Consider the following 72089-nt stretch of genomic DNA (forward strand, 5'->3'; position numbering starts at 1 on the left):
ACCTAACGGAAGCATGTAGATTGAGAATAACAGCGGACCCAGGATAGAGCCTTGTGGAACACCATATTGAATATCATGTGTCTTCGAGTTCTAATTACCACAACTAACAAAATATTTTCTCCCTGTCAGGTAGGATTCAAACCAATTTAAGACACTGCCAGAGAGGCCCACCCATTGACTAAGGCAATTTCTAAGAATATTATGATCAATGGTGTCAAATGCAGCACTCAGATCAAAGAGGATGAGAACAGATAAATGGCCTCTGTCTGCATTCACTCGCAAATCATTTACTACTTTAACGAGTGCAGTTTCTGTGCTGTGATTTGTTCTAAAACCCGACTGAAATTTATCAAGAATAGCATGTTTATTTAGGTGGTCATTTAACTGCATAATGGCTGCCTTCTCCAGAACTTTACTTAAGAAAGGCAGGTTAGAGATGGGTCTAAAATTTTCAAGAGCCGAGGGGTAAAGATTATGTTAACATAATTTCGACTCACCCTGTATATCCATCCATCCATCCATTATCCAACCCGCTATATCTTAACTACAGGGTCACGGGGGTCTGCTGGAGGCAATCCCACCCAACACAGGGTGCAAGGCAGGAAACAATCCTTGGGTAGGATGCCAGCCCACCACAGGGCACACCCACACACCAAGCACACACTAGGGACAATTTAGAATTGCCAATGCACTTAACCTGAATGTCTTTGGACTGTGGGAGGAAACCCACGCAGACACGGGGAGAACATGCAAACTCCAAGCAGGGAGGACCCACACAGTGCCATAGTGCCGCCCCTGTATATCCATGTGGTAATATTTATTACTATGCTTAGAAAGGACAAAATAAACCTGCATTCAACTGTCTGTAGTCAACCTCATAACACAAGCTGCCTCACTCTGTCATGATAGCACGCAAACTCTTTGTTATCACAGACTGGCAGCATGGCAACATTATTTTCTGTTTGTATGGTTTGACTATACCTATAACCACTTTGCAAACAGAGGCACGTGATAATAACTACTGTAATTTTTCATCCCACATGCATAGCTTTATGTTTTACTATAAAGTCTAAAATAGACATATACAACTAACAGCCAAACTCATTGTGCAAGTTTATCATCTCTGTTGTTTTATTTTGACAAAGTTACAATTAAATAATAGAAGGCATAAATAAAAGTAATAAAAAGAACAAACTACTACTGAAACAAAAGAGGATCAGAAGTATCTGTGCATATTCACCCAAAATTAATAAAATGAAACAAGTTTTATGTGTGGAAAAACTTTCAGAAGACAATAAAAATGCTGATGTTATCTTCATTATAATCAAGTAAATTTTTGCTGAAAGAGTATAAAAAAGAAAATAGTATCACTGTTATATACTGTTTACACTTTAACATATCCATGGCCTTAAATCTCCAGCAAAGACATTCAAATAGCTATTTTACATTATGTATTTCTTATCATTTCTGGTGAGGTTACAACGAGTCCGCCAACATATGATTTATAACTTATTTATGGCCCCTAGTGTACAGGTTCCCCAAGAAGTTTTCACCTATTTTCTTCATTGGAATAAATAAGAAGAAATGCAGGATTATACTTGATATCGAAGAGAAGACAATATTGTTTGTGACATGATGACAGCTTGCCAACATTTATAGTATTTACTCTGTTCCAATTTCCTGATGCACTCATGATTTACAGTATACACATTTATTTAGAAGGTAACTTGAATAAGGCCTGATAGCTATGGATTAACTGCAGCACATTAAAGAGTTTAGGTTTAGTGTCATTTTTGTTTTGAAGGTGATTTTTTTCTTTTGCAGGGATTTTTAAAGAGCAAATAAAAAAGGGTAAATGAATAACTCAAATATTCGGTATTGTCTAAATTATAACTATATATAACTATACCGTATAATACTTTAAATGGTACCAAGCTCCAGGAATTATTTTGAAAACTGAGAAGGCTACTTTGCTTTTCTTCCCAGTTTCTTCCCAACTTAAATTTTTTTACCTGTCCGATTTTTGATTGTCAGCATCAGAAATGTTACTTTCCACTTGCAGATTGACTTCATGCGAAGATGTTCTGTTGATATGCTGTATATTGATTTGCATACTTCATTTACTTCTGTCAATAATCTCAGTATAGCAGCATTTTGAATGTGGAATTTGCCATTGTCATAACCATTCTCAATCCAGGATGAAATCTGAGTGACAAAAATTTAAGGAGACACTGAAAATAGTAGTCAAACTAAAGAAAGTATTGAAACATTAAGCATTTGACTTGTTCAAAAGCTAAACTAAACTCAAATTGGATGACTTGGCCAAAACCTGAAATAATTCCCTAAAGAATTTCTTGTACTTTATAAATTGATTTCTCAGTTTGAGTCTTTCCTTTATTTTAAACAAAATTTAGGTACCTTTGTCAATATAGCTCAACCTATAACTTACCAAATATAGCTCAACCTTAACTAGCTATCTGCCATTATGTCTCATGCTGTGCAGTGCTCACCCTAGCACTACATGGCAATTAGCCCGCAAAATGGCAACAGTCGTGATGAAACTGAAACAGCAGTAGAAAAAAAATAAAAAATCATGCAAAATAACAGAATTAATTTTGAAATCCTGGCAGCCATTATTCAAGTAGCGTTTGTCAGAATCTCCTTTATAAAAGCTTAAAATGGCATAAAAATAAATTAAACTTCAATATTGTAAATGCAGCAGATGCAAAAAGCACCTCTTTAGAATTTCAGATTGCTGACAGAAAACAACGTAATTAGTAATAATATGCAGCATCAGTTACATTGTAGGCGAGATCAGTCAATTTGCCATCAGTGTCATTTTATGTGAACTGTTTAGCTTTCATACCCAGAACATCTTGCCCTCCAACATATCTGAATATGTTAACCTATTTAAATAGAAAATTAAAATGATGAAATAGAGATAAATGAAGATAAATTTTACATTGATGTATTCATATATAGAGAAACAGCAATGATTTTTCACATATAATTATTTATAAGCATCAACTAGACAAGAATATAGTATAGACGCACTGATAAGCCGTGTTCTAATTATTAGTTTAATATAATTACGCTGTGAAAACTAGAACCAGTGTAGTATACAAGAGATAGGTGAGGATGTTTTCTGCGCAGAGCAAGAACACATTCAGGTACATAACAAAACGAAATTATAAATTGTAAATTAGTTGTTTATCTCCCTAGAAATTATTATCGGTGTAATGTTTATGTTTATTTTTGTTATTGCCACATAAATTTCAACTGCTGTGTCTGATGCCGTCACTGAAGGACAGTCTGAAAATTATTTTTGAAGTATTTGTAAATACAAATCAAAGAATTTTACTTTTTTCATTCATGAGTAATATTTTTCTGAACCCTGCTGCTTACACACAAATTGTACTGGGCCTTTTGGCCGATAATGCAGCCCCCATAAATGTGCCACCCGGGGTGGACCGCCCCTCCGCCTGCCCCTAACTATGCCACTGAATGACATCATACAAAGTAAAGTGTACTCACACCATAAACAACACCAAATCAGACTGACAAACACCTCAGTGCTTGCAGCAAAAAGACGTGTAGCCAAGCAATAGGTCTAAAGTCCTTGAAATGTGGATAATAAACCATTTTTCCAAACAATTCATTCCAACCAAAATACAAAAACACAGACTATAACTCCAAGAAAATGATAAGTTAGACGATACCCAATTTTCTACTTATGCAATGCCATACAAATCGTAACTTTTCAAAGTCTTGTTTTAACAAAAGTGCTTTTGATCTGTGTTATTCATTTGAATGTCCCATATACAGCACAATAACATGAAAATTAGGTGTAAAATATAACCTGAAATATCATGAAATGACAGGTTATCGTAGTGAACAGTTGGATACTAAATGTAAGCACATGCTCAACAGCACATAAAAAGACAAAAACAAAAGTTTTTAAACATTTGTTCTAACAATCTCAAACAATTAGGCTCTGTTCACAGAGACAAAGTGAGATATGGAACTGTCTGCCGACATGATTACAAGGATCAGGTTATTTTATAATGAGTGCAGCATCCGTCTTAATGACAACACAAAGTGTGATGTGTAGCCATTGATATAAACACCCTTTTGTATTGGAAGAGCCATAAGTGAGAGCCAGTAAAATATTGCCAACTGACTAGGTTAATTGTATAGTTTTTTGGTGGAGAAAACTTGCACAGAAATGCATTGATCCATCCATCCATCCATTATCCAACCCGCTATATCCTAACTACAGGGTCACGGGGGTCTGCTTGAGTCAATCCCAGCCAACACAGGGTGCAAGGCAGGAAACAAACCCCAGGCAGGGCACCAGCCCACTGCAGGAAAAGCACTGAATAACTTCAAAAATATCCTAACACAAATGTCTGTGAATGAGGACATCACACTAAGTGATTTTTGACCACAAAAAGATCTCCAAGTAAATTCTCAACTGCCATAAACCAATTAGAAATGCATACAAATTCCTGTCATACTGTATAGTGAAACAAACTATGCCTAGAATGAGAAGAGCTACCATATATAATGTTATTTTAGAAACAACTGTTTTCAGCAACATTTATAAATAATATGTTGTTGACAGCGTCCATGGGCCTTTAACGTCTTATGCAACTTCTTTGGGGAAGGAATCAGTACTGCGATTGGATGGGCCTTAAGTCCTAGACTAGAAACTACATATGCTACTGTAGCAGGGTCGGTACTAGTCTCTGGAACCTCTGCAGTGCCCAAATGTGTCTTCTTTCCTGAACCCCATCTTCTAAATTAGGGACCAGGCAGCTCTCTGGCTGTCAGTCTATTACATAGGGTAACATATAGCCTCATTGAAAATCAGGTCTTCCTAATGTCACCAATCAGTCTGGGGGGAATCTTTCTCCTTTCCTCACATTCTTCCACTGCTCTTCCACTAAATACAATATTTAATTGTACACTGACTAATCTGGACATACTACCACAATTAAAAGGCACAATGCTCTTACTAATGGTGGTTTTGTATTGCATGTGTCACTATTAAATTTCATATATTCTCCACCAGGGTGTCCTGTAGCTCAACTCCTGCCCTGTACTGTACAAAATTATAGGAAGTGCAGTCCTAGACTAATGCATCATCAGAAAAATGACAACAGTCTCATAAGGACATGCAGATAAAGAATACTTATCAGCCTAAATTGACACAAAAATCCAAATACGGAATGAGAATGATGCAAAAAACAAAACATCACAACGCTGAAAGAAATCATACAAGGAATCGACTACAGAAGGGAGGAGAGAGTCCAGAAAGAATAGCAACATTTTGAAAGTACAGAGATTGCTAATATATTAATAGTATCAAAGTTTAAAGAAGGTGGAAGTTTTTTTAAAGAAATTAATGCTGGTGTATTGATGTCAATAGTACTGCTGATAGATAGATAGATACTTTATTAATCCCAAGGGGAAATTCACAATAAATGAAATAGAGATAAAATAAATTCAATAAACATGCCCTTCTGATTTGCAGTCTATTTTTTCAATTATAAATCTTATATTATAAAATTATAAATTATAGAACGTGAGTTTTCATATTTTATTCTGACAGGATTTACATTATACTGTAAACCTGTGGATAAAATGAAATGCAGAGGCTGGCCAAACAGGTTATAGAGGTGGAATACAGTTATTATACTTTGAGATTGTAACAAAGCTAATCTGAGTCAGGAGCTCCCCAAACTTTGCCTAAAGTATTTTGTGTGCTACAAGGGAAGGGAGGTCCCTAGATCATTGTTAAGTTACAATTAAATATGTCTATCATGTAGCACTAGGGCACCCCAACTATAATGTAGTTCTTATTTTTGCCTACAGACAGTGACTCTAATCAGTCAACCCAGGTCCTACAAAAGTGAGAAAATGGATAATTTGAGTGTAAGAAAATAAGAGATTTTCACACAGCCCCACATACGGACACCGGTTAAATGTAGGAAATGGTTTATAGATATGAGAAAATCAGTTAAATAATTACCAGTTTTGCTTTTGACAATGTTAGGGAATGATTTAATAGTTTGGCAAGGCTCCTACTTTATTTGCCTTATGTTTCTCTGTAGGAAGGGGTATGCATCCGTTAGACTTATATCAATGTAACTGAAGCACATTAGTTTTTAGAAACAGAATAATACAATTTATTGATAAACACAAGAATTATAGGCATAGGAGAACTACAGATATATTAACAAAGAAGACAGGACACCATACAAAAGAGACAGACAAACATTATAACACAGAAGAGGCTGTCTCTTTTCTGGATTATTAACAGTTATAATTTGTTTTGGTACAGACAAATACTGTAGTTCTATGATACCAAGTCTTGATAATGTCCAATGCTGTGTGGAGTCATTGCTGTTCTTGCTCTGGGTTCAAGTGGAGAACTCTTCTTGCGTTGGAGTGCACTCTTTCTCTTTGTTATGTGGCCCTCTGTCTGTGGTGTGATGTGTAATTCTGCCTTTCTCAACTTGCTGTTAGGCTCTTTGCTATGTCTTCTGTATCTTCACAGGGTAAAGTGCTACTCTTTCTGACACAAGAGTATAAGTGCTGAAGTTCCCTTCTTTTCACTCCCCCGAGATTGTCCCTGGCAAAGAAATTCACTTGGCAGAGTGGATCTTAGAGCTAGTTCAGGGCACCCAGCTTCAAGACACTATGGGAAGTAACTTCCAGGCCAGGGAAAGTTTGTGAACTCTTTGCTCTGCAGACAACAGAATGGCTTCTAGTCACAAAAAGAGTGGCTTCTCAGCTCTTACCTCACAAAGAAAGTGGACTGTAAGCCTTTAGGTTCCCATAAAGAGTGCATTGTCTGCTTTTTGGTTTCCCAAAGAGAATGGAGAAATGAATACAGCTAGTGTTGAAGAAAAGAGTAACCTCTGGTGATTGGATCAATGAATGTCCTTTTGGGCACTATCTTGCCTGAAGGAGTCCCAGCAGAGATGTCAGCTCAACTCTGGTAAACACCTTAGCTTTCTGATAAAGTACAGAGATGAGTAAACAATTGGTATGAGTTGCAGTTCAGCCATTTACTCAGGAATGACGATGGAGTGTTGCAGTTTGATTTTTATCATCTTAAAAGGTCTTCTATGGCAATAAAGCCTAGCAAAATGAGCAATGCCCACTTTGCCCTACATCACCTATACAGACATTACAGAGTTGCTATGATCTCATTGACTGGGATTCATCTAACAGTGCAACCAGCAATTTGAATGAATGTATAGACACTTTGACATGATGCATCGATTTCTGTGAAGACATTTTCCTATAAAAACCTGGTGTAACCAGCAGGGGGAGCACAGCTCCCCAAACACCAGGTACAAATGCAGCAACACATAAATGTATTATAGTGGGGAAGCACTTCTCCCTCGCTCCCCACAGCAGCACAGTACAAACAAGCATCAATAAACACCAAATACACCGTCTCTTTCTTCACCATATCTCTTCTCTTTGTCTTCCACCTCCACTCCTCCCTCAAGCTTCGTCCACTTCCTCTTGGCTCTGGCTCCGTTTATAGAGTACCCGGAAGAGCCCCATTTGTCCTGTGATCTCCTTCTGGGCCTACTTCCAGGTGTGGAGGCAGTCCTGGTGAGGAGGGCTCAGCCATTCCCCCTGCATCCCCTGGCAGTGGCCACGGGCCCTAGCAGTGTTGATCTTCCATGCTCCAAACCTGTGGCACCATAGAAAGCTAGGGGGGACTTCCCTCTGTTCTCCCAGGGTAGATATTGCTCCATGCAAGCTCCTTCCCCTGGTCCTTCCCTTAAGAAGGCGACCCAGCTGGTTAAGAGTCCTGGCTGTCAATATCACAGTGGATTAAATATAACAATGACAAACAGTGAATTACATCTGAACTCAGGCTGTTTTGCTTGACAAAGGAGGAATCATACAAGAGCGGGGATAAAAATCTTTTAAAAATAGGCACATGTAAACAAGATAAAGCAAACAAGATTGCAACGCAGCAAAAATCGGATAAATTAAAAAACAGTTTGCTACTAATCACTAATCTGCAGTTTAGAAACGTATGCAGGTCATTACAAACTACAAACAGAAAGCACTTTCTCACACAGTAGATGACCTCCAATTCACCAAAGGATTAAGCAAATTCTGTTGCAGATTTAATAGGATTTTGGACTGCCTTGGACTCTGAGTTAGCCCTTCTGTCTGTATTCAAATCAGACTTGTTTATCAACTAAAGTCTTTTGCACCACTGATAATCAAAGAGCAGGACATCAACCAATTTTTCAAAAGGCAGTCAAAAACATCAAACAGGGAAAAAAAGGTGCTGGATCAGCTTCATTTTCAACGTCCGTAGTGAAATATTGCTCTGATCAATTGTCACTAGTTTTTACTAGTATTTTGGATGAGTCTTTAGGCTCCAGTGTTGTGCCTGCCTGTTTTAGAATTTCCCCAATAATACCTGTTCCCAAAAGATCTAAAATGACTTGCTTAAATGACTATTGAATAGTGATGAGCAAACCCTTCAGAGTTCACTTTGAATGTTCAGGAACTTCAGCAAACACAGCGAAATGTACTGAAATCAAAGGGGATGGAAGAATTGAACAAGATTTGAGTGAATTATAATGATGCAATGGTTTTTTAAGCATTCCTGAGGACTAAAGAAGCATCTGCCAGCTATGCTGGGTGGATTATTGTGACCAAAAATGTGACCTTAGCTGTGAAGCAGCAGTAGTAAACATTGTACCAATGTGCCTCAAACAACAGATGATGCAAATGGAATGATAACCACAGACAAAATATAATAAAAGGCTACAAACTAGCAATAAACCAAAAAAAAAAAATGTGGTCACTGATCTTTGGGGCACTGATTGGTTGTCACACGCAATATTTTTTGAAGTTGTGCTGCACACATCTGGCATGTCTTTTTTTTCTGATCTATATGTGCAGATGTATCACACATTTTTCTTAAATCAAGAAGATAGAAATGCCTTGTAAATAATAATAAATCTTGTGTTATTAATGTGCCGCATCACATCTGTTCTTCAACTCTGGTAGGGGGGAGGCTGCTTTAAGGCTTTTTTTTTGTTTCTGCATACTGTGTGGCATAATGCGCATGCTGGCTTAATGTATTATATAACTGGCAGAAATGCTTGATTTGCTCTGGTGCCCATAATATTGTCAGTTGGTCAGGTGATATAACACAGAAATTATAATAGTGCAGCTTTTTTGTCTTTTTGTAAATGCATGTGGAGTGCAAATCCGGCTGAAGTACTGATCAGGTAGTGACACTGCGCATATGCAAAGCAGTAAAATGCTGCTGTAAAATGCGAAGTGTTGTAGATTTACAGTAAGCATGAATGGAAGTTATGTGTATGCATGCAGGCAGTGACATTTCCATCCAATATGACTGGAAAAACTGCCTGATATTATGCTGGCCTCATGGCTGCAGTAATTTAATAAGTGAGTTACATTACCTGACGAACTGACAATATTATGGGTGCCAGCCCAAATCAAGCACTCCTGCCAATTATATAATACATTGTGCCAGCATGTGCATCATGGGGAACTGGGAAAAAAAAGATGCTCCCATCACTTCTCCTGAAAGCATCTGTGGTTCAATTGTCAGTACTGTGCATTTCTTCAAGTTCCTAGAGTTTAGAATTTCCCAGAACCTCAAACATCAACTCTATTGATGCTTGACAGGGGATCCATTTAAAAGATTTAAGATTTTTTTTAATTGCCAAAGCCATTGCTTGTCCTGTTCTATATTACAATCTTTGAGATCATACTTAAATGTGCTTGGTTTAGAGTAATAATTGCTGATGACAAGGCAAGACTTCAACATATCAGTTGGACTTGTTAAAATTCCTAGATCTGTATAACTCCACATCCAGAAAGGAAGTAAGCAAGGTTTTTGCTGACAATTGCCATCCTAGATATCACATATTTCACTCCCTTTCTCCTAGAAAAGGTTACAGGGAATTAATAATTAAGACAACACAGAATGAAAACATTTTCCCAAGCCATTAATCTAATTAACAATACATCTATTGTGAACAGTTTATATCGTGTTATAGTGGTCAATTTGCTATGTGTTGTTAAAAACCATTGAAATGTAGTACTTAAACTGTAATCTTACTTGTTGCTTCCTTTCTTGCAAAGACCATGTTATGTGTATGCAGCTGAATATCAGGTGAAATAATTTTGATTTGGATTTCAAAAAATTAAGTTTACTATGGCACAGGAGAATAGGCAACATGTTGCATGGTGGTTGAATGTGCAATTCTATACTTCTACTACTACTATAGTTTACTGTATAAGTATCTAAAACTGCCAGGTCAAATTCCTTATATTTTAGATGTTTCATCCATTTCAAACTGTATAATGTTATTTATTTAGTTGAAAATGAACTGAGCTCCTAGCCCTAGGTGGTAGGATAGAACAAATGTTCCGACAGAAAAGCAGGCTATTATGATTAGGTATTTTATTACACTTTTTGTGAGGTTTTGTAATACATTTTACACCATGTATGTCTTTAACATAGAGGTGTTGAACATCAAGTAATACAAAAATAACATTAGCTTTTGATTTTATAATAATTTGAGAAAACAGAAGATATTTATTGTTATTGTATTGCTTCGATACTTGACCTTGGATGCTGCCATTTTGTGCGCTTTTGTTCAGCTGGTTGCTAAAGTGTTGTAATGGGAGACATCCAAGTAAACACTGCATGTGCCATTAGGGGTCAAGGGTATAAAGGTCAGCTGTATATACTTCCTGGCATCCTAGACTGGATAAAAAATATGTGATTCTTGTGATAAAGCTTTTTCTAAATTAACAAACTTGCTTATGGTATTTATATATTTGATTTTTGGTTAGCATTTTAACTCTTAATGACAGGTTAGTTAGACTTTTAGTTCTGACTTAAGCTTGATTATTAAGATACATTTCATCCCCTGATCCTCTAAAAATTCTCACTGTCTCATTCCAAGTAAGACACAGGCTAAATAAATTTTAATCTTTTTTTTTTGTTGATTTTATTTGAAGAAGTTTACAATCTATACAATCAAGACTTACTTTAAAAACAAAGAAAGTAACATTACATACAATTGAGTCAGACTTACCAAACCTAAACTCTTTAAATAATTGTTCAAATAGTGACATAAACGAAAGAAAACAGAGTGTGGAAATTCACACCATACAACCTGTACTTGTCTTGTCACTTGGAATCTTGGTAGTGACTCAAATCATTTTTGATTTTTCTTCCCCATCCTAATTTATCTGATCTGCTCATTTGTCTAATCTTACATAGCTATACTTAGGTACTTTTTTACTTATACTCATGGACCCTGTGATCATCAGAGGGTGCAGACCTATAAATATCTAGGAGTGCAGCTGGATGACAAATTGGACTGGACTGTCAATACTGATGCTCTATGTAAGAAAGGTCAAAGCAGACTATACTTTCTGAGAAGGTTGGCAGATGTTCTACCAGACGGTTGTGGCGAGTGCCCTCTTCTACGCAGTGGTGTGCTGGGGTGGCAGCATAAAGATGAAAGACGCCTCACGCCTGGACAAACTTGTTAAGAAGGCAGGCTCCATTGTAGGAGTAAAGTTGGACAGTTTAACATCTGTGACAGAGCGATGGGCATTAAGCAAACTCCTGTCAATCATGAATAATCCACTGCATCCACTGAACAGTGTCATTTCCAGGCAGAGGAGTAGCTTCAGTGACAGACTTTTGTCACTGTCTTGCTCCCCTGACAGACTGAGGAGATCGTTCCCCCCCCACACTATGCAACTCTTCAATTCCACCCGGGGGAGTAAATGCTAACATTGATTTTATTTATTTTTTTTTTCATTTTTTCATTTTTATTACTATTTAATTTAATATTGTTTCTTTGTATCAGTATACTGCTGCTGGATTATATGAATTTCCCCTTGGGATTAATAAAGTATCTATCTATCTATCTATCTATCTATCTATCTATCTATCTATCTATCTATCTATCTATCTATCTATCTATCTAGGTATGGTCCTGTTTCTAAGACAAAGTTCATAAAACAAAATTATGTTTCCACAATCTCTAAAATCAAAAACTGGACACAACAGCAAAACATGCTTGTATAACTTATAAACAAAACCATATAACCATTATGGTAACAGTTCTGCAATATATATTTGATTTAAACTGGTTCTTATCTCTTATCAGCAAAAACCGGCACAACCAAGCAACATTCCACAAAGCATTCCTAATGCTCTAGATTTACAATGCGGCAGAGATTTTCACACTTTCCACTTAAACTAATTATCAAAATATTCAAATAATTCTTAAGTAAATGCAAAAACATTAACAGAGAAGTTGTATTGTACATTTTAGTAGCCATGTAACACAGCAAGCTGTTTTAGCATAATCAAGTACACTTTTTAAACATTACAAGAAAAGTTCTGCTCCTTTCTCCAACATAGACCAAAAATAAAGAAGAAACAGCGCATTGCAGCACCCACCACACGACAAACTAACTCAGGATCCCAGATTGGGACCCGAGTGCAGCCATGCAATGGGTAACACCTCAGCACCACACTAGTGCAGATGGAGTGGAACAGTGTGAGTTTTTTTTATAGTGACTGGAATGCCAATTCTGCCACCATCCCCCAAGTTTTTCCCTGCAGGTTGGAGGGCGTACATACAGGGCTGAATGCAGATTAACGTCATACCCAGGACGGAGCAATTTAAGGGCCTTGCTCAAGGGCCCAAAGAAGTAGAGTCACTATTGACATTTACAGGATTCGAACCGGTAACCTTCATATTGCCAATGCAAATCCCTAGCCTCGGAGCCAATATTTAAACTGCACTAATGCACAATTTAGTTCCTTACATGTTGCATTTTCTAGTGTGCTTTTTAAGTTATACTATTCTGGATTGTATTATACACTTTCAATTTACCCATTTTTAAGTCTTTTTAGTGTTTTTTGTATGCAATCAAGGTCAAGTATTACCAGTAACCAATATATTACTAGCATATTTGATCATTCTGTAATATTATTGCATTTTATACATGCATGGAAGATTTTTTTAATCTTAACTGATGGAAGTTAATGAGTTAAGTACTTTTTATGTGAAAATGTTGTTTAGTCCTCACTTTAAACTAGTCATAAAGGCAGTATGTTTAGTACAAGCATAAGACAATATTTTAAGTGACAATTTTTCTGTAAATGTCAGATTCTTGTAGTAGGATCTGCAATGACATTTTCATTTTGAAGGCAATAGTTAAAAGATTATTATTCAACAAACAAGCAAAAAAATCTAACTGGAAGTATAAGCAATAATATTTATCTATTTTTTCAAAATACCATGTTTATGTCATGATACAGGGAGCAGAAGTCTTTCATTTCAGGTGCTGAGTGCAAGGAAGAAACAGGGCACTGTACAGGGCACAGATACTTCACACATACCACAACAATATGCTGTAGATTAGCCAGTAAGCATGAAACAATTGTTTTTGAGATGTGAAGAAAATGGGGCTCCAAACAACTTACAAACTCCACGGTGTGAGTGTCCAGAGTGGAATTGAACCTAGGTCTACTAAATAGTGCCCAGTGCCTCACCCTACAATCTTAAAGGTGTCAGAGTGGTTCTTCAGGGCAATACCATAAGGGAACCAACCACTAGAAGGATCCACAAAGAACCTTTATTTAAAGTAAATAAACATGAGCTGTTGGTAAAAGATTTGTGAAATACCAATGGCTCATATTTATAAATGGACTCTTGCTGTATAGATAATACAGGCGAAGTCCAGGTTTTCTTAATCTGTTAATGTCCTGCTAGGTAGCCTACCATAAATTGAAGCTTTCATTTTTTTCCTAAATGCAGTATTACAAAGTTTTTAGTGTACTGTGATGGGCGGCCGGCAGCTCATCCCAGCCGACACATCCAGGCCGCTAGATGGCATCTCCCCTGCAGCATAGAGGTGCCCCGGATTCCCGCAGGGCGTCATAGGAGATGGGGTTTGGATTCACAACCCTACTGGGTACCGTGGGTGCCGCTGTGTGATGCTGCAGCGAGATTTATTTTCCATATAACCCGGAAATACTCCAAGTCACGGGGACAGAAGAACAGATGTACTTCATGGCTGAATAAAAATACAAGTCTTTATCTGACTCGGAAGTGCTATTGAATTGCATGGACAGAAGGGCAGGAGCATTTTCAGGTCAAGGACTATTTAAAGGACTGGTGAAGACCCAGCAAGCTGAGCTGGAGTTGGGAGGCAGAGTGACAGAGCTGCTGGGAGGAGAGGAGGAACAGAATTGTATTATTGATTATTGATTGTGTATTGTGGTGGTAGAGGTGCTTTGAAGGCACAATTTATTAAGAACAAAAGAAATTTAAATATTTTTGGTGCTTTTACTTGTCTTGGACGTTTGTCAGTGGGGTTTGAGGAGCGACAGGGCTCTCTAGTGTCACAGCACAATGAACCAACTTATAGATGCATAGAGTCCTTCCCAGAATGGAATGGTGCCAAGCAATAACTCTACCAGGAAACATAAAACCCAGTAAAGAACCATATAATACCATTAAAATACGATTATTTTTAAGGGTGTACACAGTAAAAACAATTTACAAATCAAATACTGTTCTTTCTGTTCCCTATCCATTAACTAACAGTGGCTAAAAGATTGCACATGAAGGATATTTTATGTATTAAAAATAACATTATCTGTTATTTTGAACTCCCAACTAGTTTATCTCCAGCCCTGTAAAAGAAGTTTTGTATAGTTATTAGTGATATGTAGCGATAAAAAGACACATATTTTTCCCATTTACTACAAGGATGCTATAAATGAACTTGTGCCACAATGACATTCCTTTTGCTTGAAGGTTAAAATAGAGAAGCTATTTATTATATTTAACATAAAAATTCATTTTAGCATCCCTGCAGTTAATTTTCAATACCTGCCACTATTCCCAGGGCTACAAGCAATATGAGATTCCACATTTATTACAGAAGACAGCTAACATATTCAAATACTTCAAAAGCAATTATTCAGAAAACATAATCACAAAACCCAGTAGAAATTGAATGACTAAAAACCATAATTCCTGCAGTGTTGTAAAAAAATATGTCCTGCTTTGATTTCAGTACAGATGTGAACAAAATCATTCTACAAAAAACCAGAATTATAGGTCTTTATTTTTATAACACATTTAGAAAAAAAAGGATGACAAAAATACATTGTATTACTTGTAAAGCAAAAATCAATCAAAATAAAGTAATCAGCATCTTAATCTTCATTGGCTCACCAAAGTTGAAACCACAGATGATGAAGATATACACAGCATTTCCAGACAATTCCAACATATCTGAGAGTGCACCCGAGATGCAATGTTTAAGCAATGTTTGGAACAAGACTTTTCAATTACAACCTCACATAATGAAAAGACAAGATACACACTACCAAATTGTGAAAAGCATGGTGTAATTTAGTTTAAAAAATGTGCATTGCACACCATGCATCTGTTTCAACTAAAATTATCTGAAATATTACCAGGAAAAGACTTAAACTGTGCATGAGCATATCGAGCATCTTCCCTACTGGAAGATATGGAGGACACTGCTCTACACTCAAACTAAATTGGAAAAAGATCTTTCTCTACTTGTCAGATGGTTCTCGATTTACAGTTATTCCCGGAAAAGAGTAATTAGGGGCCTATTTGAGACATCGGTATCAAGAAAAATCTACTCTGATATCTTAAACTATACTGTTCACTTCTTGTCCTACCTTAATCGATTGAAAGAATCCTGGGAAAATTATACCTTGTTTTCCTTAAAACTAGAAAAGATCCACTTTTCTCTTTAAGGGATAAATGCTTTTGAAGAACTCATTAATGATGTATTAAAAATTAAAAATAAGCTTTTGTTAAGGTTTTTTGATGTCTTAAAATATAGGATGAATTAATATACATTGGGCTTCCAAATTGGGTTGACAAGGCATGCTGCCATTGATTTATTTTGACTTGATGTGAAACAGAACATTAGCTTATATATATACTATTAATTGAATTATTTTTTTTTCTGTCTAAGTTATTGTTATGTTATTGATTAACAAAATTTAAAAATGACAAACACCATGTTAAAATCAGAGAGATGTGTGTGTGTGTTATCAATTCCTTTAAAGTGGTTATCACCTGGAACAGTGCAAAATGGCCAAATCAAAAAGTTGAATTGAACAATAGTAGGTATACTGGAATCTAGCAAGACAAAAATATATATTATAGGAGGACATGCAAATGAAACACTGCATTTAAAATATAAGAATATAAAAGCACTGAGCAGATAATGTGCTGGCAAAAGCAGTAATTAAAATTGATTTTATATGAGAAAGACAAGAAACAACATGCATACCAGAGAAGAAGATGGACTTCTGTGTTTTAACAAGACAAAGGAAGTCTAGAAAGCTTCTAGCATTAAGGAAAAGGGGCATGGAGGGACGTGGCATCCTCCAGAGACCCAAATGCTGGGTAACAAATAAATCATTTCTAACAGAAAGGCTGCTAGAGTGTGGTGAGAAGCAGTTAAGAAAATCATTTGCTGGCAAAAGAAAAATGGTAACAACCTGTTTAATGGCCTTCATTAACAGAACAACAGAAATGAGTGAAAGTGTATCAGAGCAGGGTTAAGAAAAAACAGAATTGTTTTAATGTATGTAGTAGGTGTAAGCCTGAAAAAGCTATTGAAAGTATGTGGTTCAAAATTAGTTAAAAAAATATACATGTTTATATGAAACATAAATAGTTTTGTGACTAGTGTGTGCCTTTTCTTTAGTCATAGATTATTTATGTTGTCAAATGAAAAATGTTACATTAATATTAATGTCAAATTTTCCTAGAGCAGGGGTTCTTCAAACTTGTCCACTCCCTTCAAATACAGTAAAGCACCTCTTAACCTTTGAACCCCTCCACCCTCTCTTTCTGACCCCCTGGCCTCTTTTCATCCCTGCTAGGTGAACCCTTACCAACATTCTGCTCTAGACTCCAGCCTTGTCAGTCATGAGACTGGAACAAACTCCAATACCCATCCCATGACTACTTTTGAGTTGTTTCCTTTGCTGCTCCTAGGGTTGTCCTTTTTAGAATTCCTATGGCACCCCTACCAGACCTATGGGCCTACATGTATAAACGGTGTGCATGCACAAAAATGTTGCGTACACCTGTTCCCTCGCTGACTTAGAGATGAATAAAAACTAAGCTTGGCGTAAAGCCAGGCACATTCTCACGCCAGCCTTACTCTGTGTGTATGCAAGTTTCCACTCGGTTTAGCATACGGGCAGCACAAAGCGTCAAAGTAGTGCTACGGTTCCTGTGTGGTTTCCCATTCGTTTTTAGATTGACATCCCTGACGCGACTTTATCAAATATACTGAAATTAACCACATATCGTTTACAAATTCAAGGCATCTAATTGTAATCAATCTGTAACAATATAAAGATAAACAAAATGGCCAGACTATTCCAAATATCACAGCTGCTTTAGCATTGTTACTCTCAGTGCATGCATGACTCAGAATATTTTAACCCATTGTATCTGAGTGTGGGATCACAGCTATATAACAACTGATCAGAAAGCTCTACGGTGGGCTGTTTCGAGAACGTAGAGGATTATCGGGATACAGCATCTACTGTGAAGAACATTTATAGCACACACTGCCTCAGCCATGCGCACAATTTATTTGTACTCCAATCATTCGACAAACACTTCAGAGCCTTCCCTGCATGAACCTTGAGGTTCAGAAACAGTTTCATCCCAAGAGCTATAAACGCACTCATTCAGTCCATCAAGTCTTCCCAGTAGTTTTGTTTCTACTTATATGTACAATTATCTCACTGTAAACTCGCACATCAGTTGTAATATCGTACAGCCTGAGCCACTTTATTAACCATTTGCACTATCTGCACTATATGTACATGTACATTGTACTTATGCTTTCATATTGAATATTTGTTATTGGTTTTGTTGTATTATTATTATTTTATAGGAAATAAGTTTATGAAGGATTTGCATATTGAATCTCATTGTGCCATACAGTAATAGTAAAGGAGTTCAATTCAATAGAAGAGAGCATACATTTATAGATGATGATGACTGGCTAAGTCAATTCAGATTTCCAAGAGCTATCCTCTTGCAGCTCTTGATATTATATTTAAGATGAAATGCATTCAAGTATTTAAATAACATTATAAAGATAAATTTTCAATTTAATTTAAATAGCGTATACTGTTAATTATTAAATGTGTGACACAGTGGTAGCGATGAGCTGGCGCACCATCCAGGATTGTTCCTGCCTTGCACTGTATGCTTGCTGGTATTGGATGGGTAGTTAGATGATTTAAAAGATATCTTAATGTTCCTTAAAAGATTTGAAGATTCAGTGTTCTAAGCTTACAGATGACTTGATATTTATTAAAGAGCTTATTGTGTGGCGATTGGTTACGTGGAGAAAGAAAAGGAAGGACAGGCATTGGGGGTTGGTACATTTGAAAGAGACAGTACTGCTGCATTAAATTATTTCATCGAGGGTCGTATACGGCCCAGCAGGTATCTTTTGGGAGGCAGGAACAATCTTCAGATTGGGTATCATTTAATCGCTATCACTGCGCCACCGTGCCGCCATGTTTAATACATGCTTTAATTCATTTCATCATGAAAATGATATTAAGTATACATCTTAGTATTTAAATTGTTCAGAGAGCTGTAATATCATGAATGTAATGTATTCTGTGTCCTGTTGGCATGAGATAAAGCATGTTAGCCTGTATGAGGAGCACATAGTAATTCACACACATAGAGCACATAAAAGAACACCTAGAATATGAAGCATTTAATGAGCTACTGTATAGTTACAATGGGATCTGAGAAGCTCAAGTAAATTTAACATTGATTTTAAGATGAAGTTTACGACATTCTACTTTAATGACAAAATAAACTTCGAGATTAAAGTGAACAATTCAACCTTTTTATTCACTGTGTTTTAATTTTCTTTATTCTTTTCCATGTACTTTAATACGCTTCCGTATGATACTCAGACAGTGGGCTACAGCATGCCTTTTCAGGTGACTTTGATAACTGAAAATGTTTTTTTATTTCAGGCACTGTGAGACTTTCTAAACTTGAACTTCTAAGTTTCTCCACCACTCTGTATCACTTGATCAACTTCATTTTGTTACTTATGCCACAACTTAAACCTACAAAGAGAATGTTTTTTCTTGCCTCTACTTTGCATTCGCTGAAATCATTTTTTAATGGGCTTATGCCATTGTCTTTTAACCAAACACTGAACAGGGAAGGTGATATTTATATTGATTTGCATATTAAAATCTGGGAGGAGTTGGGGTGGGACAGCAGGCACATGCACATACATTTCTTTTCACGCTGATCGAGATTTATGGAGCTGAATTGCATGGAAGTTGGCTTACACACGGTTTTGTGCATCTTAATTTTCTTGTGTGTACACACATTTGTACTTTTGTCCATATGCCATGTTTTAGTGTGAATTCTACGCACAGCATTATGCATGAGGCCCTTGGACTCTAACCTATTTTAAAAGTGTCAGGCAACACTGCATTAAATTATATGCCATGTTGTAATCACAATGTTGTTCATAGGTAAATTAAGAATATTTTAAAAATATAACGGTATGTTAGAAAATGTTACACATCCTTTTATTTATTATTCCTTTTTGCTTTAGTAGCCTGAGTCTGTCATAGTGAACTGAGATTTGAATGTAAACAATCACAGCTGGTTGGTTGGAATTCAGTTTTTCCTCAAAATGTCTTGTAAAACTGCTAGCCTTTCATAAATAAGTTGTTTTACATTTCAAGCTATGGAACTGTAGATATATTTTGGTTAAGAAATCAAATAATAGACTAGAAACTTATTTTATGAAATATAGTTTCGTAACTGAATTTGTTTTAAAAGGTAAATTGGAAAGATTTTAAATATGAAGTGTATATTGAACCATATTGCATAACGGCCAGTAAATGAAAATAAGGACAAAGTTCATGATTTCTTTATTAAATATTTGCTTTACATGTTATATACATAATACATTTTTGAAATGTTATACTTCAATTGTAAATTAATATGCAAAATTAGATAAAACATCTTAATTTGCCTTGTGATGATTTATTTATACACATGAAATAAACAGCATACATGCTTATTTTTTTCTCAAGCATATAACTGTAATAATATAATAAGCATATAACTTACAAATCTTTTTAAAAGGCTTCAATGTTGCATTCATACTGTATTCTGAATATCAAATTGTCAATCCGTCTTTATTTTTAAAATGTATCAATCATCACAAGATACTTAAAATATTCAGGTCAAAGCAATAAGATGAAGAGGAAAGCATTATGATTTAAATACCTGATAAATCACAGCAAAATAAATTGTGAGAAAGGTCTCTAAAAGTAAATGGGAAATGATTGCAAGAGCATAAAAACAGTTTAATGAGAAGAGTTCACTCAGCCAAAAAGCTTGTCAATTTCAATTCACCTAACAGCAAGTTGAGATTTGTAGTTAAAAGCTTCTTCAAAACTGGATAATGTTTTAACATACTCGTGCATAACATGTACTGAGAAATTTTATAGGAACACTATACTATTACTGGGCAGGGTCACCTTTGCCCTCAATATAGCCTCTGTTCTTCATGATATGGATACCCCAGAATGTTGGAAACAATCCTTTGAGATTCTGGTTCATATTGTTATGATTGTATCACACAATTTTCACATATTTGTCCGTTGCACATTCATGACCAGAACATCCTGTTCTACTACATCCCAAAGATGTTCTATTTTTAATCCAGATCCAGTGACTGGGCCACTGAAGAACAGTGAGTCATTTTCATGTTTGTAAAACCAGTCAGAGATGACTTTTCCTTTGTGACAAGGGGTATTATCTTGCAGGAAGCAGTTATTAGAAGATAGGTAATTTGTGGCCATGAAGGAACACACATGCTCAGTGGCAATATGGCATTCAGGTAATGATTGATTGGTATTAACAGGGCAAATGTGGGTCAAGAAAACATTCCCCACATCATTACACTGTCAAGACCAGGCTGGACTTTTGACACAACGCAGGTTGGGAGTGTGGATTAATGCTATTGGTTTGAAATTCTGACTCTACCATCAGTGTGCTTCAACAGAAATGAACAGTCAACAAACCAGCATACGTTCTTTCAGTCTTCAACTGTCCAGTTTTGGTGAGCCTGTGCCCACTGCAACCTCAGCTTTCCATTCTGGCTGGCAGGAGTAGAACCTGACATGCTGTTCTGCTGTTGAAGCCAACCCACCTCAAGGTTCAATGAGTTGTGCATTCTGAGATGCTTTTCTGCTCACTACAGTTGTAGTGAGTAATTATCTGGCCACCTCTCATCAAAATGGCGTTTCTGTCTGCTGAACTGCTGCTCACTGGATATTTTTGTTTTTCATGAAATTCTGAGTAAACTCTAGAAACTGTTGTGTGTGAAAATCCCAGGAGATCAGCAGATACGGAAATACTCAAACAGATCCATCTGGCACCAACAATCACATTTTTCCCTATTCTGATGTTTGATTCGAACATGAACTGAAGCTCCTGACTTGTATCTGTATGATTTTACACATTGCACTGCTGCCCCATGATTGACCAATTAGATGGTTGTATGGATAAGCAGGTATACATTTGTTCCCAATAATTTGAATGCACACATATAGACTTCTGTTTTAAGAAAAAATTTCTAGCATTGCAAAATTTATTCTTAGTGTTTGATGCAATTCAAATTATAATATTGACCTCTAATCTCTGAATACAAATTTGGAATGCTTATGCAGGAAAATACAAAACCATGAAACGTTAACATATTGTGTATACATATCTATTTAACTGGACCCCATGAAATTTTGTCTTTATTTACTTTAAAAGTCAAACTCAAAAATATCAATCTAGTTAAGGGATAAGTGTTTGTTACTCTGAAATTCCACCAATATAAAACTCAAATAATAAAAATAATTCTAACAAACTGCCAGAAATAAGACAATCATTAACTTCAGTGAAAGTTTACTGGCAACATATACACATGAATATTGAAAATGAAAGCATGATCATTAGCATAAGCAATATACCAGCTACAGCGTATCTGTATACCTTAGCATTCTCATAAAGTAAAGACTGCTGGAAGTCAATAAAACATTTATACTGTTTTCATTAAATAAATGCATAAAGCCAATTAACTTAATAACAATAAAGTGTTGTAGGCCTGAATCATGACTAAGATGTGGTAATGCCTACAAACATAACCAAATATCCATACTCAGGATTCTGCTGTTTCATATGCTTTTTTTTCTTGGAAAATCCTCAGTAAATTCTGTCTCTTCAATCGATGTTGGTTAATGACTGTTGTGATAACATCCTGTCCCTGCAAATATTAATAATTTCCAATCCCAAATGTGAATTATTGCTATGTTCAACTAGGTGTTGATTTACTGTATTTATAGAAAGTTGATTCTACTGAGTTTCTAGTATTTTTGCCTAGCTCTTTTATGCTATTTATGTTTTTGTTATTTACATGTACGTGTTTGTCCAATTGATGGTATTGTATTGCTGTCACTATTCTGTGGAGACATACAAATAAGAATTTTATTGTACTATGCACACAACAATAAGCTTGAAATAATTGTTTGACATCCTTTGTGTAAAACTTCATATTTATCTACTTTATATTTTACTTGTGACACATATACAGTATAATTCTCAAAGATTCATTTTTACTCCCTCTGTAGCTGATTTTTCTTCTATTGTGTACAACTGAAATTTGTTACAGTTTTCACATATCTCTTATAGATAGATAGATAGATAGATAGATAGATAGATAGATAGATAGATAGATAGATAGATAGAGAGATAGATAGATAGATAGATAGATAGATAGATAGATAGATAGATAGATAGATAGATAGATAGATAGATAGATACTTTATTAATCCCAAGGGGAAATTCACATAATCCAGCAGCAGTATACTGATACAAAGAAACAATATTAAATTAAATAGTAATAAAAATGAAAAGAATTAAAATAAAATTAATGTTCGCATTTACTCCCCCGGGTGGAATTGAAGAGTCGCATAGTGTGGGGGAGGAACGATCTCTTTAGTCTGTCAGTGGAACATGACAGTGACAAAAGTCTGTCACTGAAGCTACTCCTCTGCCTGGAGATGATCCTGTTAAGTGGATGCAGTGGATTCTTCATGATTGACAGGAGTTTGCTTAGTGCCCGTCGCTCTGCCACAGATGTTAAACTGTCCAACTTTAATCCTACAATGGAGCCTGCCTTCTTAACAAGTTTGTCCAGGCGTGAGGCGTCTTTCATCTTTATGCTGCCACCCCAGCACACCACGCGTAGAAGAGGGCACTCGCCACAACCGTCTGGTAGAACATCTGCAGCATCTTACTGCAGATGTTGAAGGATGCCAACCTTCTCAGAAAGTATATTCTGCTCTGAGCTTTCTTACATAGAGCATCAGTATTGGCAGTCCAGTCCAATTTGTCATCCAATTGGCATATATATATATATATATATATATATATATATATATATATATATATATATATATATATATATATATATATATATATAATTAAAAAAGAGCAGTGGCACTCCCTAATACTGTTTTTTTCAAATGGTTTATAATGCTTGGCGACCAGTGAGGCTTTTTGAAAAGTAACCAGGAGAAGAGACGTAGTAAAAACTGAATAAAGAGTGAAAATCTAAAACAAGAGTCAAAATGAAGGGAATCCAGAGTGCGGAGAAAAGAATGAAAGAATTATACAAAGAAGGAAACAGAAAGTGACGGTTTACAAGAACAGGTGAAGAGTCTTAGTTACAAATTTTGGATACACTACAAAAAATGCACAGGCAAAAACTAGACAACAAAAAAAACTTTAAGTAGGGTTTATTTTGCTAGCATTTGGCAAAACAAATCTTCCAAAGGGGCAAGCAAATTCACTTGACAAGATTTCTTAAAGTAAGCTAAAATAATCATAAATACAGATTTTTGGATTAGTCAATAATTCTTACAATGAGGAGAACTACTGTAGATTTAATTTAATGATTTCTATACTTTTCAGTTGCCTTTGTTTTCATTTTTTGCATTGTAGGCTGTTTGTAGAGGAAACAGTGCCAATCCAGCCTCCACTGTAACCTCTATTAAGAACGGCGGAGTTAAACCAAGTCAACGTCAAGAGAATCTATTAATTGGCAAGTTTAAATTCTGTAGATTACCCTGCCAAACAGCATAATAAAGAAAACAATCTGCAGAATATAAATCCCTACACCCACTCAGCTGTACACAGACTGTAGCATCATTTTCTTTGCTGTGCTTAAAAAACAGAAGTACAAAATTGTCCTGCAAATTTTAGAGACTGTATAGTTAAATTAGCCCTTTTTAATCTTTTAAGATAATGCAAACAGGAGGAATCAAGCAAAGAACACACTTGGGCAAATCACTTGAAAGCGTAGCAAAAATGCAATTGCTTATCCAACCTTCACTAGCAAAATACTGTACCCACAACCTTTATAGTATTTCCTGGAGCTATCAAAACTAAGAAAAAAGTCTATTGAAATCAATAAATAAACTATTCCTTGAAATGAAAATTCTTCTTGTAACGTTTACCTGCTGAAATGAGAGATCATCTTCTTATGTTTAACTGCTCATAACCTTGGATGACTGAGGCCTTTGCCAGAACTAGGTTCTGCTTTGTTTAAAACTGATGTTTTGCAGTTTGAAGAGCTTTCCACTTATTCTCCTTATCAATCACATTGTAACTAATGTCACACACGTGCACTTGGGAGGTAGGATAAGGGCTTAATCGAGGGTGGAAAACAAGGAAATGGATTGACGAAGTGCACTAACCTGTCTTCTTTCTCTTCTAAGAATCACCTGAACAGAAACCTGCCTAAAACTCCTCCAAGTTCCTGAACTCCCTGCTAGCCATGCCTCCTGTTGATCTCACTTTTGCCTTGAGCACCCACAGTCCCACCCCTTCCTCCCCTGTGTCTATATAAGCCAAAGGCCTTCCCTTGCTTTTTTTGTCCCTATTTGGATGCTGAACCAGACAGTTCTCTGGTGCTATTATTTTGTTTACCTGGCAGTCTGTATTCTGCCTTCTTTTGTCTTTTACATAGGTTATTATTTATGTCATTTCCTCACTATGCATGAGAAGCAGGATCTTCGAAATCAGAAACATAAGAATATGTTCTTATCTTGTATCATATCATTTATTGGATTTATTCCATTTGCCTATTTTAAAAACCCATAATGTTTCTCCACTTCGTAAGAGATGAATAAACTAGATACTTCTTAAGATTAAACGAGTTAAAAGTATTTGCTATAAAAATCTTTCTTGTCTTCCTTAACCAGACTTAACATTTTGTTTTTCTGACTGTCTGTTTGAAACCAATAGGCAGATACTTAGAGAGCACTTTGTTTGCCCCCAAAGTAAAATTTAGCTTTTACAGAAGCTACAGAAATATATATTATACTAAACAATAACAAAACCCCTCATCATATACACACAACAGTTACAAAAAGAAGAAAAAAAAATATTTGACTTGGCTTATGGTAAGAGAGCACTCACACTGAGAAATGCAAATCTAAAGGCATATTGCAGTAGGTATGAAGGAGCTCCAGTAGTGTTTCTTTACACGTATCTGTTGAATAAGTTGTTAGCTGAAAGTAGTTACTGAATGTGTATTAGAGACAGGATTTGTTGCATTGTTCAAAATGGCTATCAATTTTGTGTGACTCTTAACCTCCTTTTGTTTATCTCAAAAAAATGAACAAATAACATTTAATTTTTTTCAACAAAAAAAAGTGTTATTATGTGTAATAGAAACATGTAATTAATAAAATGTCATATGTCAGAAATACAGTAGAATAGGTAAGTCTTGTTTCCAATGCTGTACTGATCCTTTGAGTGATACAATTTGAGACAGTTACCAATGCACAACCCGTTGTTTCAATCGGGACAGTAGAAGTATATTTCTTTGCGCACTTTTCTTATGTTTTTTTTTTTTTACTGCTTGCAAATGAGAGAGTAGAATGCCAGGTGCCTGACCTATACAATCGACATACCCCTTGTGTTATTACAGATTACCACAGTGCTACGCTTAGTGATTTCAGCATTTTCCCTGACACAAACATCGGCAGCTGCCACATTGTGAACAGTGCTTAGGGGGCTAACGTTTTACTTCCCCTTTCACTTGATCCAAATAATTTTATCTTTTTGTATCATGGCTACTGTCGCAGCATGCTGAAGCTTCATGCAACCAAATTCACCAGGCATATGACAGCAGCTTGGTCATACAGTACCATATCATGCATCAGTTTCACTTTCCATCTCGATGTCTAATGACCAATTCACACTATTGGAACTGTCACTCAATTTGAGGAATGGTCCAGTTTTAGTTTGTTCTAAAACTGCTTTTATGACTTTTCATTTGGCATTGTGTTTTAAGTTGGAAGCTCCACCCCACTTATGAATATTGATTAGTTACCTTAGAGTGGCAAAACACATAGAATATTCATGATTTCTTTTTTTGCAGCATGATGTCATTTCAGACTTAAAAATGTAAAGCAAATCATTGCACTTCATACAGAGTCCAGCCTCACTGAAGCCAGGCCTATAATATATACATCTGAAGACAACCACAAGTAAATTTTGCTTAAAACTGGGGGGGAACAATTAGACTGCTCACTGCGTGTCACATTTCTAAACCAATCCAATGTCTTATGAATGTGGCGATCAAAGTAGGAGTTATGATTTTGATCTTGCTGACCTGAGAGAGTAAGCTTCTGTTTAAGATGAACATTTGAAAAGTCTCCTAAAACTCCTATTTGACATACAAATGTGTGTCGTGTGTTCAGAGAGCACATTGCACGTTCTAAAAATAAACATAACCTGATGCAAGAGAAAAACCTTTCTGTAGCATCAGATTATACATTAGCATTCGAATACATCAATGGATGAGTGTTAAACGTGAATGATATTTTGTTGAGGGTGAAGTGTGTGCTCTCTGTTGTTTAGCATTACTAGAGAAGAGTAGGAATTGATGTAAACTTCAAAAAACTGGCAGTGATATTCATGACAATATGAACTGCAAAATATGCATTTCAAGTAATTTGTGTGTCAAGAAACACAACAGATGCAGATTTCAGTTTTCAAAACACACAAATTAACAAATCTGCCCAACAACACTGATAGATGCACAAATTTAACATTACTGTCAACTTAGAAATGCAGACATGCCGTAACAAAATAGCTGCAGCGTTTTAACACATTGTTTATCCATAGACTACAATGTTAATCTAAACTCTGTTTGTTATGTCTTATAGTGATGCAATAGTTACAATGCCAGAAAGATATTGTAGCAGACAAAGGCACTTCTCAAATGTGTGGAACCCAGCAGCTGTGGCACACGACGTGTGCAAGTCTGCCTTTCTCCACTGTCATAGCACTCATTACAACATGCAAATAATTATTAAACTTCAGTTACCTTGTGCTACTGAGCTCCTGAATATATACCAGGAATTTTAGGTTTTTATTTTCTCACAGTGCCAAGCCTTTGTTCAGTATCTATAGGTTTTTCTGTAAAACCCCAGGGGTGGTTTAAAGCACACAGACTAGAGAAACTAGGGTGGATGTTGTAGATTTTTGTAGGTGTAGTCTTTGTATCATAGAATTTTGATACCATTCACCACACACTTTTCTACAGGTTGTCCCCAGATATACTGTATATTTTCTTTTGAGAATCACGTTTGGCCCCATGAGACTACTCCGAGTCTAACTCAAATGTTAAGTTGGCTCTTAAATTTCTTCGCTTGATAATTTTGTAACCTGGGGCTAAGTCAAGAATGCCAAAATATATAAAAATGTTATGTTTATTTTTGAAACACAGAAGAAGGGATGAACAAAGGGAGGATACAAATAAGAACATTAAAGGAGGAAGAACTAAATATAGCTGCTTTTCTTTGACTACCTTTACAGGTGTTTAAGCTTGCCTACCTGTCTGTCTTCTTGGACAACTCTAAGTACCACAAAGTACTGTCTTTTTTACATGTTCTTTCAGTCTGGCACCCTTGACCACACTTGTTGTCACAAACTTATGTTATGATTCTAAGCACAATGTTTCCCTCTTCTGAGGTGGTGTTAAATGGCCTTCTAGTCTCTTGTAAACTTCAGACTCACTTTCCAGGTCATGGGTGGACCTATAAAGTCTTGGTGCCACAAAGTCACTGTGCCCTCTGGTGGCCCTGGGACAACACCGTTGTAGACAGTGTAATACCAATGTTTAGGCTAGAGCATCCCAACTGGCATCCTGCTAGTCCCCAAACTTAAAAAGACGTTTCCAGTTCTCATTGCTTGAAACCATATGTTGGTCTGTATAGACCAGGAGGTGTCCAGCCAGCTTTTTATTGTTTACCATTTCAGCCATTAATCCAGAGTGGCACTTGAAGAACCTTTCCCATCAACAGTGTAAGTTCTTCTCCCGTTTTTTTTGTTTGCCCATTATTCTGGAACCTCCATGCCAACCTAAAACTCTATCAGTAACATTTTTTTAATTTGCTTTTATGATTTTGTATTTAATTTATTTTTTGTCTCTGGTTGACATGATATGTGCTAATATAACCATATATGTATATTATTTAATTTTGGGTTATATTTATTTCTAAGAAACAACACCTTCTCTTTTTCGCAGTCATTCAGATTGTTCAGAGCAGCCACTTGCATTATAAAAGACATTTTCTTTGACCTTGTTCACATTTCTATCAGGACAGACGTTTGTAATCATGACCAGAGTCTGTGAAATGAATGGACAGTTCTTTGACAGGGATATATTTCAAACATAATTAAGATTTTTTTTGTAAGCACTATTATTTCTACAATGTTTAAATATTATTTTCTCAAAAATCAGCACAATGTTTTCTGTAATTCTTTGTTTGAATGTGAAAACATTACTAAATAGTGCATTGTGGAATTATGGTGGGCGGAGAAGATATGTCACATTCATATATCATCTTTAAAGGAGGAATACTGGTTGATTGTTTTCTGTGAGAATTCGACAGGATGTTTTATCACTAGACTGATTGTATTGTTTTTCTGTTCGCAATAGTCCTATACTACAAATATATGTTAAAGTAACTGGATAGTTTTCCATTTTAAGTTTGTAAATCACATTTTTTTAATAGTACTTGATCGATCAATCAGATAATTCACATTACTTTAGTTTTTACCAATCCATCAATTTCCCTGAAACTTTGTTTAATTACATGGCATTGAGGAGCCAGAAAGTACACTGGTAGCATCAGGCACAAGTCAGGTACAAACCCAAGGTAGAATGGTTGTCCATCACAGGGCCCAGTCGCTCCAAGTAGAAGATTAAACTATGTTCAAATATATGTAAATGGATATGCACTTTGATGCAACAATTAGACCAGTGCAATTCACAATTGTTCATACCTGAGACTCAGTTATTTGTTTAGACAGTATAGGGCAATGCAAACTAGTCCATAACATCTCCAGGCCATCTTTGAACTGAAGTATCATTGAAGTACATCAAGTTCCCTGATGCAACAGATCAAGCTCTCTACAAATTACAATTCAATGAATATGGGAGCTTCCCATGAGTGATAAGGTTCTGTAGATGGATCCCATATTCCCATCAGCTGTTCTTCAACACTAGATGCTGAGGAGTACAGGAATTGCAAGAACTTGTTCTCTATTAATATTCAGGATATAAGCACTCCATGCTTACAAATTTCTCAAACATTGTTACTCACTGGAAAGGTGCAACTCATGATGCAAGGAGTTTCCTCAATTACTCTTTGTATGTTCCGCTTGAAAAAGGAAACCATGGTGGAATTTAACTAATATATTACTGAGCGAGAGTGCAGTTCTCCTTTACCATATTGTTTTATATATCTGTTATAAGTGCCAGGCGGGATTGTCCGGCATCCCAACCAGGATGGAAGGTAACATCTTGCCAGGAAGGGAGGCCAGAATAATGGAAGGGACAGGGGAGATATCTTTATTAAAATGAATACACTCCTGACCCGATACAGGGCAGTGCTCCTATGTCGTTTCTCTCATTCCCCTGCCTGCAGGACATGCTGGGAATCAGAGGTTTAGGAAACTTCTGCTTGACCTGGAAGTACCTCCCCTGGACCTTGCCCAAACACAGGAAGTACTTCCAGGAATCATCTTAAAAGGAGCCCTCTGCCTCACTTCAATGAGTCAGAGTTGGGAGGCAGGAAGTAACATCCATCAGGAGATGCAGAAGGAGTAAGAGATATTATTTCATTCAATAATTATGTTAATATTGGTCGTGTTCACCTTGGCAATGTTTGTGACAAATTAAAACCCTTTATTAGATAATATTGTGTCTATGGTGTATGAACTCAGCGGTAACCCCATGATGGTTACACGGTGTTTACTGTGTATAAGGTTGTGATGGTATCATGTATTATGTATTGTGTTATTTAACACCAAGACAAATTTCCAGCTACTATGTTGACTGGAAATAAAGTTCAAGTAACTACAGTATATAGATTGCTAAACACTGTACTAACGATTTTGGAAGTTTTTTCCAGGCTATTTAAGGTTGCAAAATTTAATTCATTTTTTTGCTGAACATGACACATGCAGTGAATGAAGAAAATTTGTTTTAAGTTTGTTTAATGTGTTGTTGTAATGATGCTCGTCCATCTTCATTCTCAATTCAACTTGGAGTATTTTCATTTTCAATTCATTGTCCTCTTGTAGGTAATTCAGCTTGTTTTCCTTAAATTCCAAGGTGAGATTTTCATTTATGGTTATGTTTATCACTCTAAAGATTCACAGAGGCGACAACTTATCCCTATGTCCTGTGTCTTTTCAAACCTGTTCATGTTATTTCCCTCTAACTGACTACAGCACGGTTAAAAAACTAATTTTGTTAATTCTTTAAACTAATCTTATATAAAGTAACTAACCTTTTGAGGCTTGTTTTCATCAGCATTGTATTCTTTTCAGATTGAAACATTTGTTTAAATTCAATTGCAGATGTATGTGTTCTATAATTGGGTGTTGTGACACTAATTGTTTCAAAAGTATATTTTCATGCTCACTAAAGTTTTTTGATCATGTTCTGTTGTTTTTCTCTTTTCTTTGTTTTTACTCCTTTGACTCCACCAAGTCTTGGGCTTTTTGTGATCCGTTCCAGCTTTTATGAGTACCTTCAGGTCAGGTATTCACACCCTTACTAATGAGCACTAACACAAACAGCTTATTGATGTACTTATTGATAATATTTAGAATAGATCTTCTACAGCAGAAATTCTCAAGTTCAGTGCTGGAGTACAACTATTGTTAAAGCTTTTTATTCCAACCAATTTCACAAATCAAAAGGTTAGCTTACATCCATTATCCAACCCGTTATATACTAACTACAGGTTCATAGGAGCCACTCCCAGCCAACATAGGGTGCAAGGCAGGAAACAAACCCCGGGCAGGGTGCCAGCCCACCGCAGGGCACACACACAAAGGACAATTTAGGATCGCCAATGCACCTAACCTGCCTGTCTTTGGACTGTGGGAGGTAAAGCACACAGACACGGGGAGAACATGCAAGCTCCACACAGGGAGGACCCGGGAAGCGAACCCAGGTCTCCTTACTGCAAGGCAGCAGCGCTATCACTGTGCCACTGGGCCGCCCCGTTAACTTACATCTAATTGTTTAATTAGCTGTTTTTTCTTTTATCTTATTTTGTATTAAGCAAAATATGCCAGAATAATATTTAAATCTAGATGAAATGTATAATTGTGTATTATTTGCCATTCTGTACCTTCAAATACTTTTACATTCTTTTACCATTTTCTTTTAATTAACCTTTTTCTGTGGAGTTTGCTCTCTTAATTGTATCTAAATACTGACAATTAATGAGAAGCACTGCAGACACAGGAGCAAACGACACAGAATGCTAAAAGGAGCAGCTATTGTCATATTTGCTTGCATGCTAATTAGTAAGGAAAAGCTCAAATAATCAGAACATTATGAAAAAAGGCTAAATCTTAACAAGTGAGAGAAAGAATAATTCAACTCTGTGTAACACAACAATGTTTGCTACATGGTAAGACAAACTTAGCAATTTTGTAAATCGTGGATTGCTACAAAAACACAGATACTGGGAAATAACATCTCGCTTAATGAACACAGAAAGTAGTTTGTTGGGATGGACACCTATAGTTACAGTGGTCCACCACAGTAGTAGTACTGGCAATAACCAGTTCCTTTGTTTTTCTGATGTTAAGGTGCAAACAATTCTCTTTGTACCAAGAAACAAAGTTCTCCATCTGACTCCTGTACTCTGTCTCATTCCCCATCTCAATACACCCCATAAGTGCAGAATCATCTGAGAATTTGTGCAAGTGGCATGACCAGGAACCTCATGTATAAACTGCGTGTATGCACAAAAATGTCATGTTTGCCCATTTCCTCGCACACATCCAGATGTATAAAAACTAAACTTGGTGTAAAGCTATGCACATTTTCACAGCAACCTCACACCATGTGTATGCACATTTCTGCTCGGTTTTGTAAATGTGTGGCACCCAGAGTCAAAGCAGTGCTGCTGTTTCTGTGCGGTTTCCCTTTCTTTTCCATATTTGCATCCATGATGCAGGCTTTATCAAATACACTGAAATTAATTGCATATCATTTACAAATGTAAGGCACTTGATTGTAATCAATCTGTAACAATATAATGGTACATGGAAAGGCCAAACTATTCGAACTACCATGGCTACTTTATCGTTATTAGAAGACATTGCAAAAGGAAGAATTAGAAGAGAGAGTATTTACAGATCATACTGACTTCTTGTCCCATGATGATGACTGACTTCTAAGTTGATTTAGATTTCCAAGACTTATCCACTTGGAGCTATGTGCTGTTTGAATTCTAGGATGTATAGCCGATATCATTTTTATGAAATCCATTAAAGTATGTACATTACATTTTACAGTTAAGTGTTTAACTTCATTTAAAGAATTTATATTGCTAATAATTAAACAAAGTGGGGCACGGTAACATGGCAGATTCGCTGCTTCTTCGCAGTAAGTGGGTCACACCCTGGATGTACCCTGCCTGGAGTTTGTATGTTTTCCTTGTGCTTCGGTTTCCTTCTAAAACCATGCAGGTTAGGGAATTTTTTTGATGCTAAATTTCCTGCTACTTTATGTGTGTGCTCGTATTCACCCTGTGATGACCTAGTGCTCCTTCCTGGGATTGTTTCTGCCTTGTACTCGATGCTTGCTGGGACTGGCATGACCCTGGATGGACAGATGGAATAATTAAACATGTGTAACAAAGATTTTTAAATGATTCTTAAAAGTTTTGAGAAACTGATATTCTAAGCTTACAGCTGGTTTTACATTTTTTACACACACTTATTGTGTAGCGATTGGTTATGTGTAGAAAGAAAACAGAAGGATAGGAATTAGGGTTGATACATTTGACAGAGACAGTACTGCTTCAACAAAGAAAGCCCATCCAGAAGAAAATCCATTAAATTCCCATGTAAGGGATGGCCAGCAGTCCAACCTGGCTGGGATGCCTAAGAAATAGAAAGATGGGGGAAGGCAGCATGCTTACGGCACTATCTCCCCAAGAACACTAACTGGAAGCTCCCCTGGATTGCAGCAGTGCCCCAGATTCCCACAGGGCACCATGGAATTTGGAGTTCTTCATCTCAGCCCTTTTGGGTACCGTGGGTGCTGCCAGGAGGTGCTGTGATAAGGAAGGAGCCATATGGCATGGGGCTTCCACCTAACCCGGAAGTGCTTGCAGACCACTTGGGCAGAAGAGCAGAAGCTCTTCTGGGTTGACCAATATAAAATAACTTGCTGGCATCACAGGGATAAGCCAAAGTCAGGAGGTGGAGGACAAGAGAAAGACAGAGGAACATTTGTACATTTGGTGCTTTGTATTGTGCTACTGTGGGAAGCAAAAGAAAAGTGCTTCTCCACTTAAAATAGAGGCGTGCTGTGTGATAAGACTGGGCTTTATGTCTGTCTGTGTCGGGGTTGTGGAGCTGTACACCCCCTGGTGGTTCACACCCGGGTCACCTTGCCACAATATCTCTAAAAAGTGATTGCAAAAACAGCTGTACATTCAGTGCAGAGTACGTTAATGACAGTTATGATGAGGCTCTAAGAGGCTAGATGTATGAATGAGTATCCTACTGGTTTAATTAAATTCAGAATTCAGTGGATGTTCTTTTGAATGGACTTTCCTTGTTGCAGCCATGCTGCCGTGTGGTAATTTAATTGTAATTAAAGAAAGGCAACTTATTCTATAACAGGACAAATCAGTAATCAGGTAGAAGAAAAACTGTTCATTGTGTCTTTCAATTACTCCTTAGCAAAATGCCTTAGAGGGAGAATTCTTCAAAAGCAGTCTGTTACAGTGTTGTGATGTGAGATTTTGCATATAACTTGATAAATGTTTTGTATGTCTTTATTTGTAATTTAGGCATTTCAATGTAATTTTGTGGTATTTGTGTTTGCCCAAAACCCCCTTTTTTACGACTCTCTCTTTGTAATTTTATGACAGGATTTGGGGGGATGTGTTTTAAATCAGTTTGATGAGTATTTCTCTGCTAAAGTCTTTGAACCCCCTGCAAGGAAGCCAGGATGTTTAACATATGGTTTTGGGGCAGGAGATAAGATGATCTATTCCACCCATTGGTCTGAGATATGGCTGTCTGGATTGGCTGGAGGGTTTTGACAGAAAACCTATAAATTTGCTTGCTCAACCACATTCTCTCTCTCTAACCAACATATGATGAAGAAGCATCTCTCTTGCTAACCTGTGATGATGAAGACAACACAATGAAGAGCACAGCTCAGCAGCCATATTGAACAGACATGCGGCTGAAAGCTGAGCACCAACGATGCCTTAACTAGAGACATTTTAAGTAACTGCAAGTCTGTGTGCCACCTGAATTACACATCACCATTTGATCAGGTTGTATGGTTGCCAATATTCAAATGTAGTTTGCATTTTGTTATTATTTATGAATATTATCAGTAATACATTATTTTATGTGTAACTTAACTCCTGCTTGTCTTTTTACTACATCTAATTGCCTGAGGTTATAGATATAGAAGGGAAGGTGGGGATAAGTTATATACAGTGGTAAGTCTGTGAGATTAGGCATTCTAAGGCTACATATTAATAATACAATAGGGGAAAGTAGAGCAATATATATATTACTCTACCAAGATAAAACATACAGTATGGTCAGAATGATCAAAGACCCAAAGAAAAGAGGTTAATTTTATAAACTATTGAATTTACATACAGTGTCAATCAACGCATACATTTACTCTGGTTGCTTTGTTGGTTTACACCCAAATGACTTATATAAAATAAAAGTCTATTGTATTATTTTCTAGTTATTTTTTATACATTTGAGTTGAGTCACCACCCTTGAAATTTCTGTGCATATAACAACTGTCCATTCTGGTTGCTTTACAGGACATCTGCTGACTTCATAGTCATCTTTTAGTCATCTTTCAGTACATTTTGTTGTTCACTTGATCTTTACTGATTTCCGACACTTATTAACTCTTTATGCTATTTCTTTAAGGTCAATGCTATGCTGCCCTAAAATTATTCTTCCATGGTCTTTATGAAACATACCAAACCCAATTCCTTTCCTTCCATTTTCTTTCCCTACATAACCAATCGCCGCACAATAAATGTCTTTGTGATAGTAAAACTAGCTATAAACTCAGAACAGTGCTCCGTGTTCATAAATTTTAAGAAAATCTTCATTATACTTGTTTAACTATTCCATCCAGTACATCTGGGACATGACCTCCCCCTATTTCCCCCTCCGTGAAGCAGTAACACTACTGCTCTGCCACAGTGCCCTAACATGTTTAATACATGCTTTAATGCATTTCATCATGAAAATGATATCAAGTATACATCTTGTATTGAAAATTCAGGCAAAATGACACCTTTTATTGGCTAACTAAAAAGATTACAATACGCAAACTTTTGAGGCAACCCAGGCCCCTTATATTGGAAAGATCTTGCCTGAATAAGGGGCCTGAGTTGCCTCGAAAGCTTGTACAGGGTGGTCCAGATCTAATTATGCAGATCCAGATCGTCTGGATAACTTTGATTTATGCAGGGGCGATTCCAGTTCGGTTCTTCATGTCGTCAGTTCACATACGTCTCGATGGTCTGTGATTTTCTATGTAATAAACTTAATAAGTTATAGCGTAATGAAAATTGCATAATTAGATCTGGACCACCCTATCTGTATATATAATTCACTAAGGCAAGACAACCATGGAAAGCACGCCGGAAGAGGCGTGGATTCACTAAGCTGCCGACAAGTAAGACACCTATGGCAAGGAAAGAGCCGCGCCCACCAACTCCAAGACCATTGGATACGACGACAACTCGCAGGGCCACACTCACCAACTCGGACGCAACGACACAGAAAAAATGGCATCATTTATATTCGTCTGTCGTAGAGGCCACATGCAGTGCAGGTCAGGTTAATGTCATGTGCATTTACTGTTCATAGAGGCATGTTTCTCGCGGAGGTGAATCGCCATATGCAGTGTGTGAAACGGTTTGCGAGGGGTATCCCATGGGATCCTTAAAACAATCCTTTACAACTGAGGTTGAAGCACAATGAAGTAAGCAGTCTTTAAAAACCAACTTTTCGGTTATGATGCATGACCGCGTGCACCATAGCAAACTGTTTTACACGGCTACATACAGCAATTCGCATTCGCGACAAACATGTGTTTTCATAGATGCTCCTGCAGGAACACGGAAGATGTTTTCCTGCCTACCAACGCTCCTTTTTCACCAGCCGGCGTCTACCCTCGCTCTCTAGGCATTCACACTGCCTGCCCATTTGCCCGAACTACCGACCGACCACCCAGTTAGTCCCTTTCGTCTGCGGTAAGAGTCCACATGCACGTCTGAGCCACACGGCGTTTGTTATGCCACGGGTTCACTATTGTGTTGTATTTTGCTCTCTCCAGAGTTCCATCTTTTCATTCACTTACTGTTGTATTCTCACACCAACCCGTTTTAGACATCCGTGTCTTTCCAGAAGTGTTTAGCATTCAATAAATAATTATGCATGACATTGACCGTGTGTCTACCCAGCGCAGACAGGCATGGGTAAGCTGTTGAACCCCATTCGGGCTGCAAGCCGTGGAATTCCCACTAAATGTGACTCATACGCTCCCACTCATTACGTCCCTACCTTTGTGCACACCCCCCTCCTACCGTGGTCGGGTGTCTTGGTGGAGTATATATAGAAAAGCAGCCAAAACCGAGGGGTATCCCATGGGGTCCTTAAAACATTCCTTTACAACTGAGGTTAAAACACAATGAAGTAGGCAGTCTTTAAAAAAAAGAGGTTTCGGTTACGACGCACGCCTGCGTGCACCATAGCAAACTGTTTTACACGCTACATACAGCAATTCGCTTCAGCCACAAACATGCGTCTTCTTAGATGCTCCTGCACTTTGTTCACACCCCCCTCCCACCTCGCTACTACCGTGATCTGGTGTCTTGGTGGATTATATATAGAAAGGCAGCCAAAACCGCACAGAGCAATGAAAAGTTCCATCTTTTCATTCTCACTCTGTTGTATCCTCAAACCCTCCCTTTTTAGACAACTGTATCTTTCCAGAAGTGTTCAACCATCATTAAATAGTTATGCGCCGTTTGTTATGCCGCGGGTTCACTATTGTGTTGTATTTTGCTCTCTCCAGAGTTCCATCTTTTCATTCGCTTACTGTTGTATTCTCACACCAACCCGTTTTAGACAACCGTGTCTTTCCAGAAGTGTTTAGCATTCAATAAATAGTTATGCATGACATTGAGTGTGTGTCGACTCGGCATGGGTAAGCCGTTGAACCCCATTCGGGCTGCAAACTAAGTCCCACTAAGTGCGACTCCTATGCTCCTACTTGTTGCGTCCCAACCCTTTGTACACACCCCCCTCCCACCTTGTGAATATCGTGGTCGGGTGTCTTGGTGGATTATATATAGAAAAGCAGCCAGATCCGCACAGAGCAATGAAAAGTCTACGTCACTCACAGGTACATCTGGACTTGACGAGTTGGAGGTGGGCACATGAGCGGGCAGTGCATACTGAACGAGAAATCAGCAGACTAGCATGACGGACGGAGCTGAATGGACGTTATTCTCCTTTCCTCCCGTTCCACACTCCGTGCCGTGCACCCCCATCGCTCCGTCTGGCAGGAGAAGGCGTGAGGACGGTGCGGCAGTTTTCAGTCACTTCAGATGATTGTGTGTTGGTTCGTTCCGTGCATTGTTACAATGTTGCTTTTCTTGCTGATTTATTACATTAACAATTTTTCAAATGTTAATTTTATCCCTGTGCTTAAAAATCATTAAAAAACCAGCCTGATTATGGTATGGTACGCCACGGGTTGGCTAGTATATTGTAATCTTTTTAGTTAGCCAATAAAATGTGTCATTTTGCTTGACTTCTCATTACATTCATTATGGCTAACACGGTACAACACCCCTGTACTACAAGTATCCATCCATCCATTATCCAACCTGCTATATCCTAACTACAGGATCACGGGGGTCTGCTGGAGCCAATCCCAGCCAACACAGGGCGCAAGGCAGAAAACAAACCCCGGGCAGAGTGCCAGTCCACTGCAGTACTACAAGTATATATCTTAGTATTCTAAATTGTTCAGAGAGCTGTATTATCATGAATGTAATGTATTGTGTGTGGCAATCACTGCCTGCGCACTCCTGTCATTGTAAGAGAAAGCCCGTTTATGAAGTACGTAGCAATTAACGACTGGGTTGTGGAACACTTAGAATATGAAGCATTTAGCATGCTACTTTAGTTATGATGGGGTTTGTGAAGCTCTGGTAAATTGAACATCATTTTTAAGATGAAGTTTACGATGTACATTAGTGACAAAATAAATAACAAGATTAAAGTTACATTTTTGAGTTTAAATGTATGGTGTTATACATGAGGCCCTCTGTGTTTATTTATTTATAGGCAGAGTCAGTGTACATAGTGAAGAGAAAAGGACAGGACTGTTAATTGTGGTTCTCCAGGGTTGCTCACATCACAGTAGTACAGTATTTTATAAAATGGCATATTAAAAAGGGTGAATAGTAACTGACAAGATATGTTGAGCTGAAAGACACATTTATCTTCAAAACTACTATGTTTTAAATAAGAAAGAAGAAAGCTGAGGATTAAGAGTTAATGGAATTTAAAATGATAAAAAAAATGGTTCAGGAGGATGTAAATTAGAATACAAAACACATAATTGATATGTTTCACTTTGTTCTACACATAATTCTGCAAATAAAATAACTATTTCTGCTCTTTTCTTTCAGTTATTAAATTGAAATATACTTTACTGATTTCCATTAAAATATTAAAATAACCAATTACTTTATTAGTATTTTGGATGAATTGCTTTCATGAGGCTTCTGTAAATGTAGGGGGTTTAAGTAACTGAAACCAATCAATATTGCTATTTAGTTTTGCCTACCTAGGACAAAATTGTTGATGCCTGTTTGAGAAAATGTATACATCTCAGAAGTACAACATCCTTGTCTTATCACTGAAGACCAAAATCTGCATGATGCCATTGTTAAAACACTAATGGTAGGAAGCACAATCTACAGCAGACTACAAGCCATGAACGTACAGCTCAACTCATGTTCATGGATGAAAGAAAATGTCAAGCTTTAACTTTATTGCAAAATGGATTGCATTAGACTTTAGACCTCCAAAAATAATTGAAGATACAGGACTGAGAGGCATCATTCTGCAAGGTCTGACAATTCTCACACATTACCTTCACATGGGAGAGCAGCATCACATATCAAGGATTTTTATGAAAGGCACAAATCTTTGCAGTGTGAGCAGATAAGAAGTTGTACAGCAGTCACATTCACAGGGGGTTAATGTACATTGCTGAATTACCTATGGTTATACATGCGATTAATCAAGATACATATAATAAATGCAACATACAGTGCCTTCAGAACATATTCAGACCCCTTCACTTTTTACACATTTTGTTGCCAAAGACGCTTCAGTGAAGTACTGAATAAAAGAGGTTGCATATCTGTGCATTTTAGCACAAGGCGGCAACACAGCAAATGTGAAAATGTATATAGTAAGATAATAAAAGTGTAAGAGACATAAAAAGAGTTGTGATCCCAGAAGGGAACAACCCTGTTTACTTGTGCTTTCTCCCAGGGCTTCCACATCTTCCTTTTTATTTTTTTAAAGGCAAAAGAAGAACACTCCAAATCTTCTGTGCACCTGAAAATCTGATATAGTTTGGTCGTATATATATCTCTCTATATATAAAAGAAAATCCTGGAATGTAAAAGCCAGGCGACAAGACGTGATCTTTTCAGAAGTTCTCGAAAGACATTTTAAAGACCCACGAGACAAAAAAATCTAACAACAGAGCATCTCACGGGGCCGTGGAACATAAGATTCTTGCAAGACACACCCTTCTTATCAAATAAGACCACGGACAGCCTGCAAAACATTCAGTCATGTGAAGTCACTTGGAACACACAGATCCGGTGCCTTTAGCAAAGAAGAAAGAGCAGCGCCGAGAAAAGACACCCAAGGCACGATACATATACAGAGAAAGGTACTGAATGTGAAAGCAGTAACAGGCAAAAGTATTGTAGCTTCCCAGCCAAGCTGAAGCCTTTTTTGTTTTAAGTGACTGTTAGGTCCGCTCGAATGAGGGCAAAATACAGCATGGCATACTGATAGCTGGGTGCTGATTGATGCAGTAAGGGGGAGGCGAGACCCGCAGAAGTAGGGGTTGGAGAGGGTGCCAGAAAGTTGTGTTTGGGGTTACGCAGTCAGCGATTGTTAAAGTAGAACTTTTGTGACACTTTATGGCAGTCGCTACAGTATCAAAAAAAAGATAGCACAGATCGCACTGACAAAAAATAAAAGGAAATTAGTTTAAGTCAGAGAATTTCAAAAATGGGGTTTAACTCAAATGCATCTATTGGTTACTTTGCAAAAAAAGTATTAACTGCTGCTGATGTGGATCGTTTTGTCTGTGCTGAAATTCTAAACAGAGAAACCTATCCTAAATTATGGTACAAAGTCATTAAACACAAGTCTCACAGACCTCATTTAAAAGATTCAGCATATTGGGGCAGGAAAGATTCCAAATATTGGTTTTACAAAGGTTCTGAAATAAAAGTAAAACTAATGAAATAGCAACAATTCAAACAAAAAAAAATCTTACAAGTGTGTATCCGGAAAACCAAACACGGGGGTTGGCGAGCTAAGCGGACAGGGGGCAAAGCCCCCTAGTATATATATATATATACACTCACCTAAAGGATTATTAGGAACACCATACTAATACGGTGTTTGACCCCCTTTCGCCTTCAGAACTGCCTTAATTCTACGTGGCATTGATTCAACAAGGTGCTGAAAGCATTCTTTAGAAATGTTGGCCCATATTGATAGGATAGCATCTTGCAGTTGATGGAGATTTGTGGGATGCACATCCAGGGCACGAAGCTCCCGTTCCACCACATCCCAAAGATGCTCTATTGGGTTGAGATCTGGTTACTGTGGGGGCCATTTTAGTACAGTGAACTCATTGTCATGTTCAAGAAACCAATTTGAAATGATTCAAGCTTTGTGACATGGTGCATTATCCTGCTTGGAAGTAGCCATCAGAGGATGGGTACATGGTGGTCATGAAGGGATGGATATGGTCAGAAACAATGCTCAGGTAGCCCGTGGCATTTAAACGATGCCCAATTGGCACTAACGGGCCAAGAAAACATCCCCCACAACATTACACCACCACCACCAGCCTGCACAGTGATAACAAGGCATGATGGATCCATGTTCTCATTCTGTTTACGCCAAATTCTGACTCTACCATTTAAATGTCTCAACAGAAATCGAGACTCATCAGACCAGGCAACATTTTTCCAGTCTTCAACTGTCCAGTTTTGGTGAGCTTGTGCAAATTGTAGCCTCTTTTTCCTATTTGTAGTGGAGATGAGTGGTACCCGGTGGGGTCTTCTGCTGTTGTAGCCCATCCGCCTCAAGGTTGTGCGTGTTGTGGCTTCACAAATGCTTTGCTGCATACCTCGGTTGTAACGAGTCGTTATTTCAGTCAAAGTTGCTCTTCTATCAGCTTGAATCAGTTGGCCCATTCTCCTCTGACCTCTTGCATCAACAAGGCATTTTCGCCCACAGGACTGCCGCATACTGGATGTTTTTCCCTTTTCACACCATTCTTTGTAAACCCTAGAAATGGTTGTGCGTGAAAATCCCAGTAACTGAGCAGACTGTGAAATACTCAGACCGGCCCGTCTGGCACCAACAAACATGCCACGCTCAAAATTGCTTAAATCACCTTTCTTTCCCATTCTGACATTCAGTTTGGAGTTCAGGAGATTGTCTTGACCAGGACCACACCCTAAATGCATTGAAGCAACTGCCATGTGATTGGTTGATTAGATAATTGCATTAATGAGAAATTGAACCGGTGTTCCTAATAATCCTTTATGTGAGTGTATATATATATATATATATATATATATATATATATATATAGTGGTCTATGGCCGTCTTGTCATCCCGGCCAGTACCCTCAGGCTGCCAGGTGGAGCTCTTACTGTAGCATGGAGTTACCCCGAATACCAGCAGGAAATCATGGACGATGGAGTTTTCCTTTACAGCCCTGCTGGATACCACAGGGGCCAACAGAGAACGCTGCAGGGAAGCCCAGAGAGTCGTATGTGCCCTATAACCCGGAAGTGCGTCTTAGGCAAAGCGACAAGGGAAATGACATACTTCCGGGATAAAGAAGAGGACTTTTTATCTGACCCGGAAGTGATAGGAAGTCACATGGACTGAAGAGTTGGAAACACTTCCGGGTCAGGGAACATAAAAGGATGATGGGAAATCCCAGACTTCAAGCTGAGATGGGTGGAAGGGTGGAAATGCGTCTGGCAGTGGTGGATTGTGATTATTGATTAGTGTATTGTTATTTATGAGTATTGTGAAGAGGAGGGTGCTTTGTGCACTGTTTATTAATAAAAAGTCATATTATTGGTCTTTTACCTTGGTCTTTTACCGATAGCGGCCTCTATCTTTCACTATATATATTGTGAAAGCTGGCCCGGACACACACAGACGGACATCATAAGTTCACCCAACACACTGTTTATTTGCAATATTTACAAGTTTGTGCATCAACCCCAGTGCCTCTTGCACCGATTCCCCCAAAGTCCAGGGCTCACAGACACTGTGCCTTCTCTTCCTGGCTGCCTCCAATCCTCTCCCCAGCTCTGTCTCGCTACCTCCCGACATCCACCAATCACTGGAGGGAGGCGGCCCCTCTTATATGAACCCGGATGGGCTCCAGCTGCTTCCTGGCAATTTGTCTTGGCCACACCCCTGTGTGGCAGAAGTGCCGGCTGCGCACCCGGAAGCCGTCCGGGTGTCCCCTGTCGTCTTCCCCCCGACACTTCTGCCACACCAGGCTCCCGGGATAAATAGGCACTGGGGCACCGCCTGGGGGTGGCCACGGGTCCCTACAGGGCTGGGCTTCCAAGCCCCCTACCCGAGGCCCCCAACATAACCAGGACGGACGCCCCCACACAAGCCCTCCTCTCGTCCTCCTAGGCGTCCCGGCCGGGCTACAGCCCCGGCTGGGGACCACAATATATATATATACTAGCAAAATACCAGCTTCAGCAGCGAGAAGTAGTGTGTTGAAGAAGCAATGAAAAAGAAAAGGAAACATTTTGAAAATAACGTAACATGATTGTCAATGTAATTGTTTTGTCACTGTTGTGAGTGATGAGTGTTGCTGTCATATATATATATATATATATATATATATATATATATATATATATATATATATATTTACACACACACACACATAAACATATATATATACATATCTATACATATACATACACACACACATATATAAACATATATATACATATACATACATATCTACATATATACACACACAGCTATTTCAGTATCAGTGCAATACGCTGCTTGTTAAAACGGATAACTCCCGCCTTACGCAAGTCTGCGTGGATATTATGAACTATCGTATTTGTTCAAGTTCTATTTAAATTTTAAATAGAAGGAATTTTTATTTAGTCGACAGAAATATCTTTGGTAGGAATGGTAAAACAGACAGGAATATTATTCGTGAATAAATCAACTCAAACCTTAAATAACTTAAAAGAACAAACATTCAAATTTCTTTACTCTTATGTAAATTTATATAAAAAATAAACTTAGATTTTAAATATCCCAAAAGATTTTGCTCTCCATAAAAATATATCCTTTCAAAATTATACAAATTCAAATATGAACATGCTGCATAACAAAACCTGGAAATATAAATAAAATGTGTTCCTTTCAGCAATAACAAATCAAATCATTAAGTTGTCTTTGCTCATATGTCATTTTAGAGCTGGACGCCTGGCATCTATTTTTGGCAACAGGTTCGTTTCTGTTTGGTGTGAGGTTCTGTGTTGTGGAGATTCTCAGGATGGATTGCAGGTGCTCATCAGTGAGGCGACTCCTGTGTGCTGTTTTGTTAGTCTTTATCACTGAGAAGAGCTTCTCACACAGATATGTGCTACCAAACATGCACAAGGTTCGAGCCGCATGTAGACGGACTTTTTGTTCTTCAAAGTCACCAAAGCGCCGTGCAAACTCAGTGCGCCGGTTTATCAGCAAAGTGCGATTTGGGAACACCGTAGTGACGACTTGGTTTAACATTACTTGGCAACAGGGAAAGTTGCACTGGTGCATTTGTGTCTCCCATAAAAGCAACTTCACTTGAAATCACTTTGTGATTGTGCACGGGTAAAACGTCCGCTGAAGTGTCAGATTCTTATTTAATTCTTCTGCTTTCTGTATCTTCTGCATTGCATTCAGGTCTTTCAGCCTCACTGATGAGCACCTGCAATCCATCCTGAGAATCTCCACAACACAGAACTCCCTGATGTTTTGTCTCATAGTGCCGTCTTAGATTAAATTCTGTAATTACAGCCACATTAGCTCCACAAATGAGACACACGGGTTCAGTAAACATATACTCAGCCTCCCATCGGTTTTTAAAGGCTCTATTTTCAGAATCAACTTTTCTCTTCAGCATCGGTGAGCTAGCTTCGCAATAACTTGCAGCATCATAAGCTAGACTTGATTAACGCGTAAGTGTCGCAAGGCAGCTGAAGCGCTGCATTATGGGATCTGTAGTTTATTGTGTTACCAGCGCTTCATATACCCGGCCATTAATAACAATAATACAGTATATAAAATGATCTCGCTGGCTGGATATAATTACACGCCGGGCGGATGTGGCCCGCGCCCTTGAGTTTGACACATATGGACTAAATAGAACTTGAAAAGATATATTTTTCAAATGTGATCGCAATTCAGATAGAGTTGACGCAAGACTACAGCCTGCATGCCTCAATAAGTCATCCTCCCTCGCTCTTACTTTTTACCGCTCATCTAATGAATACACTGAGTATGGCTTTACCAAAACAATCATTGATGGCGAATAAAGTATCCATTATTCGAGTATGTAGATCGGGATATATATATACATATATATATACCCGCGATCGCAGCGAGAAGTAGTGTGTTAAAAAGCTAGAAAAGAAAAGGGAACATTTTAAAAATAACGTAACATGACTGTCAATATACAGTATTTGTTTTGTGAGTGTTACTGAGTGTTGCTGTCATCAATGATTTGATTATCATTATTTCTTTCAATCAGGTTCGTATTTGTAGGATGTGTTGTGTTCAAGTTACATTCCGTGTTTGTCAATCGTTGTAAAGATGACAGGTTTCATTCATCGATTCGTTTCTTACTGCATCAATAAACAGCTCGTCTTCTTCTTTATCCGAGACCTGACACACTGCATGCACGGGTTTTTTACACTGTCTTCCTTTAGCGGACATTGACTTTTTCCACCGTGTGCTTTGTTTCCACAGTAGCAGCATTTATGAATATGCTTGTATGTATCAGACGCTTCATATTTTTGCTGCCTTTTCAATTGTGTAATTCGGTTTTGTTCAGCTCTTTGGAACTGTTGCTTTTATCTGTGCACGCGCCAGTTCACGTGAGCCGCCGTGTACATGCATCGAAGTTCCCAGCTGTGCTGGTGCCATCTCGTGCTATGTCCATGGCTGTATTTAATGTTACCTTAGTCCTGGCACTTAAAACTTTCTCTCGCAGTTTCACTGAGTTTGTGCCAAACACCACGCTGACCATCTCATCTTCCTCTGCATAAGCACAGTCCTTCACCCGTGAATATTTAGTGGGAGTTTGCTATTGGATTGCCGCTGACGGACGGCCTTATATGGGCAGGCACTAAATTACAAACGCCAGCGGCAGCCTGTCTATGAACTTAATTTAAAGTGTAGGTTTACATCGTGATTTGTTTCCGAAGTAGCAGAACTCATCAATATGGTTGTATATGTCACTCGCTCGCTTCTTATTGTTTCGCTGCCTTCTCAATTATATAATGCATGTTTTCTTCAGCGCTTTTTGAGGTCTTCCTGATTTTCTATGTACTGCGTGATTACGTGGAGGCGTGATGATGTCACACGAAACTCCGCCCCCACGGCGTTCAAGCTCATCTCCATTACAGTAAATGGAGAAAACAGCTTCCAGTTATGACCATTACATGTAGAATTTCGAATGAAACCTGCCCAACTTTTGTAAGGAAGCTGTAAGGAATGAACCTGCCAAATTTCAGCCTTCCACCCACACGGGAAGTTGGAGAATTAGTGATGAGTGAGTGAGTGAGTGAGTGAGTGAGTGAGGGCTTTGCCTTTTATTAGTATAGATATATATATATATATATATACACAACTCAGGTCACTATAAATTGTGGACTATTGGTCTAACGCTTAAATCTGAGTGCAGAAGTGTCAACTAATTCAAATGAATTCAAAAGAGTGTAACTGCAGTCCACATTACCTGTGACACCACTTAAGACACACACTCTCAAGGGCAGCATTCTCAACATGCTTATTCCAAGGTGTTTGTCAAATGTACTAATTAACAATATTGCATCTTCACTCCAATAGATGGCTTATACAACCAACACTATTACCATTTGAAGGAAATATGAAAAAGAAAGCCCATTAACTGCCACAAAGAAAGAAGCAGCTGATGATATAACCATTGGGGTCTTAAATTCTGGTCCTGCTAAGGCATCCTGCTCTTTTTATAGATGTTAATGGAATTGGTTATTGGTTTACACAATTTTTGCTGCTCTCATTTTGTTACATTAATGGAGGCATATCACCAGAATGTTTAACAGACTCAAATGAGACTAATACTCTCTTTATCAGTCTTTTTATTTCCTAAATTTTTTCTATGTAAATTTTCCTTTATTAAGTTGTACAGTCAGTTTGTTTATTGTCCAAATTATATGGTATTTGGTATAGGATTCACAACAGCAGAGCTAATATTTGTGATGCACCATCTGTTGGATTGATAAATGCAATGCATCTATATATATAATTCACTAAGGCAAGACAACCATGGAAAGCACGCCGGGGGCGTGGATTCACTAAGCCGACAAGTGAGACACCTATGACACATGCAGGAAGGAGCCACGCCCACCAACTCCAAGACCATTGGATACGACAACAACTCACAGAGCCACGGCCACCAAATCGGACACAACAACACAGAAAAACCGGCTTCATTTATATTCGTCTGTCGTAGAGTTCACATGCAGCTCCGACCCACGTTGACTGTTCATAGAAGCATGTTTCTCGCGGAGGTGAATCGCCATATGCAGCGTGTAAAACTGTTTGCGAGAGGTATCCCATGGGATCCTTAAAACATTCCTTTACAACTGAGGTTAAAACACAATGAAGTGAGCAGTCTTTAAAAAACGAGTTTTCGGTTACGTGTGTTGGTTCATTCCGTGCATTGGTTAAAACCCAATGGAGGAAGCAGTCTTTAAAAACCAATAAGCCCTGTGCCTCTGTTTCATTACCGTCTCACCTGCTTCACCAATGCAGGCCCTGCAGCAGTCGAGACGCTCTCTCGGCAGCTGACCTTCTCTGTGCCTGACCGGTTTACACAGAGGCACCACATGACCAAGCGGTGTGTATGCTTCGAGAACGAGGGTGGACGCGACAGGACTTTCTAAGAAGAGGCATGTCTGTCACGGATGTAAATTGCTGTATGCATCGTGTAAAACAATTTGTCGCGAATGTGAATTGCTGTATGCAGCGTGTAAAATGCTGTATTGTATGTTGCCCTCTCCAGAGTTGGATCTTTTCATTCACCTACAGTCGTATACACAATGAAGTGAGCAGTCTTTAAAAACCGAGTTTTCGGTTACAACGCACGACCGCGTGCACCATAGCAAACTGTTTTACACACTACATACAGCAATTCGCATCCGCAACAAACATGCGTCTTCTTAGATGCTCCTGCACTTTGTTCACACCCCCCTCCCACCTCGCTACTACCGTGGTCGGGTGTCTTGGTGGATTATATATAGAAAGGCAGCCAAAACCGTACAGAGCAATGAAAAGTCTACGTGAGTCACAGCTGCATCTGGACTGTACAAAGACGACAACGACTCGAGTGACGAGTTAGAGGTGGGCACATGAGCAGGCAGTGCATACTGGATGAGAAATCAGCAGACTAGCATGACGGAGGGAGCGAGTGGATGTCCTTCTCCTCTCCTCCCATTCCACCCTCCACACCTGGTTCGTTCCGTGCATTGTTACAATTTTGCTTTTCTTGCTGATTTATTACATTCCCGATTTTTCAAATGTTAATTTTCTCCCTGTGCTTAAAAATTATTAAAAAACCGGCCTGATTATGCGGCGTATGGTGCGACGCGGGTTGGCTAGTATATAATATGTTTGCTAGTTGTTCAACAAATGGAAATTAAATTTGAATTGGAACTGGGAATATGGCACTACCCATTAGAAGAAAACAAAAAAACTTACCTGATTATCAGGATTTGTCACCATAGCCTGAGGCAATCTTTCTAGTAGCTAGACAACATTTATTATTGGAGATTCCAACATTGCTGCTGCATCCTCAGACACTCTTGTCTTCTTATTTTGTAATTCTTACAGAAAATATTGTTTCCTAACCAACTGGCTAAAACAAAATGTTACTTCTTCTGTTGCATCTCTGTTGCTGTCTCACTTGACCTTGAATACTCTTTCTTTTTTTTGTTCCAGACATATTTGAATTCTTCAATGATGGCTCCAAAGGGGGTGATAAAGACTCACTTGTAAATTTCCATTCAGTGCAGCACAATCTACACCCATACTCAAACATATAAGACATTTAGAACAAAGCAATAAGCAGCAAAGATTACTATATATTATGCAAATTATTCATAAATGACTATGCAGCATTAATCAAAATTCTGTGCATGGTCTAATTTTTCTTTCCACAGTTTGCCAAAAATTGTATTTCACTGTGGATGCAATCACAAATCCGAGTCATTTTAAATTATATCCCTTGTACTAGATTTCATTTTGTGTCAGAACTCCACATACAATGACTGCAGTTTATAGCAGACCCACCATTTCTTTTCTTCTTCCACATGTAGCAAGGATCAAAAAGTTAAAAAGCACTTCCATACAAGTCCTTGGTAGGACCAAGGACACAAAGTACTTTCTAAAATGATTTGCAGAGCAGTGCAGCACTTTATCTCATGGCTTTCTTGCCTGTGACTCAACACCCTTTATTATGGCTGTCACTTTGCAGTTCCTCTGCGTTTCTGTCTGAGCATGACTTAGCACACAGGAGTTTATTTTGATGAGGCCTGATAAAGCTCTCTGGAAAGGTATTCTGTAGATTTGCATAAAGCCATCTGAAAAACAGCCAAATAACCATGTTTTTACATCGCTGTCCAAACATAAATGCAGTATGTCAGGACCACTTATATTGACAGTGACTCACATACAGAAATTAAACATTGTTCAAAAGGAGGACAAATGTGCAAAATTAGGTTTAATATGTATTTTGATATCATTATTTCTTTGTATAGTATGTAGATTACCAACTTCCTAAATGGCTTATTCACTGAAACAGTTTTTTTGCATTATACTAAGCACTACCAGAAAATAAGATTGATTGATTGACTGACAGATAAATGTAATTACAAAAAAGAAAATAAAACTCTACAGAATGTAGCAGAATGGAAAAGTACAAACTGTAAATAGCATAAAGATTGTAGTAATAGCATCACAGGGGCATAGTGTGGGCATTTGGCCAAGTACATGCCCATCTGTTAACAGACACATCCGCTGGGCAACAGGTCCTATGCATGTTCTACAGAAGGTGCTGGTAAAGCAATTGGCTGGTAGATCTCCAGAGAAAAGGTGAGGTGAGGGAGCTTAGATTAAAAGCTAGAACATGTCCGTCAAGATAAAGAGTAGTATATCTTCTCTAGCTGGGACAGGTTGTACTAAGTTTTAGTTTTACGGTGCAAAGTATAAAGATTGGCAGAGAAGAAATCATATCCATCCTGTTATGTTTTGCATACTTTAAAAATCTATTACTCTTTGCATATTTTATTTCTTTTGGTTTTTGAAGATTTTGGGGATTTTGTTACATGAAGAATTGAATTTATATATATATTATATTATATTTTAATGTTTCTAGATTTAGCATTTCAATAAGTAATTTTTATTTTCATTATGTTTTTGTTGTTACCCTGGTGCCAGTTTTTTTTTATCTGGGTGCCGCCATTTTCAGGTCCATCGCCTACATGGTCAATCACTAGCGATACAACCTTGGACGTTGTTCAACAACCCATTACTCAAGCAGAAGTATAAAAGCCTACATCAAACTGACTGCAACATCAAAAGATAATGGATATTATGAAAGAAATATTTATGCATCAAATTAGTTTGTACTGAAGAAATCCAACTATATCTTCAGAGCAACTGAACAATCAGAAACCACTATGTCACTTGCAGCAAGATTTAATAATAATGAAAACCTGTTGGGGGCTCTGTGACCAACACTTGTTTAACCCACTCGCTAAAAATCCTAGACTAGTGTTCAGTGATCAGTAATATATTTATAAAACATCGTAGCGTAGAAGTATGTGTGTCTGTCTGGCCCGAAAGTGAAAGGTGGAGTTGGGGTAAGGGCTTTGCCTCCAAGGAAACAGAAAACTCGCTTAGCCGCTAATGACACAAGTGGGGCCAGCACGTCGGCAAAATGAAACCCAGGAGACAGATGCCCAGAGTAGTTCCTTTCAATTACCTGACATCTCTACATTTCAATTTTTTTATGCCGATTTCAGTAGTTTCTAGGACCCTGGACTATTTACAGCACAGGCTTATACAGCTAGTATATTTATTAAAGAGTATTAATGACTACAAAAAAACATAAACCTCCAAAAAAGCTAATGGAAAATAAAGCACAACTTTGATAAATTAGATTGCACAATGAAATTCCAGTCATTAACCTGATTCAACAGATGCTCATTCCATATTTAAAATATTACAGTCCTGGAAGAGGGTGATGGTAGCAGGAAGATATCTCCACCAAGCCACCAAAAATCCACAAAAAACATGCTTGGGAGTTCCAGTCTAATACAAAAGAATTGATTCCTCTTCAGAGATTCATTTCTCTTATATATCAGGGCTAAACTTCCAACTCCCTGCAGATAGCTTCTTCATTTGTTCACTATTTCACCAGGCTTATGGCCTGGGGCTCCCTGCTTCTCCTCCAGATGTTCATCTCTCTCTCTCACTCTCTCTCCCTCGTTTTACCTTTCCAGGTTAAAGCCTCTTTTGGCAAATGTCTTTTCCGTGTGCTGTCCCACCCTTATGCAGATACTGTAGATCCTTATTTTTACCAATGAGAGGCAAATTCTCAACAACCCATCTTATAAGTTACAGGAGTTCAGAATGTACAAAAGGTTGATAACACATGTGGTACTTGCTACAACTTTATATAGAAATCTCGGCATCTGATCTTCTGCTTTGTTTTGAATTAGCTGCTGGAGAATTATGACTTCCTGGTTCTGACTTTTGTATTTTAGATTTTGATTACATTTGTCTCCTGGTCACTTTTAAAATATCAGTAACTTTTTGGCCTACCATTTACTTTCTTTATGTCAGAATAACTAAAGGACATTAAGTGGCAGCACACTATACCAAACTGAGAGAATGAACACCGGTTGTCCTTTCCCATTAACTGGACAGGCTTTAAGAGTGGGAAGTTCTAGATTGCTGTCTTTGTACTTAAAGGGGATTGTTGCTGTGCCGCAAGAAATTCTATTAAGTGATTGGTTAAGAAGTGGCCATGGGTAGGTCTTAAAACTTCTGCACGTGAGGGAGATACATGATGTTGGAATTGAAGTAAAGGCTCTGTGGCAAGAAAAAGTGTAGCCAGCATCACAAGAGAGACATTAGGTGAGCATCCTAGAGTGTTGTTCCACTACCTACAAGAAGTGTAAGGCAGAGTTGGAAAAAATAGTCACAGGGATCAAGGATCTTTTATTGTCATTCCAGCATCCATATGCAGAAGAAAAATTCAGTACTTGGGTCATGGTAATTAAACAGTATCTATAACCTCATTAAAAAAAAACTTACCCCGTAAGTAGTCCTTTAACCCCTAAAGCTTTGTGATAAAGGTATCACAGATAAACACAATAAGATAGAACAAAATAACATTTATACATAAGTAAAGTAAGATCACCATAGCTGAAAGAAATATTATTCCATTATGTTCTGAAATTAGCAGCAAGTAAAAAAGGTAGCAGTAAATAGTTTAGTACATGAGATTACTGAAACAAGCTACACAATGTAGCCTAAGTCACATAGAGTTCACACTCAGATTTAGTGATGTTGTATTCATTACTCTGATAGCATTCAAAAAGAAGCTGCTCCTCAACCTGGTAGCGCTAGCCTGTAAGTTGGGCAATCTCCTACCTGATGGGAGGGGGGCAAACAGTCTATATGCAGGATGAGTGACATCTTCCATAGGAGGCTTTACTTTTGTACCTGCTGGTGTAAATGTCCTTGATAGTGGGTAGACTGCTGCCGATGATCTGCTGTGCAGAATTAACCACCTGTTACAGTGCTCTCCTGTCTGTGGCTGAGCAGTCGCTGCACCACACCATAATATAAAACGTGAGGATGCTCACTGCCACTCACTTGTAAAAGGAGGTCAGAATACAGGGTGACACACCTGTTGACTTCAGACTCCTCAAGAAGTAGAGGTATTGGTGGACTTTCTTTGCCAGACTGGCTGTATTGTAGCTCCAATTCATAATATGCATCCCTGGGTATTTGAAGCAGGTGACAATTTCATCCTTTTCTCCATCGATGTAAAGTATGAGAGGAGGGAAAGTATCAGTCCTTCAAAAGTCCACAATTATTTTCTTGTTTTTTTGACATTGATGCTAAGGTTGTTATTATAATACCAAGCCTCCAGTTTAGCCGCTTCCATCCTGTATGCAGAATCATCTTTATGAGTGACAAGTCCTATCACTACTGCGTGATCTGCAAATTTCACTATGTGATTGTTTGGATAGGGAGATATGCAGTTATAGGTCAACAGAGTATACAGTAGGGGATCAAAATAAACTCCTGAGGTGAGCTGGTGTTGAGAATGATCCAATTGCAAAGTACTGAATTAATCCAAGTAGTGACAGTTTGTTCACCAGTGTTTGGGGGATGATGGTGCTTAAGGCAGAGCTAAAATCCAAGAAGAGTAATCTGACGAAAGAGTCCTGCTTCTCCAGAGGCCCCATGTATAAACGGTGCGTATGCACAAAAATGTCGCTTACACCTGTTTCCACACTCACTTTGAGATGTATAAAAACTAAACTTGGTGTAAAGCCACACACATTCTCATACCAGCCCTACCTTGTGCATACGCAAGTTTCCACTCGGTTTTGCAAACTGGCGGCACCCAGCGTCGAAGCAGTGCTACTATTCCTGTGTGGTTTCCCATTCTTTTTTAGATTCACATCCAAGACATGGCATTATCAAATACACTGAAATTAACCACGTATTGTTTATAAATTTAAGGCATCAAATTGTAATCAACCTGTAACAATGTAATGGTCCACAGAATGGCCAAACTATTCCAAATACCATAACTTACTATCAGAGTATTTTAACCCACTGTATCTGACTGTGAAAACACAGCTGTACAGCAGCTGTACGTCGGATTGTATCAAAAACATAGAGGATTATTGAGATACAGCTTCTAGCCCTGGAGAACAATTATAACACACGCTGCCTCAGCCATGCGCACAGTCTTTTTGAACTTATCCCTATTGGCAAATGTTTCAGAGCCTTTCCTGTAGGGAACTCTCGGTTCATAAACAGTTTCATCCCAAGAGCAATAAACACATTCAGTCCATCAAGTGCTTCTGGTAGAACTGTTTGTACTTAAAAATAGATTTATCTCACTGTAAACTTGCACGACAGTTGTAATATTGCACAACCTGAGCCACTTTATGAACCATTTTCACTATGTGCACTAAATGTAAATGTATGTGTAAATGTATATTGTACTTACACTTTCATATTGTATATTTTTCATTTTTTTTTATCAGTCAGTCAGTCATTGTCCAACCTGCTATATCCTAACGAGAGCCATATCCCAGCCAGCATAGGGTGCAAGGCAGGAACAAACCCTGGGCAGGACGCCCACCCACTGCAGGGCACACACATACACACCCACACACCAAGGACACACTAGGATCGCCAATGCACCTAACCTGCATGTCTTTGGACTGTGGGAGAAAACCGGAGCACCCGGAGGAAACCCAAGCAGACACAGGGAGAACATGGAAACTTACTGTGAGGCAGCAGCACTACCACTGCGCCACTGTGTGGCCCGCGTTTTTTATCATATTATTATTATTATTGTACCATACAATAACAATAAAGGAATTCAATTGAATTCAATAAAAGAGAGCGGGTATTTACAGGTGAAGACGACTGGCTTCTAAGTTGATTTTGATTTTGAAGAATTATATTATTGGAGCTTTTGATTATCATTTATAAGATGTACATGATATTATACAGATAAATTTTTAATTTCATTTAAATAATGTATCCATCCATTAACCAACCTGCTATATGCTAACCACAGGGTCACGGGGGTCTGCTGGAGCCAATCCCAGCCAACACAGGGAGCAAAGCAGAAAACAAACCAGCCGACCACAGTAAATAATGTATACTCTTAATAATTAAACGTGTAGGCACAGTGGTGATGAGTCCAGGAATTGTTCCTGCTTCCTGCAAGATGCTTGCTGGGATTGGATGAATAGATAGATGAAATAATTAAACATATACTATGAAGATATTTCAGTGTTCCTTAAAAGTTGTGAAGAATCAGAATTCTAAGCTTACAGATGGCTTGACGTTTGTTACAGAGCTTATTGTGTGGTGATTGGTTACGTGGAGAAAGAAAAGGAAGGACAGGAATTGGGGATTGGTACGTTTGACAGAGACAGTACTGCTGCAATAAATTATTTTATTGAGGGTCACCCACATCCCAGCAAGCATCTTGCGGAAGGCAGGAACAATCTCTGGACTACATCTCTGGACTCTGCGCTACAGTGCTCCCATGTTTAATACATGCTTTAATTAATCTCATCATAAAAATAGCAAGTATTTAAATTGTTCAAAGAGCAGTAATATCATGAATTTAGTGTATTCTGTGTCTTTTTAGTGTAAGAGAAATCCTGTTTAAGAAGCACATAGTGATTCACACACCTAGAGCACATAGAAGAACACATAAAATATGAAACATTTAATATGCCACTTTATTTATAACTAGCAAAATACCCGTGCTTCTCAGAGCGCTTTTTCAGGACTGTGTATTTCAACAATAATGTTTTAAAAATGCAAATAACTTTACAGATCTTCATTGTAAAGGGTTTAAACAATGTTTTCCATGCATGTTCAATTAACCATAATCAATTAATTAACATGCACCTGTGGAATGGTCATTAAGACCTTAACAGCTTACAGAAAGTAGGCATTTAAGGTCACAGTTCTAAAAACGCAGGACACTAAAGAGACTTGTCTACCGACTGTGAAAAACACCCAAAGAAAGATGCCCAGGGTTCCTGCTCATCTGCGTGAACGTGCATTAGGCATGCTGCAGGGAGGCATGAGGACTGCTGATGTGGCTGGGGCAATAAATTGCCATATCCTCACTGTGAGACGCCTAAGACAGCACTACAGGGACACAGGAAGGACAGCTGATCATCCTCGCAGTGGAAGAGACAGGATCTCAATCCCATTGAGCACGTCTGAGACCTGTTGGATCACAGGGTGAGGGTTAGGGCCATTCCCCCCAGAAATGTCCAGGAACTTGCAGGTGCCTTGGTGGAAGAATGGGGTAACATCTCACAGCAAGAACTGACAAATCTGGTCCAGTCCATGAGGAGGAGATGCACTGCAGTACTTCAAGCAGCTGGTGGCCACACCAGATACTGACTGGTACTTTTGATTTTGAGCCTCCCTTCATTCAGGGACACATTGTGAAACTTTTTTAGTTTATGTCTTATGGTGTTGACTCTTTTACTGTTCATACAAATATTTACACATTACGTTTACTGAAAGTAAAAACAGTTGAAAGTCAGAGGACGTTTCTTTTTTTGCTGAGTACTGTTGCTGTGGGTGCCAGAATCCATGAAGGAAGAAAAATGAAAAACATTATTTGTACAAAATCTTAATTTATTTATCCATTCCTAAATAATTAAATGGGCAGGCTATTTCATATCAGTGCAATACGCTGCTTGTTAAAACGGATGACTCCCGCTCTTACGTGCAAGTCTGCCTGGATATTATGAACTATCGTATCTGTTCAAGTTCTATTTAAATTTTAAATAGAAGGAATTTTTATTTAGTCGACAGAATATTATTCCGGAATAAATCAACTCAAACCTTAAATAACTTATAATATTTTGCTCTCCATAAAAATATATCCTGTCTAAATTATACAAGTTAGAAATAAAGTAAACGTTAAAAGAACAAACATTCAAATTTCTTTACTCTTATGTAATTTTATATAAAAAATAAACTTAAATTTTAAATATCCCAAAAGATTTTGCTCTCCATAAAAATATATCCTGTCAAAATTATACAAATTCAAATATGAACATGGTGCATAACAAAACCTGGAAATATAAATAAAATTTGTTCTTTTCAGCAATAACAAATCAAATCATTCAGTTGTCTTTGCTCTTATGTCATTTTATCAGAGCTGGACGCCTGGCATCTTTTTTTGGCAACAAGTTCGTTTATGTTTGGTGTGAGGTTCTGTGTTGTGGAGATTCTCAGGATGGACTGCAGGTGCTCATCAGTGAGGCGACTCCTGTGTGCTGTTTTGTTAGTCTTCATGACTGAGAAGAGCTTCTCACACAGATATGTGCTACCAAACATGCCCAAGGTTCGAGCTGCATGTAGACGGAGCTGGAGCATTTGTGCAGGAATGGAGTGAATAAACTGTGCGGGCCGTGCAGTATCGTACTTTGCCTTCAGTGTGCCATTACACTGCAGCTCAATCACCTCCATCTGAATCTGCACAGGTGCAGTTTCCACATCGACGGCAAATGGGTTGCGAAACAACTCAAAATTCTTTTTGTTCTTCAAAGTCACCAAAGCGCGCGAACTCAGTGCGCAGTGCGCCAGTTTATCAGCAAAGTGCGATTTGGGAACACCGCAGCCGACTTGGTTCAACATTACTTGGCAACAGGGAAAGTGGGGCAAGTTGCACTGGTGCATTTGTGTCTCCCATAAAAGTAGCTTCACTTGAAATCACTTTGTGATTTTGCACGGGTAAAAACGTCTGCTGAAGTGTCAGATTCTTCTTTAACTCTTCTGCTTTCTGTATCTTGTGCATTGCATTCAGGTCTTTCAGGTTATCTTGATGTTTTGTCTCATAGTGCCGTTTTAGATTAAATTCTGTAATTACAGCCACATTAGCTCCACAAATGAGACACACAGGTTTACCGGCAATGTCAGTAAACATATACTCAGCCTCCCATCGGTTTTTAAAGGCTCTATGCTCAGAATCACCTTTTCTCTTTGGTATCGTGTGGTCTAGCTTCGCAATAACTTGCAGCATCATTAAGCTAGACTTGATTAACTCGGTAAGTGTTCGGCAAGGCAGCTGAAGCACTGCATTATGGGAGCTGTAGTTTATTGTGTTACCAGCGCTTCATATCCCCGGGCCATTAATAACAATAATACAGTATATAAAATGATCTCGGGCCAGATTTAATTACACGCCGGGCCGGATGTGGCCCGTGGGCCTTGAGTTTGACACATATGGACTAAATAGAACTTGAAAAGATATATTTTTCAATGTGATCGCAATTCAGATCGAGTTGACGCAAGACTACAGTACATCGAGCCCACGTGCTATTGTGGTTTTGCCTGCATGCCTCAATAAGTTACCCTTCCCTCGCTCTTACTTTTTTATTGTTCATCTAATGAATACACTGAGTATGGCTTTACCAAAACAATCATTGATTGCGATAAAGTCTCCATTATTCATAAAGCTTCAATTGGTGATCTGTCTTTCTGCGTTAACTGCATATTTTTTCATACGTCCCAAACTAAGGGGATGCGAGGCTAAAATGAATCGTGAAGCGCACGTACATACTCAGTGCATCCCCTCTCGAATTGAACATCGGACGCCGGCGCTAGAGGCGAAGCCTCTACTATTGCGCCACAGCGTGTGGTTTGTCTATTTGAACGTAGCAGTGTAATTCGGTTTTTGTTCAGCACTCTTTGGAACTGTTGCTTTTTGTCTGCGCACTGCTCGCTTCTAATTGTTTCGCTGCCTTCTTAATTATATAATGCATGTTTTCTTAAGCGCTCTTTGGAGCTCTTCCTGGTTTTCTACGCACTGCATAATTACGGGAGGCGTGATGATGTCACACCTAAACTCCGCCCCCACAGCTTTCGAGCTCAACTCCATTACAGTAAATGGAGAAAAATAGCTTCTAGTTATGACCATTATGCGTAGAATTTCTAAATGAAACCTGCCCAACTTTTATAAGGAAGCTGTAAGGAATGAGCCTGCCAAATTTCAGCCTTCTACCTACATGGCAAGTTGGAGAATTAGTGATGAGTCAGTCAGTCAGTCAGTCAGTGAGTGAGGGCTTTGCCTTTTATTAGTATAGATTGGATGTGAGAAACTAGTACATTAAACATTTATTTTAAGGTGAAGTTTATGACAATCTACTAAATTACGAGATTAAAGTGGACATTTCAACCTTTTTTTTTCCACTGTTATTTGTTTTCTTTTCTCTGTACTCTAATACACTTCGTTATGAGACACAGATTGTGATCTACGACTCGCCTTTTTAGGGTGACTTTGATATCTGACCATTTCTTTTGTATTTCGGGCACTATGCGACTTTCTGAACTTGAACTTCCGAGTATCTCTGCCACTCTGTATCACTTGATCAGCTTCCTTTTGTTGTTTATTCCTCTGCTTAAGTCAACAAATAGTAGGTTTTTCCTTGTTTCCACTTCACATTTGCTGAATTTCTGTTGTTTCAGATACTTTTGCTATTGCTGTTTAACCAAACACTAAACAGGGAAAATGATAACTATACTGATTTGCATTATGGGAAGAGTCGGGATGGGACAGCAGGCATGTGCACGTGCATTACTTTTCACACTGACCAGGATTTATGGAGTTGAAATGTGTGGAAGTTGGCTTACGTGTGGTTTTGTGCATCTGAGATTTTTTGTGCCTAATCATGTTTCCACTTTTATCAGTACGCCATGTTTTAGTGTGAGTTCTATGCATGGGGTTATGCAAGAGGTACCAGGTGGATGAGAGCCAGATGAATCACAGAAGAGATGGCGTCGGCTATGGAGCAGGAGAATGAGGAGAATGAGATGAGGTAGAAAAAAAAGTTAAAATGGGCTATGGTCAATACCAGAAAGGCAACAATTACCAAAATACTAAGGTCCGATATGTAGCCAAAATTAAAGTCAATAAACCATGCAAATTCTTGAGTTGATAATAAGATTTTATTGCTGGCTAAACATAATAAAGTTTTGATTTTAGAACAAAGGAAGTTGGGTGCAGGTGATAGTGCACCTTCGTCTTATACAGCAGCATTTTGGTAATATCAAAAGAAGTGAGGACCATAGACATATGAAATAAGTTAACAAGTATATGCAGTAGGACATCAGAGACCTTCAAACCTTGAGTTGGTATTTTGGAGAAATTCAGTGGATAGAATTGGTGAGCTTTGTTGGGCTGGAGTATATATATATACACACACACAGTTAGGTCTATAAATATTTGGACAGAGATATCTTTTTTCTAATTTTGGTTCTGTGCATTACCACAATGAATTTTAAATGAAACAACTCAGATGCAGTTGAAGTGCAGACTTTCAGCTTTAATTCAGTGGGGTGAACAAAACGATTGCATAAACATGTAAGGCAACTAAAGCATTTTTTTAAAACAATCCCTTCATTTCAGGGGCTCAAAAGTAATTGGACAAATTAAATAACTGGAAATAAAACGTTCATTTCTAATACTTGGTTGAAAACCCTTTGCTGGCAATGACAGCCTGAAGTCTTGAACTCATGGACATCACCAGATGCTGGGTTTCCTCCTTTTTAATGCTCTGCCAGGCCTTTACTGCAGCGGCTTTCAGTTGCTGTTTGTTTGTGGGCCTTTCTGTCTGAAGTTTAGTCTTCAACAAGTGAAATGCATGCTCATTTGGGTTAAGATCAGGTGAATGACTTGACCATTTATTGATCTGAATTTTCCACTTCTTTGCTTTAATAAACTCTTGGGTTGCTTTGGCTGTGTGTTTTGGGTCATTGTTAATCTGTATCATTAAAAGCCGCCCAATCAATTTGACTGCATTTAGCTGGATTTGAGCAGACAGTATGTCTCTAAACACCTCAGAATTCATTTGGCTGCTTCTGTCCTGTGTCACATCATCAATAAACACTAGTGTCCCAGTGCCACTGGCAGCCATGCACGCCCAAGCCATCACACTGCCTACACCGTGTTTTACAGATGATGTGGTATGCTTTAGATAATGAGCTGTTCCACGCCTTCTCCGTACTTTTTTCTTGCCATCATTCTGGTAGAGGTTGATCTTGGTTTCATCTGTCCAAATAATTTTTTTCCAGAACTGTGCTGGCTTTTTTAGATGTTCTTTAGCAAAGTCCAATCTAGCCTTTCTATTCTTGAGGCTTATGAGTGTTTTGCACCTTGCAGTGCACTCTCTGTATTTACTTTCATGCAGTCTTCTCTTTATAGTAGACTTGGATATCGATATGCCTACCCCCTGGAGAGTGTTGTTCACTTGGTTGGCTGTTGTGAAGGGGTTTCTCTTTACCATGGAAATGATTCTGCAATCATCCACCACTGTTGTCTTCCCTGGACGTCCAGGTCTTTTTGCATTGCTGAGTTCACCAGTGCTTGCTTTCTTTCTCAGGATGTACCAAACTGTAGATTATGCCACTCGTATAATTGTAGCAATTTCTCAGATGGGTTTTTTTCTGTTTTCGCAGCTTAAGGACAGCTTCTTTCACCTGCATGGTGAGCTCTTTTGACCGCATGTTGTCTGTTCACAGCAAAATCTTCCACATGCAAGCACCACACTTCAAATAAACTCCAGGCCTTTTATCTTCTTAATTGATAATGACATAACGACGGATTTACCCACACCTGCCCATGAAATAGCCTTTCAGTCAATTGTCCAATTACTTCTGAGCCCCTGAAATGAAGGGATTGTGTTAAAAAAATGCTTTAGTTGCTTCACATTTGTATGCAATTATTTTTTTCACCCCACTGAATTAAAGCTGAAAGTCTGCACTTCAACTGCATCTGAGTTGTTTCATTTAAAATTCATTGTGGTAATGCACAGAACCAAAAAGAAAAAAGTTGTCTCTGTCCGAATATTTATGGACCTAACTGTATATATATATATATATATATATATATATATATATATATATATATATATATATATATATATATATATATATATATATATATATAGTGATATATGGCCGGCCGTTCATCCCAGCCAATACCACCACGCCGCCAGGTGGAGCCCTCCCTGCAGCATGGAGGTGCCCCGAAGGCAGCAGGCCATCATGGACATTGGAGTCTTTATTCACAGCCCTGCTGGATACCATGTTGGGCTGCTAGGAGACGCTGCAGGGAGGAACAGCGATTATTTGCGCTACACCCCGGAAGTACATCCGAGTCACATGGACAAGAGGAATGACGTACTTCTGGTGTGAAGAAAAAGGACTTTGTATCTGAAGTGTTCCTAGTAACATGGACAGAGAGAGCGAAACACTTCCAGGTCGAGGACTATAAAAGAGACTGCAAAACACCAGAGTGTCGAGCTGAGCTGGGCGGTAGGGTGGCAACGCATCTGGGAGTGGTGGATTGAGTATTGATTGTGTATTGTGTTAATTTAATGAGTATTGTGGAGAGGAGGGTGCTTTGGGCACTGTGCAGTTTGAATAAAATTTGCTAAAGAACTTTTATCTGGTGTCTGGCATCTTGGACAAAGGTGCAAGGGAGCGATAGCACTCCCAATCTGTTACTATATATATATATACAGTGGTGTGAAAAACTATTTGCCCCCTTCCTGATTTCTTATTCTTTTGCATGTTTGTCACACAAAATGTTTCTGATCATCAAACACATTTAACCATTAGTCAAATATAACACAAGTAAACACAAAATGTAGTTTTTAAATGATGGTTTTTATTATTTAGGGAGAAAAAAAATCCAAACCTACATGGCCCTGTGTGAAAAAGCAATTGCCCCCTTGTTAAAAATAACCTAACTGTGGTGTATCACACCTGAGTTCAATTTCCGTAGCCACCCCCAGGCCTGATTACTGCCACACCTGTTTCAATCAAGAAATCACTTAAATAGGAGCTGCCTGACACAGAGAAGTAGACCAAAAGCACCTCAAAAGCTAGACATCATGCCAAGATCCAAAGAAATTCAGGAACAAATGAGAACAGAAGTAATTGAGATCTATCAGTCTGGTAAAGGTTATAAAGCCATTTCTAAAGCTTTGGGACTCCAGCCAACCACAGTGAGAGCCATTATCCACAAATGGCAAAAACATGAAACAGTGGTGAACCTTCCCAGGAGTGGCCGGCCGACCAAAATTACCCCAAGAGCGCAGAGACGACTCATCCGAGAGGTCACAAAAGACCCCAGGACAACGTCTAAAGAACTGCAGGCCTCACTTGCCTCAATTAAGGTCAGTGTTCACGACTCCACCATAAGAAAGAGACTGGGCAAAAACGGCCTGCATGGCAGATTTCCAAGACGCAAACCACTGTTAAGCAAAAAGAACATTAGGGCTCGTCTAAATTTTGCTAAGAAACATCTTAATGATTGCCAAGACTTTTGGGAAAATACCTTGTGGACTGATGAGACAAAAGTTGAACTTTTTGGAGGGCAAATGTCCCGTTACATCTGGCGTAAAAGGAACACAGCATTTCAGAAAAAGAACATCATACCAACAGTAAAATATGGTGGTGGTAGTGTGATGGTCTGGGGTTGTTTTGCTGCTTCAGGACCTGGAAGGCTTGCTGTGAAAGATGGAACCATGAATTCTACGGTCTACCAAAAAATCCTGAAGGAGAATGTCTCGGCCATCTGTTCGTCAACTCAAGCTGAAGCGATCTTGGGTGCTGCAACAGGACAATGACCCAAAACACACCAGCAAATCCACCTCTGAATGGCTGAAGAAAAACAAAATGAAGACTTTGGAGTGGCCTAGTCAAAGTCCTGACCTGAATCCAATTGAGATGCTATGGCATGACCTTAAAAAGGTGGTTCATGCTTGAAAACCCTCAAATAAAGCTGAATTACAACAATTCTGCAAAGATGAGTGGGCCAAAATTCCTCCAGAGCGCTGTAAAAGACTCATTGCAAGTTATCGCAAACGCTTGATTGCAGTTATTGCTGCTAAGGGTGGCCCAACCAGTTATTAGGTTCAGGAGGCAATTACATTTTCACACAGGGCCATGCATGTAAGTTTGGATTTTTTTTCTCCCTAAATAATAAAAACCATCATTTAAAAACTGCATTTTGTGTTTACTTGTGTTATATTTGACTAATGGTTAAATGTGTTTGATGATCAGAAACATTTTGTGTGACAAACATGCAAAAGAATAAGAAATCAGGAAGGGGGCAAATAGTTTTTCACACCACTGTATGTATATATATACATAATATATATAATACTTCTGGAAAAAGTGTAAAATAAATAAATACTGTGCATTATATACAGTATGTATTTATTTTACACTTTTTTTCCAGAAGTGTGTCCTTGACCAAGAAAAAAACAGAATCATAAGGAAAATATTAGGCTTCTCATAATAGTTATGAAAGACATATAGAGAACTATGCACTGCTTCTTCAGAGTGACAGTTGCCTACAGAGATAATTCTATTCTGTGAACTGAAGAACTATTTTTTGAGATTTTGCTGCCTGAAGGACTCACAGTTCTTGACAATCTTTTTCTTTTTTTTTCTTCTTATATGACCTTTCTGTCAATTCATAGCCCCCTGGACATTGGTCTGCTTAAACTTATTAAGTACAAAGACACTAATTTGCTTACAGAAATGTAAATTTCCCTGTGCAAATAACTGCTAGTGTAAAATTGTACAGTATTGAATTTGCTTTGTAAAGTATTCTGTTAAAATTTAGTTTTTAGCAAGTTTTTTTACAAATAATTTTATTATCAACATGTCTGTCTTTTTGTTTATGTAAAGTTCCCAGAACCAATTAAATAAATATTAGTTAAACTTTTTGTGCTGGACACAGGGGTTAGGGATTATTGGTTTCTTGAAGTAAATTTAGTTCCTAAAGTGGTCAGGAAATTCAAAATTATCTTATCCAATTCATCTTCTGATTATTGATGTGATTGTGGAAGTCTATCAAAAAAATCTAGTGTTTCAAGCCATTCCATTGGCACGTCCAGCTATTCTTTCTTTCTTTCTTTCTTTCTTTCTTGCATGTATCTTGCTTCAATATGTACACAGAGAACACTTCATCAGCTGGATGAAGGAGGATACTATAAAAACAAGAGACCATCAGAGGTTGGTCTTCTTTTCAGGACTGAGAACAGCGCTCTTAGAAGCACAATATATCTGAAGATCTTTTGATTTCTCTATTGGCCTAAGTCATAATTTTGCGCCCTGGAGTGCCATTTAATTTGAACCATTTTCTACCCAATAAAAGGGGTGACCTTGATGGTACCCCAACTCTTTGGGCTGACTCTCTGTGGTGCAGTTTACAATGGGTCATAGGAAGTCAGACTATAACAGTAACTTTCAAATTGTTACTGGCAGTTTTGTATGAACTACTGTTTGAAAAGGTGGTATTGATTAAGTCATTTAATGTGTTTTTTATTATATGTTTTGCTACTGTTTAATGAGAAAATCAAGATATCTGGATTAGGGCCAAAGGGTCAATTGTATTTAGCATACAAGATGTCTGTTGCGGGTTTGTCCTCACTGCTCATAAATTGGTAAATTCCTTGTACCACAGAAACAGCCTACAGTTTAGTTCACAAGACTTAGTGCTTACCATTGTGCAAGTAAAGGGCCCAGTTGAGAGGACCTGGTATTTTCCTTTTTTAATATCAGGTTGAATACTTGAATTTCACTTTGTAAAGAGATATCAATCTTTATTCTTAAATTACAAGTTTTATCAAAAGGCAAGTTATTGATTAGAACATAAACGTTTTGATAAAAATAGTTGATCAGTCCATCTTAACATTTTACTTCAGTTACTGCATTAATGGTTATTTCTGTGAAAAATTCTGTAACATTTGTACAAAGTCTACCTTTAGCCAGCACTCACCTGTGCCCTTACATTGTTGTTTTAATGAAAATGACTGAATCTATCCTACTAAATCCCTTCATAATTTTAAACACCTTTATCATGTCACTTCTTAAGCTCTGTTTGCCTAATTAACAGTATTGAATTGCTTATTGCATCTCGTAGGAAATGAACAAATAAAGGAGAGGCCTCTTTTGCAAGTACACCAAGAAAACAATGCAAATTTATTCAGGTTAAACAAATGCATAATGCAATGTGCATAACCAAGTTTCGTATCTACAGAATTCAGGAACAAGGAATTAAAAATGTCCAATATAAGCAATTGTTTTGATGAATTAAAGATTCTAAGCTTCTGTATTTTTGTTGAAACTATTTAAACTTAAAAATGTGAAGAAAATGGTCCCTTCATCTGTCTGAGGAGAATCTAAATCATTTCTTTTTCCTTTTTTTTCTTTTCAGATTTCTCTGGCATCATTACCTGCAGTTTCAAGGTACCAGAAATTAAAAACACTTCAAAAAAGATAAATTAAATCAAGATGGTAATACTTATTGAACATGGAAATCCATATAACATTCTCTGTCGATACATTTCATACATCACAAATGGTACAGCACATTGACTTTTTTCTATGACTCCTTTGGGCTCACTTATTCACTGCCCAGCTCATGCTGATGACTACACTGTGGACCCCAGTTTCCTAAGGCATTTATATATGTTTTAATCAAATACCCTGTCTGGTTATACATTTTCTAGTTGCTAGGAAACCAGGCAGAGAATGAAAGCTTTTAGAAGCATATGTTTGTATGACTAGTACAAACATGAGAAATTAGAGTTTCATAAAAACGATTTTTGGGATGAACATTTGACTTAAGCCCTTAAATATGATATAGGTGGAAAGAGTATCACATTTCCACCTCCACTACTAACCTTCTGCTCATTTTAGTCCTTCCATTAGAACTTGTCCTCAATGAAGAGCATGGTTTTAGCAACCAATGATACACTGACAGCTGGAAGCACATCAGTTGTGAATTTGTATGCTTCTTGACATTATTATAGATTTACTCTTGTGAGGAAATATTTTATGGAAAACACTTGAAGGGCCAGTGTCTTTCATCTGGAGGTTTAACCAAATATCTGTTCATTCTTCAGTGATCCAGCAGTATAACCAGTTAACTAACTAAACGGTAGGCCCTTAGCCTCTTATTATGCCATATATAATATTAGCTGTCCCCCGTGGCTCTGCCCGTGTAGTAGTGAAACAGGACAAACTTTAAAAATCAATTAAAAAAATGTAATAATTTGCATTGAGAAGAATTTATATTGATAGCTTTCTTATCCGAGGGCCTCCTGATATACAATATTTTTGGTTTTGCTATCAGGGGTGAGAATTTAGCTGTGATCTCTTTGCCAAAACTGTAAAAATTTTGCAAGGTATCTCTGGCAAAGTGAAAGGTAGGTACGCTTCAATGTCAAACATTGCCACTGTATCTGATCATGTTCAGCTCTGATGGGAGAGCATTGGCCGTAAGTCTGCATCCCTACTACTTTTCCAGAGAGTTTGGACACATCATTGTTGTTATTGTTTACATCTCTCCTTGGGCGGACGTGGAGATAGCGGGTGACATCATCCACTCCGCTGTTTCTAAACTACAAACATAGCACCCCAAGGTGCTTTTGCTAATCTCTGGAGATTTTAACCATGTGACGCTGGACAAAACATTACCAGCCTTCTCCCAGTATGTGGATTGTAACACCGGGGGAAATAGGACTATCAACCTACTGTATGCAAACGTTAAAGACACATACAGTGCCATCCCGCTGCCTGCGCTTGGGAAAGCAGATCATAACCTGATTCTACTTCAGCCTCACTACAAACCAAGAGTGAAGGAGCTACCTACAACCACACGCTCATTCAGGAAGTGGTCCCCTGAGGCAGAGCAGGTTCTGAGAGACTGCTTTGGAACTACAGACTGGGATATAATGTTGGGGTTACATAGTGAGAACATTGAAGAGGCTGTTGACTGCACAACTGATTACATCAACTTCTGTATGGACATTGTAGTTCCAATAAGAACAGTACGCTGCTATGCTAACAAGAAGCCATGGATTACAAGTGACATTAAGGGACTTTTGAACCAGAAGAAAAGGGCTTTTAAAGGCGGTGATTAGTATGAGCTCAATCACGTGCAGAAGGAACTCCGAGTCCAGCTCAGGGAGGTGAAGGAGCAGTACCGGAGAAAGCTGGAGCAGAAGTTGCAGAATAACAGCATGAAGGAAGTGTTGGATGGGATGAAGATCATCACTGGCTGCAGCTCAAAGCGGGGTGCCACCATCGAGAGAGACATGGAGAGAGCAAACCTGATGAACACTTCTTTAACAGGTTTGACCACCCTAAGCCACTCTCACCTCAGAGTACTGCATTCTCCACCCATCCTTCTGCTGATGCCAGAATAGGAGTGAGTTTCCCTCCACCCACAATTACAGCAGCCCAGGTAAGCAGAGAGCTGAGGAGACTTTTGCCAGCAAAGCAGTAGGTCCAGATGGAGTATTGCCACTACTGTTGAAGGCCTGGGGAGTCCTCTATAGCACATCTTCATCCTGAGCCTGGAACAGGGGAGAGTCCCAAGGCTTTGGAAAACATCTTGCATGACCCCAGTCCTAAAGGTATCATGTCCTGGTGAGCTGAATGACTTCCGGCCTGTCGCCCTGACGTCACATGTAATGAAGACCATAGAGCAGCTGCTACTTCACCACCTGAGACCACAGGTCAGCCACGCCCTTGACCCTCTGCAGTTCGCATACCAGGAGAAGGTGGATGCCTTCATCTACATGCTACACCGATCCCTCTCCCACTTGGACAGAGGCAGTGGTGCAGTAGGAATTATGTTTCTGGACTTCTCTAGCCCCTTCAACACCATCCAACCTCTGCTCCTTAGGGACAAGCTGACAGAGATGGGAGTAGATTCATACCTGGTGGAATGGATCGTGAACTATCTTACAGACAGTCCTCAGTATGTGCGTCTCGGGAACTGCAGGTCTAACATTGTGGTCAGCAGCATAGGAACGCTGCAGGGGACTGTGCTTTCTCCAGTCCTGTTCAGCCTATATACATCAGACATCAGGAGTGGGCAGGAGGAGGAGTATATGAACCTAATCAAGGACTTTGTAAAACGGTGCGACTCAAACCACATACAACTGAACACCAGCAAAAACCAAGGAGCTGGTGGTGGATTTTAGGAGGCCCAGGCCCCTCATGGACCCCATGATCATCAGAAGTGACTGTGTGCAGAGAGTGCGGACCTATAAATACCTGGGAGTGCAGGTGGATGATAAATTGGACTGAACTGCCAACACTGATGCTCTGTGCAAGAGAGGACAGAGCTGACTATACTTCCTTAGAAGGCTGGCGTTCTTCAACATCTGCAATAAGATGCTGCAGATGTTCTACCAGACGGTTGTGGCGAGTGCCTTCTTCTACACAGTGATGTGCTGGGAAGGCAGCATAAAGAAAAGGGATGCCTCACGTCTGGACAAACTGGTGAGGAAGGCAAGCTCTATTGTAGGCATGGAGCTGGACAGTTTGACATCTGTGGCAGAGTGATGTGCACTGAGCAAGCTCCTATCAATAATGGAGAATCCACTGCTCCACTGACAGACTGAGGAGATTGTTCCTCCCCCACACTATGCGACTCTTCAATTCCACCTGGGGGGAGTAAACATTAAAATTATGCAAAGTTATTGTCTGTTATACCTGCCTTGCATTCTCCACCTTGCCTTTTTTATTTTTAACTTGCTCTGCTTTTTTATTGCTCTTTAATTAATATTATTTTTATCAGTATGCTGCTGCTGGAGTATGTGAATTTTACCTTGGGGATTAATAAAGTATTTATCTATCTATCTATCTATCTATCTATCTATCTATCTATCTATCTATCTATCTATCTATCTATCTATCTATCTATCTATCTATCTATCCAATAGCCTGCCCAAGAAGTATTGAATATTGAATACAAGGAAAGATCCAACCCTAGACATGGTACTGGCCCATCACAGAGCACACACTCTCAGACCAAGACCATTCAGAGTCAACAATCAACCTTTCCTGCACATCTTTAAGTTGAGAGAGTAAAAAGGGAGCAGCTAAAAAAATAACATTGATAATTGTGATTTTAATTTAGTTACCTTAAAGCATGAAGCAGCAGAGCTATACACTACTGTACTGTCCAAGATGTCTTTAAGCATGTGTAGTTTTCTTCAGCGGAGCCTGATGCTAGCTAAGTCTTTAGATAACATACAGCTGTTTTCCACACATTAGCATAAAATTTTGAATTGGGTATGCCTCCAGATGTGTTCACTAACCTAGTTAATTGAGAAAATGTTCTCTGTACTAGTGTGGCAAACAAAGGAATCTGAATACTTAATCCTAGAAAAAGCAATCGAGACTTTCAGTCAGGCAAAATCAACCATATACTGAGCGGCTAAATTGACTGCAGCTCCTGATTTCACAGTTCAGAAAATTCACTTCTCTCTCCCTGACAGGAGTATTAATGCAGGGACCAAACCTCCTCTCATTCTATGCACTATTTTTGGAACTAACTGAACAGCATCTATAGTTTCAGGATGCACTTTTTAGTTCTTGCACAGCCTAACCTCCTCTTCAAAATGTACAGATACAGATTTATGTTTTTAGTTTATTATTTATGTTCTCTTGTTTTAACACACAGATTAATTATATAAATATTTCTTACAATAGTTTAATATATTTCCAGTAAAATATTTAACAATAATGATAATAATAATCTGAGTAGTCATGGGTGTAATGGTTACAAACTGGTTAGCATTGCCGCCTCATAGCTCTACAGACCTGGCTTTGATTTCTGGTCTGGTCACTATCTATTGCTATTTTGCCTTTTATTCTTACATAACTGGATTTTTCTCCTGTGCACTCTGGTCTCTTCTCATGTTGATAGAGTATTGTTACATCCAAAGCTAGGCCTTGCACCTAATGCTGCCAGCATAGACCACTCCTTCATAGCACAGTGTGATCAAACCTCTTTTTAATGATGGCACCTAAAAGTCATTGATTTTATTTTATGGTACACTTAGTTCATTTTCAGTTACATCCAGATCCCAATATTGCCATGATCTAATATACCAAGAGTTATAAATGGTATTGTTTCTTTAGGAACAGGTAACTATGAATTAAATAAAACAGACTAACCTAGTTTTAGGATTGTAACTTTTCAGATGTTTTGGTCTGACATGATTCACAGATCTTTTTGATATTAAGTTTAGGATATTAGGTTTCTAAACAGAAAATTCTAACTTGCATAGATAAGATTTAAAAAAAAATGTAGCAAAATTATCAGAACCTTTTTTATCAGTATGAGAATATTCTTTTTTTATTTCCATCCACAATTCCTCAAAAACCACTTCTTTATGTTAGAATTTCAAACTGTCATCATTATGTATTTCAAATAATACCCATTTCTCTGCGAGACTGAGCTTAGAATGGCTTGATTCTGATGTAACAAATGGGTTCCTCAGCCCATATTCCTATACTGTATGTATATTTGGTGTGCAAGTTTGGAAAATAATATTAAATATTTGCCCTGTACTGTTTAACCACGGAGATCCACAAGTTGACAGCTTTTAATTTGCAGTATTTCCTTGCATGTTAGATTTAATCTTGTTTAAATGTTCAAAGTTGTCAACAAAGTACAATAATTTTACAATCCAAATATCATTTATCACTTGCTTCTGAAGAGTAAAAAAAATATACAGTGCATTTCATCCTTCCATTCAAACACTTGTGGCAACACTTCATCTGTTTTAGACAGCTATCTTGCTTCCTTGCCAAGGAAAAGAGTAACAAACTGTGCCCCTAGTTCTTAGGAAAGAGATAGGATTTAAGAGATCTACTTTTTACTCACTTTACACCTGTGTATAGCACATTTTTCATTAATGAATGTTTTCCTAATCAGCACTTCATGGTGGTGAAGTGATTCGATGGTGTTACTATAATATTACT

Source organism: Polypterus senegalus, chromosome 7 (genome assembly GCF_016835505.1).
Source record: "Polypterus senegalus isolate Bchr_013 chromosome 7, ASM1683550v1, whole genome shotgun sequence".
Classification (NCBI taxonomy): Eukaryota; Metazoa; Chordata; class Cladistia; order Polypteriformes; family Polypteridae; genus Polypterus; species Polypterus senegalus.